The sequence below is a fragment of the Apodemus sylvaticus genome, chromosome 14, assembly GCF_947179515.1.
Source record: "Apodemus sylvaticus chromosome 14, mApoSyl1.1, whole genome shotgun sequence".
NCBI lineage: Eukaryota > Metazoa > Chordata > Mammalia > Rodentia > Muridae > Apodemus > Apodemus sylvaticus.
This window is the reverse complement of record NC_067485.1, coordinates 60,476,365-60,543,998: the sequence shown is the minus strand read 5'-3', so window position 1 is coordinate 60,543,998 and position 67,634 is coordinate 60,476,365. Positions and strand designations below refer to the sequence as shown.

At 42.4% G+C, this 67,634-nt stretch overlaps 2 protein-coding genes across 5 annotated transcripts; one reads left to right on the top strand and one right to left on the bottom strand.

Annotated features, from left to right (window-relative positions):
• Positions 1 to 6,977: 6,977 nt before the first annotated feature.
• On the bottom strand, positions 6,978 to 32,981 carry Enkur (enkurin, TRPC channel interacting protein). The gene is made up of 5 exons (XM_052157242.1): positions 32,905 to 32,981; positions 23,971 to 24,116; positions 21,468 to 21,691; positions 15,273 to 15,419; positions 6,978 to 7,310 (listed from the first exon to the last, which is right to left on the bottom strand). The coding sequence occupies exons 1-5, from the start codon at positions 32,979 to 32,981 to the stop codon at positions 7,137 to 7,139; spliced, it is 768 nt and encodes a 255-aa protein (XP_052013202.1). The 3' UTR covers positions 6,978 to 7,136.
• A 590-nt stretch (positions 32,982 to 33,571) lies between these two features.
• Thnsl1 (threonine synthase like 1) lies at positions 33,572 to 42,155 on the top strand. 4 transcript variants are annotated; one of them, XR_007973289.1, is made up of 6 exons: positions 33,572 to 33,679; positions 36,105 to 36,159; positions 36,995 to 37,146; positions 38,498 to 40,801; positions 40,926 to 41,052; positions 41,632 to 42,153. XR_007973289.1 is itself a non-coding variant. In XM_052157245.1 (5 exons), exon 4 carries the CDS (start codon positions 38,545 to 38,547, stop codon positions 40,786 to 40,788), a length of 2,244 nt encoding a protein of 747 aa, XP_052013205.1. In that variant the 5' UTR covers positions 33,572 to 33,679; positions 36,105 to 36,159; positions 36,995 to 37,146; positions 38,498 to 38,544; the 3' UTR covers positions 40,789 to 40,801; positions 40,926 to 42,154. The 4 variants fall into 4 exon arrangements, 2 of the variants coding, with proteins under 2 accessions (XP_052013205.1, XP_052013206.1); XM_052157245.1 differs by having other exon boundaries at positions 40,926 to 42,154; XM_052157246.1 differs by lacking the exon at positions 33,572 to 33,679 and adding an exon at positions 33,692 to 34,508 and having other exon boundaries at positions 40,926 to 42,154.
• The last annotated feature ends 25,479 nt before the right edge of the window (positions 42,156 to 67,634 follow it).

Below are 67,634 nucleotides of genomic sequence, written 5' to 3'. Positions count from 1 at the left end.
CTACCAGCTCCCACCGAGATCATTGAATCTGCAGAATGCACACACACACACACACACACACACACACACACACACACACATACACACACACACACACACACACACACACACACACACACACACACACACACACAGAGTTTGTTCCTCTACAATTTGCCTTCTAGGCATGATTGCTGGGCATGACTATCTCCCTCCTGGAAAAGCACGCCCTTACAAATTTATTATCTCCGTCTCTTCACCGGCTCTAAACTTGTTGGCTAGTCCTACCTAACCCCCGCCAAATATCCTTGGCCACCTACCTGTAGCAGAGGCCACAGGCCTGAGCTCCTCTGGAGACCTCACATGGTTGCTGTGTTCTTCTTCCTTCAAAGCATGGCAGAAAGACCTTTTCTGCTTCCTTGCCTCTGCCTTTTTCTCCTAGGACCGGGAATTCCCACCTGTACCTTCTGCACAGCACCTGGCCCCCAGCTTTCTTTACTGACAAATCAAGAACCAATTGGAGAACATCAGAACTGCCCCTTTCACATATGAGCCTTGGGAGTCTATTCTTGTTTGTCACTCTACACAAGCATAGACTCTTCTTTCTTTTCTCGTTTTTATTTTCTTTCTTTTCTTTTTTCTGTTTGTTTGAGACAGGATTTCTCTGTATAACCCTGATTGTTGCAGAACTTCCTCTGTAGACCAGGCTGGTCTCTGTAGTGACAATTTTTGAGTTTTGGTTTCTTTAAAACACACAGAAATATTATGGGAATATATTTTTGTTTTAATCCCAGGTGTGGGATGTGGGGCTGCTTCAGATTTTCTACAGCAGTTGACTAATATTTGCCTCATGCCCTAGCAGGGCTCTGATTTTGCCAGCTACAGACAGTTTCTCCAGTGATGTGACATTTGGAATTCTGGAGACTTTCCAGAGGATATATAAATGTGAGGGCCCTAAGAGGCTGGAGTGGGTTGATGGTTGGTTTCTGTTGGTTACAGTTAGTTAAGTAGTCAAGCACAAGGAAGAAAGAAGAAGAAATTAGATATCCCGACAGTGAAGGCTAAACTTGTCCAGAGGGACTCAACACCCCTAATCAGTAGGAAATAGTCTAATGATAACATCACCCCTTTCCTCTCTTACCATTTTTCTCTCTCCTATCTAGGGTTTGGGGTTAAAGCGCGGAAGAAGGGTGGGAGAAAGAAGAACCTACAAAGTAGTCAAAGTTATAGCCCTCAAACTTAGAGATCTGTCTGCCTCTGCCTCCTGAGTGTTGCGGTTCAAGCATAGCATGCACCACCACCATCGGGCACAGTCTCATTTCTTATGCAGGACGAATCCTTCAGAATAAAAAATACGGATCTAAAGGCCTATTTACATATGTTGCTTTAAACAATTATATATATATGTATATATATATATACATATATACATACACACACACACACACACACACACACACTCACATATATATAAAACTGCTCTTTATACCAACACAGTGAAAAAACATTTCCTTTTGGGGTGGGTTGTTTTTGTTTTTGCTTTTTTTTTGTTTTTTTGAGACAGGATTTCTTTATGTAGCCTTGGCTGTCCTGGAACTCACTCTGTACACCAGGCTGGCCTCAAACTCAGAAATCCGCCTGCCTCTGCCTCCCAAGTGCTGGCATTAAAGGTGTGTCATGCCCGGCGTGAAAAAACATTTCTGTGCTGTGTCTACTCTATCGTTAGTTTCTTGTTCAATGGGTATTTAGTGTATGGACAAAAATATTTTAAAAAACTTACCTCCTTTGACCTTGTTCAACAATTAAATTTTAAGTTAGTTGTGTGTGTGTGTGTGTGTGTGCACATGCACATGTGTGTCTTTATGTGTATACATGCTATGGCACACCCATATAGATCAGAAGACAACTTTTGGGAGTTGGTTTTCTCCTTTCATTATGTGGGTCCCAGGTATGAATGAGAGCTGTCAGACTTTCATGGCAAGTATTTTTATCCACTGAGCCAATCTTGCTGACCCCACACCAACAATCATTAAAAATTATTTAATTATTATTTTATGTGTATGAGTTTTGCCTGCCCATATGTCTGAGTACCATGTGTATGTCTAGCGGCCAAGGTGGCCAGGAGAGGGCATCTGATTCCCTGAACTGCAGTTACAGATGGTTGTGAGCCACCATGTGGGTACTGGGAATTGAACTTGGGTCCTCTGGAAGAGTGCTCCATCCTAGGTGGAGGGGAATTATGGCTAGCACAGGAATTCCTGCTCGAAGGCTGGGAGAGGAACTTCATCTTAGTCAATGTCAAGTTCCTGCCAGGTGGCATAGCACCCCAATATGGCTCTCTACTCCTGTCTCTCCTCCATAGTGTCCTCCAACCTCTACTTCTCTCTCTTCTCAATGCAGAAAATGTTATTCCAGTCACCTGTTTCTCAGATCAGAATCTGATGGTTCCTCTTGAGACCTCTCTCTTCTTTCCCCTTTGAATTCATCACCAAGCTGCACTTTTAGCTCCTAAGTGTATCTCTAAGCTGTCGGTTAGTCTCTGTCTGTGCTGCTGAGATGTTGGTCTATGCCACTGTCTTCTCCACCTGGAGGTCCACAGAACTCACATAATCTTCCACAGTTGGCCTATGTAGGGCATGACTGAAAATAGATTGCATCAAGCACTCTGATCCTGTTTCTTTCCTCAGGTGCCCAACCAGCCACAGTGGATTTTGGCTTCTGTTATATTTTATCTTCTCTGCCCAGAATCTTTTCTCCTTGTAGCCTTTGTTTCCTCTCATTCCCCTATTTCTGCTAATTCTGTAGAAATTATTCTAACAGAAAATGTTGGATCCTACAAAATCTGATATAGGACTCCCTTAACTATTCTCCCCCGCAGCATCTTGTTTTCTATAAACTTTTAAGTATAAAAGTACTTGTCATATCATTGATTATTTATTTCTAGCACAGCTTTTATTTTTTATTTTTATTTATTTATTTATTTTTGTCTATATAGTCCCAGGAAATAGGATGGTTCCTGGTATGCGACTGTTACTGAACAACAATAAGATACTATGTTAGGGGTTGTGATGAATGAAATAATATTTTTAAACAATTTTACCCTATCTCAAGTAACCATTGGTCCTTCTCACACATCAGCTGGATTTGTTTAGGTGTGAGCTATTTCCTAAAGACTCATGTTCAGGTCACAATTCTGATTAAAATGAATTTCAGTTCACATGCAAGATGTGATCCTGAGACTAGTTCATGGAGTCCCCAGACTTGAGATCAGGTCTGGAATTGAGTCAGTTCACTAATATAAGCCATGGAGGTTCTTTTTTCTTTAAAATTACATTTGCTTTGAGTGGTGTGTGTGTGTGTGTGTGTGTGTGTGTGTGTGTGTCTGGGTGTGTCTTTGTGCCTGTGTGTCTGTGTGTGTCTGTCTGTGTGGTGTTACAGGACTCTATAACAGGTAGACACAAAGAAATGTAGGGAGAACCAGTTGGTCAGGTCTGTGTTGATAAGTTAATTTGCACTTCTGTTTGTCTTGAAACGTAAGGAGTAAGTACCATTATCTCAGAAGATCTGGCTTATCTGTGGTCCCCCCCCCCAGGCTCATAGATTTGATTGCTTGATCACCAGGGAGCACTGTCTGACAGGGATTAGATATGGCTTCCTCGGAGGAAGTGTGTCACCTGGGATGGGCTGTGGGATTTGAAAAGCTCAAGCCAAACCCAGTGTCTCTCTCTTCCTGCAGCCTGTTGATCCAGATCCAAATGGAGAACCCTCAGCTACTTCTCCACTCCGTGGCTGCCTGCATGCTGCCTTGATGGCAGTGGACTAAATTTCTGAAACTGTAAAACAGCCCCAATTAAATGCTTTTTTTTTTTTTTTAAATAAGAGTTACTGTGGTCATGGTGTCTCTTCACAGCAACAGAACACTGACTAAGACAGTCACTCCTCTCAGATCTCCAAGTATGGTCCCCTCTGCAGAAAATGACAGTTTCAGGGCTGGAGAGATGGCTCAGCAATCAAGAGCACTGACTGCTCTTCCGAAGGTCCTGAGTTCAAATCCCAGCAACCACATGGTGGCTCACAACCATCCGCAATGAGATCTGACTCCCTCTTCTGGATTGTCTGAAGACAGTTGCAATGTATTTAAATATAATAAATAAATCTTTTTTTAAAAAAAGAAAAGAAAATGACAGTTTCCTTCTCATTGTCTATATATGTTTATTAAATCTTTAGCGCCTATTAAGGCATTGATCCTCCTGTATTCTAAGTATCTGGATATTTGTCCGTTTTCCATGAAACCGGGGCCTTTTGCAGAGCAGGACACTGTGCCTTTTCATCTGCATTTTTTGAATTCTAAAGATAGTTACAAAATAGAAGATTCTCAAAGGGCCAATGAGATGGTTCCATTTAAAGGTGTGTGCAGCCAAGCCTGACGATCTGTGTTCAATCCCTAGGACCCACACGGTGGGAGGAGAGAACCAACTCTGATGTCTTCTGACCTCCATATGCACATTATGGTGCTCGTGTGTGTGTGTGTGTGTGTGTGTGTGTGTGTGTGTGTGTGTGTGTGTGAGTGTGTGTGTGTGTGTGTGTGTGTGTGTGTATGTGTGCATGCACACACATGGGTATGCAGGAATGATTGTGTGTGTACATACCCCCCTTTTCTTCCATAATTTCTCCATCCAAGGGTCTAGACTTCCCTCCCCAGCACCCTTCCCTATATAATCAAACCACCTTGGTTACATGACCCCCTTTGTCTACTCTCTTCTCTCCGGGCCTCTTCATCTGGCTTCTTCCCTTCCTCACAAGGCTCAGGGTCGTGTTTACTCTGGATTCTCCCAGTTGTCTCTGCCTCTAACTATGCTCTTCCTTTTATGTACAATAAATTTTCCCTTCCATGATACCTACGGAAGTCACGTCCTTTCCTTTTTAAAATTTTTCTTTTTATTTTTTTGTTCTGTGTGGACATTTTAACAGGTGTGTCCTCCCCAGTGGTCATGGTTTCTGGGTCTTAATTCACAATTAAGGGTGAGAATCTGACTACTCACTGGCCAGCCACCTCAGGCAGGTGTCTGCCCCTCCTCTGGTCTGTGACCGGAAGGCACATGGATGGGAATGATTGCATTTGGAGCCCTCCATAGTTGAGAGTTGACGCAGCAAGCCCTTCCTGAGCATGATGGGGGAAGACATGTTTGTCTGAAGGCAATACATGACAAGGTGACAAATTCATCTGAGACAGCATTCTGGGAAATGGGGAAATGTCTATAATTTAAAAATGGACAACTACAAAAGTTTAGCCAAACCCAAAGCAAACCCCTATCTGTTAAAAACCAGTTTTTATCTTTTCAACATTTAAGATTGCTTCAGTCATGACTATTAGTTAAGATCACCTCCACTCAGGACTCTGGAGAACAACATTTCTAAGGCTGAATCATCAGTTTTTTGTTTTTTGTTTTTTTATTTAGTGCTACTGATTTTGAAATACTTGAAAAGGAATCCATTAACAAAATACTGACCCAACCATCTTAACCTTAACCCTGGCAGGGAAGACCGGTGGCCAGAGAACTTCCTCCTTCATTCATACCATAGGGGTATGTATACATGAGAAACTTCTCATTAGATTAGGGTTGGTTTGTTAAAGAAGTTTGTAATTGGCAGCTCAGACAATGATGGGTAGAATAGCATTCAACATTCGTAGGCTGTCTGGTTCATGGTCCTTTGGTCTCTGGATAAGACATAACCTGCCCACTCCGTAAGTCTGAGATTCTGGATGTTATCTCCTTACAGCACTGCAGAGCTATAGGATGGAACCTGGGGTTCTATTATGGTTAGCTAGTTACTTCGTGGTCTATTGTTGCAGCTGTTACCCGGACACATGGAATTTTACCAGGTAGCGTCTTTTGTATTTGTCATGCACTGACCTTACTCTACACTTGCCCCTAATTAATAAAGAACTCATAAACAAACCTTACAATGAATTTTCAAAAATAGTGGCATATAAACATTCTCCTCTGAGTATCCAGGCTTTTTAATGATGCCTCACATTCTGGTATGTAGCATGTTTCAAAAGGACTGGTGTAACAAACCAGTGGAAACAACATAAGCTATATTTCTCTGGTAGTTTGCAGTACTAATGCCTAACCAAACTTTCCTAACTTAAAATTTCATGAAAAAGAAAAGCAATTTCTTTCTTAGGTATGTGTAGATTTGTTTCTTATTTTGAGTTAAAGGTACCGCTAGGTGCCTAAATCTATTTGATTAATAAGCTGTGTAATCTTACAAAAGGTAACTTTGGGATTCATAAAATTGATATATACACCGTACCTAGTTGGAAACAGATCCCAGCTTAGTGAATCGTGGAATAGATCAGAGGATCACAGTCAGGATATTGGGATTGTGTTTTTTGTCTCATTCTTGTTCATTTCTGCTTCCTTTGAGTGGTGTGTTGGAAGTCGTCCCTGCCTCCCTCACCCCTTCTTCCTCATCCCCAGTGATCTTTTGGGTCCTGCTACTAAGCTACATTCAGGCCTTCAAGGAAGTCTTTCTTGAATTCTCCCTGGAGCCTTTCACAAATGGTCTTAAAATTTCTTCCTTTAAATCAACATTTTTATCATGTATAGTATTGCGGATACTGAAAAGATCTTGAGTTACAAATAATTACAAATAACACGGACCCCTGAGAGCACATGCTTCAAATCTCTGGAGTTTGGAAGCAACATAAAGGAAATGCCTCAGTCAGGTGCCCCAGTCTCTGAAAGGCGTGGTTTTCTGCACCCTATTCTTACTGTCACCCAGGGAAGAAAAAAACAAAACAAAAAAACCCCTCAAAACAAAGCAACCCCCACCCCCGCAACCCTGAATTGCTGAATGTTTTTACTTTTCAAGGTCCAAAATTAATGTTCGTGTGAAACACATCCACAGTGATGGGATGATTGACAGGATGGAAGACAGACCCAGGGTGCGGCTTCTGACTTTAATGGTTTGTTTATAAGTAGAACTCTGACAATGGAGGAGAAATTTTTCTCTAGAACAAGCAAATAATTCAACTATTCTTTCAACACTGCCTACGTTTTCGGTGAAAGCTTTATTGTCTTCTGAGTCTTCTTTGGGAAGGCGGGCTGAGCCTGGGGTCCGTGCGGGGGTTTCTGGACTGCGCCAGCCGCTCACTTGTTAGCGATGTAGATGATCTTGTGCTTCTCGATGATGCTGATGTCGTGCTCCAGCTGCTTCATCTCCTTCTCCAGCTTCTGCTTGCGGATCTTCTTCGGTATGGAGTCGATGAAGACCGAGAGGGACTGGAACTCTTTGTGCACCTCTTCCCAGTTCTTCTTTAGGCCCTGCAAATGGTAAAGAGACCTTGACATAACGGGTGGACTGCAAAGGGAACCAGTAACAAAACTGCCTGTAACGAAGACTGAGAAGGTGCAGGCGGTTGTTGTCGGAACGTTGGGGATGATAACGTGTCCATCCTGGACTTGGCCACAGTAACAGAAAACACACACAGAGGCGGAGCCCTGCCCTCTGTCCTCTGCTCTGTCCCAGCTGGGAGCATTTGCTTGCTTCCAGCAGTGTGGCTGTAACTCGATTTTTAGTGTCTCATATGTAAGTGCAGAGTTATGAGCATTGTGGAGCCAACCTTATAGCAAATGCTTTGGTAAACATCAACGATCTGAAAATTGATAGTCCCAAGTAAATGTTGGTTTTAGAAATATTTTTCATACATTTATTAGAAAATTTTTCTCTTTCTAAAGCATACACACACACACACACACCCACCCCCACCCCCCACACACACTTGTGAATGCGCCTGGGCATGTGTGTGCACAAGTCCATGGAAGCTAGAAGACAATCTCACATGTCATCTTCAGGACCACCACCCCACCTCTTTGCAGGCCTGGAACTCAGGAACTTAGGTTAGTTGTCCAGCAGTCCCTCCCAATGCTGTCCCCTCCCTGACTGCCAGGATCTACCTGTTTCTTCCAAACTGCTGCTAAGATCACAGCACATATCACTATGCTTGGCATTCTTACACGGGTTCTGGGGATCAAGCTCAGCTCCCCATGGTAAATTCTTTATACAACAAACCCCACCCCACCTTCACCACCTCCCTGCTCAGAATTTTCTGTTTTATCCTTATTCTTCAACATGGAGGTCACATCGGAAGCCTGAATTTTGACTGGCATATTCATATTTTATTTGGTAAAATGCTATTGTAAAAAAATACTAAAATCTGATTTTACAATGACCTTTTTGTATATCTTTTCAATATATTACAAAGACTAAATCATCTTCCAAGGAGTCAACGGGTCCATGCTCCCTGTTAATGTATTCTAGACATGGTTGGAATGTCATTAAATGTAGAACACATGCTAATTTAATAACATAGTTAATGTTTTATGGTCTCTGAAATCAACAAATTCAAAATTAAGGATCTCTTAGGAGCTATAAATGCCATTTCCATCTTTGCCTGGTTACACTTCTCATTAGAGTGTACCGGGGGCTCCGCTGACAACATGGGCTTAAACTCCTAATTGGATTCATTCAGTGAAGTTTTGCTAAGCAGCGTTTTTCTTTCACGGTGAGATCAGAGATCATTTTATTTACACACTTGTCTGTGACTAACTCCACTCCTGGGCATGAGGGTGGGGACAAGAATATACAGCAGGAGCCTTCAGATCTGCCAGCCTGGTTGAATTGGTATACTCCAGGTTCAGTGCGAGACCCGTTCTCAAAAAATACGGTAGAGAGTGACAGAAGTCACCTCCACATTGACCCCCAACCCCCACTTATGAGTGCACGTGCATTCACATGAACGCACGCACGCACCCACGCACGCACGCACGCACGCACGCATGCACATGTGCACACTTCCAGACACAAAGAAAAAAAGTAAAGTGCATTTTAAGAGAAAAAGAGCGAGCTTTGGAAGCCAACAAAGAAGCGAAAGGATGCCGAGAGATGCCGCGTGTAAGGAGGACGCCAAGCTGGACCATGCGGGCGGAGAAGGAACAGATGCCATCTCTAAAAGCCGAGCCACACAGGCGACAGGCCGCCCCACCATCGGTACAAGCCCAGAGCAGCATTCCCAGGCTGCCCTTCCAGCTGTGGATTTCGGTGAGACAGTGAGAAACCCCACAGTGTCATTCTGGGTGACTCAGGGCAACTAACAGGCAACATCTTGAGCAAGATCCTATTAAAAACCAAGCTTCCTTGAAGCGTGAGAACAGGCCTAGGAGCTTCGGGTTGGCCTGCGACAGCGCTGGGGTGTGGGAAGTCTCTGGAGGGAGGAGTGAAGAACAGAGCTGGATGCTGACAAGCCTGGGCTGTAAACCACAGGAAGCTGGGCAGGGAAGTGCATGGGGAAGGATAATCTGACCCTGGGGGCCAGAAACAGATCTCATCACCAGAGAATAACCTTGTTGTCAGAAAGTTCTTAGTGATCAACCTCTGGACCACAGTTACTGACCTACACTGCCGCACAGCCCCAGAAACCTGATGTTCTTTCCAGGCATGGTCTGTAGACCTAAGAGCTGCTTCTAATAGGGCAGTTGGTACTCAAGAGTTCTTGCAAGTATGAAGATAGTTTCTCTTTGACCAGATCTCAGTGCTGTAGTTCCTTCTCAAATGCCCAAGACCTCTGGGAAAGATCTTCTCATTTCGGAGACATCTCCAGCTGGCAATTAGCCACCACCAGGGATGCAATACAGGATCATTTGAAGGATGAGACAATTGCCCAGCCTGCAGGCTGAAAAGCTACCTGTGGCAAACAGAGATTCCTAAGAAGAGTAAAGCCACCAACGTGAAGGCAGACCTGGTGAGCATCTGGTCTCTCAGGGTTGACTCCCAGTGGTGTAAAGCTGGGAAAGGATGGGGGTCTGCCAGCTCAGCTGACCCCGCCTCCACCTCTGAACATACATAAGTGTCCGTTTCCAATCTCCAAGGGCCTTGAATAGCCAAAGCAATCCTGATCGAAAGAGCAACACTGGAGGACTCTCAATGCCTACTTTCAGACAGAGCCACAGTAACAAAAACAGCATGGTACTGGCTTAAAAGCTGATATGTAGATTGATGGAATAGGATAGAAGACCCAGAAATAAACCCACAGAGATATAACCACCTAATTCTTGACAAAGGTGTCAAAAAACACACTGAGAAAATGGAATTTCTGAGTGTGGAATGAAACTACTCAGATCAGTACAAAATGGATAGAAGGGATCTTAGGGTAAGACCCAAAGCTTTGAAATGACTGGGTAAAAGATGTGTGGAAAATACCAATATCATCAGCATGGTCAACAGAACTGCAACAGCCCTGGAAATGAGTCCAAAGATTTGAGTCGGGATTAAATGAAAGTAAAGTGTTTCTCGGGGTCTACAGAGAGGGCTCAGATGTTAAGAGCACTGGCTGCTCTTCCAAAGGACCATGGCCTGTTTCCCATTTCCCATACAGCAGCTCATAACTATCTGCAACTCACTTGTAGGGTATCCAACACCCTCTGGCCGCCACAGGTACCAGGCATGTATGTGGAATGCACGCATACATGCAGGCAAAACACCGATACATGTAAGATAAAATCAAAATGTATGAAAGACTTCTTCAGAGAAAAGGAAATAATTGGCAAACTGAAGACAGCTTTCAAAATACTGAACAAAACGAGCACAAAGCATCCAACCGGGTCCATTGGCTAAGAAACAGAACAAATAGTTCTCCAAAGAAGAAATCCAGAAGCTGGCTATTAGATAGCTGAGAAAATGTTCGATATCCTCAGCCATCAATGAAATTCAAATTAAAACTGCTTGAGGTCCCCCACCTCACTCCTGGCAGAATGGCTGCCTTGAGAAACATGAATGACAGCAAATACTGGTGAGGATGTGGGGAAAGAAATCCTTATAAGCTGCTGGTAGGACTGTGAGCTGGTACAGACACTATAGAAATTGCTATAGGGGTTTCTTTTAAAGTAGAAATATCACGTGACCCAGCTATATCTATATCACTTCTGGTTTGGAACCAGCAGAACTCATACCCGTCATGCTCCAGAGATCCTTGCATTTCCATGCCTATTGCTGCACTACTCACAATAGCTAAGAAAGGGAACAAGCCCAAGCATCTATCAGCAGACCAATGGATAAGGAAGATGGCTGTGTGTGCACAGTGTAGATCTTGTTCTTAAAGAAACAAGATCGTGAGATTGGCAAGAATGGTCAGCATTCAAAAATAACTATATTAAGTGACACAAGGAGGCTTCTAAAAACAAAGATCACATTTCCCTGATAAAGAGAACATAGACATAAACGTATACATATGTGTATGTGGGTGTATGTTGCATGTGTGTTCATGTGTTAGTATATGTGTGTGTGTACATGTGTCTGTATCATAGAAGAAAGGAGGAGTCTTGGGGAGGGGACAGATCTTAAGCAAGGCAGTAAAAGGAGAGGATAATGGGCCGATGTGACAAGAGAGCAGAAGGGGGGCCCAGTTGTGCAGAAAGGCACCTGCCAGAGCGGGTCGGGGAGTGTGGAGAGGCCAGTGGGGGAGGGGACAAAGTAGAGCAGAGTAGAAAGCCACATAGCATGAAGCCCGCATCGCGATTCCTACCACTCTGCATGTCAACTCTAAACACTGGTGACAAACAGGAGGAAATAAAAAGGAGAAGAGAGCAGCGAGAGGCGGAGAGACATTCGAAGGCCACGAGGGTTGGATATGATCAAAGCACATTAAGTGCATTTGTGAGAACTGTTGCAATGATTTCCAGTAGTTTTTAAGTTTTTATCAGTGTTTTGCTAAGCAAAAAAAAAAAAAAAAAAAAAAGCATTGGAAGTTTCTTATTTTATATAATGATGACATCACAGTAAGCAAGCAGAAGCCTGTGGGGGAACAGAGAAGTTTCAGTGATTTACTTCCGTATTTGGATAAAGCAATGAGAAGACAGGATATGCTAAATAAGACACGCTGGCTGGAGAAGTGGGACAGGCGACTTGGCCTGCTTGTGAGTCGGACTGAAGCACAGCTTGGGGGTGCGGAAAGGTGGAAGCTGTAACCACTGAACTTTCACTCTCTCCAGAGGGCGTCGGGCCAGAGAGGCTGTTAATAGCACACGACCCGTGTCCTGAAGAGAAGTCCTCAAAGGGACCCTGCTTCCCCTGCTCCTTCATTATGAAACCTGAATGTGTCTCCACAGGGCGCCACAGGGGCGCCTACCGCAGCGAGAAAATGTATACATTTATACACTTTCAAATATCAAAGGGGTTTCAAGCGAGTTGGGGAATATTTTCATATTACTTGCGGTCCCAGAAACACATCTTTGCCCCTGTGGATTTCTTTTTGAAGGGTAGCTTCCTCTTATCGTCTAGAATGTACAACACTGTCTGGCTCAAAGTGGACAGCTAAGGATGGAAATGACATACTTCGGTATCATGCTGACTCGGCCCCTTGGCTGTTTCCCAGCCTTTTTTTGTTATTGGTTACTTTATCTTACAAAATGGTCTTTTATCCATTGGAGCAATAGAGATCTGTCCTTTTAATTTTTTTCATTTTTCTTTCTCCTGTTTCTGTACTCAAACAATGTTGTTTATGATGTAAAATTTCAAATAGCGAACTATGATCCATAAAAATTGCCTTCCATTTCCTGTTCTTCGGCCCTGGGCTCCCACACACTCTTTACCTTCCTGCCCTGCCTTGTGACAGACATAGCTAGAGTGGACTTCCTGCTTTTTGTCCTCTGTCCTCTGAGTTTAAAGGAGCTCTGGAGGGAGGGAAGAGTGATTGAGCCCCGAGCCCTTGCCATGCACTCTTGAACACACTTTCAGGTGTCCTGCAGTGTGAGGTCTTTCCAGCTCAGTAGGTACTGAGAATAGTGACGGACACTGACGGACACTAACGGACACTAACACACTTAGTTCCCGCTGCGCAGCAGTCCTTATGTCTATAGATGGTGCTGAGCTTCCCGGTCCCTGGTCTTGGAGGCCTCATGGACTTCATTTCTGTTTACTGCTCCTTCAAACCTCCCTTCAGAACCCCAGCTGAGTCTGTCTTCTGCTTCCCCTACTGGAGTCCAGACTCATACAACTTCCCTTTTACCCATCTTGCCTGTGGTGGGAAAAACACCAGCCTGGGGTTTGTTAGATGTGACTTTAGTCCTGACTCACCGACTTGATGATATGTGGCCAAAGGCAAGTGAACCAGTTCACTAGAGTAAGGGCTGTGTTTTTTTGTTTTAGACTCTTGACCATAAACACATAGATGTCCACAAATTAAAGAAGGGATAAATGCACAAATGAACTGCTTATTATATTTGTACTTAATCTCCTCATCTGTAAAATGAGGTGTTTGGAATCATTAGCTTGGATGGCCCCTTCCATGTGCAAAGGGACTGTTACTCTATAAAGAAGGAGCTCAGGGGATATGTACAACCACCGGACATAGAACTCTGCAGTTCTGAATTGAGCAGGAAGCAAGGCTGGCTGGTAGGGCCACAGTTAGCCTTATAACCAGGTAGCTATGCACTGGCTGGTTGAGTGAGGCAGTCCAAAAAGGATTTACCATGCTGCCAGTGAAGAATCCAAGGGAGGTCCTGGGGTGACTAGAAGAGGAAGGCAAAGAATGTTTTTCCACTATGGCCAAAAGGCACAGGAGGGAGGAGCCTTTGCACTCTGAGAAAGGCCTTCCTGTTCCTATTTTCTAGCCTCATGCAGTCTGTCCTTCAGGCATGATGAACTGGCCTTTGCAGAGGGGTGTGTTTCCTAAAGCCAAGTAATAACTGAAAAATAATGGGTTATGAGCCTTGCCCTACCCCAAATGATCTATAATTCCCCATTTCCTGCCTGCCATAACTACCCCCTTCCCCTATACATTTTCAACATTCCATCCAGAGAAGCCCCGGCTCCATAGTTCCCCCTAGTGTCTGGGTGCTTCTCATTCTGCAGTTCCACTTAAGAGCTATATCTTTTGGTGCTGACAACTACCTTGGATTTTTCTTAAGCTTGAGATACACACACCCACAAGCCCCCCCCCCCCCCACACACACACACACTCACACACTCATTCCTGTCTATCTGGTACATTATGCAGAGCATGCCTCAACAATCCAATTACAGCACTCTCTGTAGCAAAACTTGAATCTTATACCATTTGTGATATCTTCATAGCTCAGGCTAATATTGTGTAGAGAATGGACATTTAATAAATCTTTATTGGTGCTTATGATAACATCTATTAAATGTTAAGAATCATAATTGCATATGGCCCATTTTCAACAGTTAATAATAGAAAGTTTTGGGTTTTACTGTGTGTGTGTGTGTGTGTGTATGCATGAGAGTCTTTGTGTGCATGTGAGCTGCATTTATAATTAAGAGTATGGGGGTGCTATGATGACTGGGGGGGGGGTCAGAGGACAACCTCAGGTATTGGTCCTCGCCTACCTTGTTTGAGATTGGTTCTCCTATATATGCCAGACTAACTGGCTCATGAGCTTCCAGGGACTTTCCTGTCAATCAGTGCCTTCCATGTTGACATAGGGGCCCTAAGCACAAACATGTACTACCACATCCCATGTTTTATGGACCATGTTCATCAGACAAGCTCTTTACTACTGAGCTATTTCCCCAAACAAATGCTCTTGTTTTATGAAGTAATTGGATATTGTCTTTTAGAGAGCATTTGAAATAATGTAAAAAAAAATCATTGTGCCACTTCTTTTGAGGGTCAATGTGGTGGCAGAAGAGGACAAAGCAGGTGCTTGGTAACAGCTCTGTGCAAATGACAGGTCACACCCTGCTCCTCTCTTGATGCCTCACACTTCAGATAGACCTCTTCCATTAAACTACAACGACAATGTGTCATATGGCCCATTTATTCAAAATAGAGGAAACATGTGAAACCTAATACCCATTCATTTAATAATCCGGGTAGTTGAATTATTGGAGTGAAAAGAAACATAGCTTCGGGCCAGCTTCAATTATTCTAGAGCTCCATCTAGTGAAAAATAGCTCCTTTATGAGTACTTTCAAAAATAAATTTAGTGAACAGAAGTAACTATTTTCTCACTCTTTTAAAATACCAGTTTGTTACAGGAGAAAGTGGGCTTCCTTATGACCTAAACTCACCAAATTAGAAACAAAATAATTTATGAATCTCTGTATTATGGGTTGCTTTTTTTTTCTTCCTTTCTCTTTTCAAAGAGTAAGCTCTACTCAGCACTTTTGCTAGAGCCCAAAGCGACTGCTTTGAGGCTGGAAGCCCTGGCTTCAGCAGCGGGGCTGGTGGGGGATGGAGTGTTAGAGAGGCCTGAAGCCCAGAGGCTCACCTGCAGAACCGCCTCCCTTTCTTCGTCAGAGAGTCTCTTCATGGCTGCTTTCTTAAGGTTCTCCTGGATGTAATTGTCGTACTCTTCTTGTGCTCTCTTCACGTCTTCATTCCGCTTGCATATGTACTCCGGAGTGATGCCGTAATCCTGCGAGCATTTCCAGAGCAAAAGCCAGTCAGTTCCCTGCGAGCAGTCTACTGTGTGTGAACACAGCAACGGAGGACTGGAGAGCAAGCAAGTTTCTTGTCTTAAATATTGAAGGAAAAGGAATGACCCAACAAACAAAACTAGGCAAATGGCAAGATTCAGCGATTATACACTCGCATGCGCATGGATGCACATCACACACACACACACACACACACACACACACACACACACAGGCACATGAGCGTGCACACACACCACTTCCAAAAGTTAGAACTAGCTCATCCTGGTTTCTCAAAATAAGAGGCTGGACCAGAAAGTTGGCTCACTGAGTAAAAGGTACTTGCCACCAAGTCTAACAATCTGAATTCAATCTCCTGAACTCACATGATGGAAGCATGGAACTGACTTCTACAAGTTGTCCTCTGACCATCGTATATGTGTATACACTTGCACATGCACACACACATATAACACACACATGTGCGCGCACACACACAAAGAAGAGAGATCTTGTAGCATTGTGTTCTCTCTCTTCTATCACCAGTGTCTATTCTTAAGCTCTATACTTTTTTTTTAGACAGAGTAGCCCAGGCTGGCCTTGAACTCTCTATGTAGACCAGACTGACCACAAATTTATAGAGATCCACTTGCCTCAGATTCCTAAGTGCTGAGACTAACATCACCATACACAGAAACTTTCACTTTTAGGAGCTGGCTTTTCTGGGGCTGTGCAGAAGGCTCAGTGGTTAGGAACCCTTGCTGCCTTTGCAGAAGACCTGAGTTCAGTTCCTAGCACCCACTCAGGTAACTCAGAACCACCAGTATCTCCAGTTCCAAAGGACCTGATGTCCTCTTCTTGAAGGTACGTGCATTAACATACACATGGACACACATGCATATACGCAGCTAAAAAAATAAAAGAAAATCTTTAAGAAAAAGAGTTGGTTTTTCTTTCCTGTATAATTTAGCTTTTACTTGAAATCTCTTGAGTATCTCCGAGGTGTCCTCTCTCTTTCTCTCTCTCTCTCTCTCTCTCTCTCTCTCTCTCTCTCTCTCTCTCTCTCTCACACACACACACACACACACACACACACACATCTGGTTAAATAAAAAAGACCTCATAAACCATAAAAGAAAGCCCTTAGTGGGCACTAGGCCCAAGAACTTCAAGGGAGGCTTGGCTGTGGCCTCTAGGGTTGATTTGGAAGGGTGAGCTGCCTGTCTGGGCTCCTGAGATGCTCCCAGGAACTGACAGTGAGGCCATTGGCTGTACTTCTTTCAGATTAGTAAATGTAGTGTCACTGTCTAGAGGACCACACTTTCTCTGTGTTCAGCTTTCAAAACAGTATTTGGGAACACACTAAGAAGAACAGTGAGCAGAAAAGTAAGGTTTCTTTCCTCATAGGATTCTTAGTCCTGGGGAGAGAGATGTGTTCAGTCTACCTCTAAAGAGGATTGCATCAAGCGCCTGTATCTGAGGCTAGGAAGATGGCTCAGAAGTTAAAGAGCAGTGGCAGCCTCAGTGGAGGCCCTGGGTTCAGTTCCCAGCACTCACAGTGTGGTTTACAACCATCTGTACTCTGACCTTTCCTGGCCTTCACAGGCACTGTTCACACACTTGGTGAACAGAGATGCATGCAAGCAGAACACTCATTAAAATACTTAGGCAAAATACACATAAAAATACATAAACCTAAAAAATATTTAACTACATCTGTATTGAATATTTACAGACCCCTCCCTTGTTATTCTTCCCTAAGCAGCATGGTACCCCAGTGTTGTGCATAGTATCTGCCCTATATTGGTTATGTTAAGAAATCGAGAGATTAAATAAAGCCCATAGCAGGTTATGTATGTTGCACACATCCACTAAGCCACGAGCATTTGTGGATATTGGTGCCCACGAGGTGCCCCTGTAATACTGACGAAGAAAAGTACGCTATAGCATGCGCACACGCTCTGATGTAAACGAGGGCTAAGAAGGGTAAAGAAAGGGAAGCAACTGAAGATAAACAACCCAGGGAAGTCATCGCCCAGGAAGCAGCCGTGAGGGTCTGGTAGTCATGGAAACAGCTCACAATTATTCTCACAAAGTCATCCCCTGACTTCCGCATGTGAGCTGTGGCACATGCACACTGCTCTGCTCCATAATAAATAAATAAATAAATAAATAAATAAATAAATAAATAAATAAATAAAAGCTTTAGACTATGTTTTGCATGTTATGTTCAGGAAAGGGACCGGCGTAATACATTTTAGGAAAAAAAAAAAAAACAACTGGCAACTGAGCAAAAGCTTTCGTGATCTTGCGGGTTCCTACAAGCTGAGTGACTGCAGGCTGATGACTCTCGTCACTAGTTGTCCTATTATAACGTCTATCCATTCTGGCTCTTTCATTAGGTGCCAGACATTGTCGGGTACTTAGCACACGTAATGTCATTTAATGCTCACTAGACCCCTGCGGTCGATTCCACGGCATGTCACAGATCCTAAAGTTAGCAAGCAGCGAGTCAGAGTTTGAAATGCCAGCCTGACGTTCCTGCGACACGTCTCATATGCTCGTTCGCCTTTCAGTTTGTCTCCACAGTCTCAAGGCACAAATGACAAATAATTCATTTAGAACCGTGGGTGGAGGGCTCTATTCATTTCCCCCCTAAATTGTGTTCCCTTTATTATACTGGTTCTTGTTGTTGACTTGGCATAAGCTAGGGTCATCTGGGAGGAGAGATGCTCAACTGAGAAACCGGCTTCATCCAATTGGCTTCCAAAACAAGTCTATTTGGGCATTCTCTTGATTCATGGCTGATGTGGGAGGGCGCAGCTCGCTGTGGGTGGTGCCGTGCCTGTGCTGTCGGGTGACAGTAAGTGTGTGCTGCTTTTGTGGCTTGATAAACACACACAGGTAGTAGGTGGGTCCACAAACTTCATGTTTCTGTGATGGATACTTCAGCACTGTTTTTCTGTTCAAGAAGAAAGTACATTGACATGGGGAGCATAGACAGGGACCGCACAGAGTAGAGGCAGCATGTACAGCCCTTGCTGTCACAACAGAGGAAGAGCAGGTTGGAAGTGAATTGCGGGGACCAGTGATGGGACAAGAACCATGAAAGAAGTATCCTGAGAAGCCTTACTGATGTTCTCAGTATGAGGCCAACGACTGACCTGATAACAGCTGAGTTCATCCTGGAGGTGATCTTAGCCTGCTGGGCCAGAGAAAGTTCCCAGAGAATGGATGCTGAGCTCTGAATGCGGCCTGGAGCCTGATTTCATTTCTACACTCATGGGTGGTATGTAGTACATCACTGGACTACCTAGACTCAACCCTCACCTGCTGGAGTCCACCCTCCCCTCTCCTCCCCTCTCCTCCCCTCTCCTCCCCTCTCCTCCCCTCTCCTCCCCTCTCCTCCCCTCTCCTCCCCTCTCCTCCCCTCTCCTCCCCTCTCCTCCCCTCTCCCCTCCTCTCTCTCATGTTTTAACTTCTCTTTTCTTTCTGTTCTCCCTTTTCCTCTCTCCCTCTGCCCCTTCATTCCTTGAGCTCTCTCTTTCCTTCTTCATTCCTTCCTCCTATTCCTTTTCTCTATCTGGCCACAACTATTATTTGTTATTAATATTTAGGACTTTGCAGCTGATTCTAGTATGTGTTCATACAAATTTTTATGCTCAATAAAGTATATAAAATAGGGTAAGATTTGTGTATCTTTCTTTGTAAGCTTTTTTTTATTTAAAAAGCTTCTTTTTACTAATTATAAACTACTAATTTACTAATTTTACAAATTTACTTTTTTGTTGTTGTTTGTTTGTTTTCATTGTGTCCCATAAGTTTGGGTATGTTCTGTTTTTTTTATTCGATATATTCTTTATTTACATTTCAATTAATATCCTCTTTCCTGGATCCCCCCTCCCTGAAAGTCCCATAAGCCCTCTTCCCTCCCTCTGTTCCCCAATTACCTCTGTCCTGTTTTCCTGTCCTGATATTCCCCTACACTGCTGCATTGAGCCTTCCAGGACCAGGGGCCTCTCCTTCCTTCTTCTTGGGCATCATTTGATATGTGAATTGTTTCTTGGGTATTCCGTGCTTCTGTGCTAATATCTGCTTATCAGTGAGTGCATACCATGTGTGTTCTTTTGTGATTGGGTTACCTCACTCAGGATGACATTCTCCAGTTCTACCCACTTGCCTAAGAATTCCATGAATTCATTGTTTCTACCCATAGCTGGGTAGTATTCCATAGTGTAAATATACTACATTTTCTGTATCCATTCCTCTATTGAGGGATATCTGTTTTTTTCCAGCTTCTGGCTATTATAAATAGAGCTGCTATGAACATAGTGGAGCATGTGTCCTTATTACATGCTGGGAAATCCTCTGGGTATATGCCCAGGAGTGGTATAGTGGGGTCCTCGGCAGTATCATGCCCAGTTTTCTGAGGAACCGCCAGACTGATTTCCAGAGTGGTTGTACCAGCTTGCAACCCCACCAGCAACTGGATCCTCTTTTTCCACATCCTCACTAGCAACTGCTGTCTCCTGACTATTTGATCTTAGCCATTCTGATTGGTGTGAGGTGAAATCTCAGGGTTGTTTTGATTTGCATTTCCCTGAGGACTAAGGATGTTGAGCATTTCCTTAGGTGCTTCTAGGCCATTCAATGTTCCTCAAGTGAAAATTCTTTGTTTACCTCTGTACCCCATTTTTTAATAGGGTTATTTGGCTCTGTAGAGTCTACCTTCTTGAGTTCGTTGTATGTCTTGGATGTAAGCCCTCTGTCAGATGTAGGGTTGGTAAAGATTTTTTCCCAATTTGTTGGTTGCTGTTTTGTCTTTCTGACAGTGTCCTTTGCCTTACAGAAACTTTGTAATTTTATGAGGTCCCATTTGTCAATTCTTGGTCTTAGAGCATAAGCTATTGGTGTTCTGTTCAGGAAAATTTCCCCTGTGCCCATGTGTTCAAGGTTCTTCCCCAGTTTCTTTTCTATTAGTTTCAGTTGTCTGGTTTTATGTGGAGGTCCTTGATCCACTTGGACTTGAGCTTAGTACAAGGAGATAAGAATGGATCAATTTGCATTCTTCTGCATGCTGACCTCCAGTTGAACCAGCACCATTTGTTGAAAAGACTATCCTTTTTCCACTGGATTGTTGTAGCTCCTTTGTCAAAGATCAAGTGACCATAATTGTGTGGGTTCATTTCTGGGTCTTCAATTCTATTCCATTGATCTACCTGCCTGTCACTGTATCAATACCATGCAGTTTTTAACACTATTGTTCTGTAGTACTGCTTGAGGTCTGGGATACTGATTCCCCCAGAAGTTCTTTTACTGTTGAGGATAGTTTTAGCTATCCTGGGTCTTTTGTTATTCCAGATGAATTTGAGAATTGCTCTTTCTAACTCTATGAAGAACTGAGTTGGGATTTTGATGGGGATTGATTTGCTGAAGGACGCAGAGGCAGGAGGATCATGAGTTCAAGGCCAGCCTGGGCTACACAAATTTACTTTTAATACAATGTCTAGCAAATAAAATCCTGTCCCTCCTCAAGGAACACCTTTTCAGGTAGAAATCAATGACCCAAGCCATTAATCCCTTTATAGTGCTTTCCCCAAACTCAAATAAAATAACTAGGTTTTCACTAAAACAGCAACATGGGTTATATTGGAGAGATCGGTGGGATGGGTGTCTCTGAAGCTTTGTGTGATCAGCTCTCATCCCACCCCCATGTTGACACAGGTGAATGACTACATCTCAAGACGTCCTGAAAGCTCTGTTCCTCCAGATTCACAGTCGTGACCGCCTCTAGTGGCATTTTTACCATACTGATAGTTGATATCTTTTTAGAGACTGCTGTAGCTATTAAGTCCTTTAGTAACTAAAGTTGCGGAAAATGGCAATCAAACTTTAAATGCGAGCTGCACACAGACCACAGAGCGGCCGGAATGAGCAGACTTTGCAATCTGTCCAGGGAGCACACTGTCTATCTGTCTCATAGAGATGACTAGGACCTCTCTGTAGGAGTTTGGAATCTCATATCTTACTGACAAATAAAGGGCTACCTTTTTGTTGATGTACTTGGGGAATAGTCCTGAAGTTTCAAGATCATGCTTATCTCCAGTTCTTTTGTCAACATAAATCGGCTTGGGCTTTTTGGCCACGCCCATGATGACGTCAGCTGCATTTGTGTTTATGAAGTTTTTTCCACTCTGTATTCCCATGACTGGATGATCAGTCCTCAAGGGCACTGCAGGCTTCTTGGGAGAGCACCTATTAAACTTTTTTTCTGTTAAATATAACAGTTCATTGTTAATGATCAAAAGTAAATGTTATTGATCATCACTATTTGGGACATCCATATATGTATCACTAATATTGAGGTTTCATTACAACATATATAAATACTTAAGGTGAAAAAATTCTATATATCCTAAATTTATTGGTTTGTCTACATCAAATATGCACTGCTTTTCATTTGTCAATAGTACTTCTATAAAAGTACTTAAACAGGAAAAAAATATAATTAATCAAAATACAAAATTAAGCACAATGTAACTGATTTGATGTTGAACCTCAGCATAAAAAGTAAGAGAGTCCTAACAATAGATTGCTACTACAGCTTTGATGGCTATTATAAAGGCTGCAGCAACCCACATTCAGTTTTACTTTTAAGCTTAAAATAAGCTTATACAAAACCACACATATTTTCAGCACCCTTTCAGTATTAACCAGAATTATTTTTAAGAGAAAATTATAACAAAACCCTTGAATAAATTAATAAAACTTTATATTGGCAGCCCAATGATCTCTGGATATTTCACAGACACTATTATTATTACAATGAATAATTACTAAGTGCTCAATGCACAGTTTAACAAGTAACAGGTCACCAATACAACCAACATTCCCTATTCCTTCCTTCCTTCCTTCCTTCCTTCCTTCCTTCCTTCCTTCCTTCCTTCCTTCCTTCCTTCCTTCCTTCCTTCCTTCTTCCTTCCTTCTTTTCTTCCTTCCTCCCTTCCTCCCTCCCTCTCTTCTTCCCTCCCTCTCTTCTTCCCTCCCTCCCGTCCTCCCTTCCTTCCTCCTGTCCTCCCTTCCTTCCTCCAGTCCTCCCTTCCTTCCTTCCTCCCTCCCTTACTCCTTCCCTTCCTCTTTCCCTTCCTCCCTCCCTCCCTCCCGTCCTCCCTTCTGTCCTCCCTTCCTTCCTCCCTTCCTAGACTATCCCACCATTCTAAGGGAGCAACCATGAGGTTTCTTTTCTTCTATCTCTGTCCCACACACTCTCCATGAAAGCAGGTGGAATTATTTTGTCTAACAGTCTTTCCCATTCAACAATTCCAGCCAGCATTGCATTTTTATGTAGTCACATTAACATGGCTTGTCAATTCTAAAATGTAAAACAATTAAAGCTTATTTCTGAAAATTAGAACAACTGCTCGCCCGTCTTACTCCATAGTACCACAGTTGCTATGGTCTGAGCTTACTCACTTCTGCACTAGGCAACTCTGTTTGTGTAGTGATATTCTGGGCCGTTCACAAGAGAAGACTGCTTAAACATGGTTTGATCAATGGAAAGTCTTTATTAGCTGGCTGCGTGTTCCAGATCCCCGTGTAGCCCCAAACCTTTCTTAGGGTGAGCTTTTAATCATAAAAATCACGTGCTATGTTGACATACTTCAGCTAACAAGGACAGTTAGCCAGAAGCAGAACTACAGAACCCAAAAAGCATGGTGAGGACATTTAGAGACTTTCCCAGAACTGTGGTCTCTGATGAATCAGGCCTTTGTTTTAGTTTTGGGAGGCCGTACTGTCTACATGCTGAGTTGTACGGCCTGAACAGAACTTTTATCATGGAGCCAGTTATACTAAGGTCTGGGGACTGGTTACAAATGAGATTATAGTGTTTCTATTTACACGGAAAAGACCCATAATTATTATTAAAATCTATGGGTTGTATTACCCTCTTCTTGGGGCTGACTCCTGTCCCTCCAGAATTCACATATTAAATCTACAGATATAGTACCTTAGAATGTGAACGTTATTTGAGAGTAAGATCTCTTAAGGTTATTTAGATAAATAGAAGTTACTAGAATGGTTGTTAATTCAAGTTAGATATTGGTCCAATTGGTAATAGACACCGTAGTTTTTAATTTCTTAGAAAGAGAGTCAGGAGACAAAATGAGGGGCAACTTTGCCCATCAATCAAACACTATACCTGGGGTGCTAACCCTTTTTGCAAATGCTTAGTATTAAAGATACAAGTCAGGCACAGATACTGAAGCATGTAGTGTTGGAGGTGGGGCCTCTTAGGATAGGGCAAGAAGGAACTCAAGATGCTTGTCCACCAAGCATCTATGGCTTGTATGGAACCAAGTTGACACCAGCTACTAAGTTTTTCTATTTCTATTTCTACTTCTACTTTCCCTACATCTCCCAAACCCCACTCAGTATTAGGTAAAGTGGCTGTTGCCTGTGTATATTTAATACTCATTGATGGTACTATCATAGTAGCTAAATTACCTGCCAACAATCCTAATATTTAAAACGGAAAGTGATTTAACCTACTAGGTGGTAGTGGTTTTTCCTTGGAATGTTTCTTCAGAAAATCCTTTGGGGAAGGTACCTCTACTTTTGCAGGCCCCATGGTTTTCATAGCAGTTTTGATTTTCTTCATATCATCTTTTATACTTGCTCTAAACAGTGACGTATACCTGAAATCAAAAATGAAAAATTGTAGCATTTCTATTTCTACTGCAAAATACTTAAAGATTGAAAACAGCCACAAAATTCTGTCTGTATTGATAATGGAGAGCAGGCATAAAGATTAACGATCTGACACGGCATCCACTGCACTTAAACACGCTGGGCTAAAAGAGGGACCAGGGCAAAGGTATTCATTTGTCTCTGTATCATCCTCTGGCCGTCTTCTCCCTCACTGCTGATCTTAGTGAGGTGTGTGTCTCCCACACTCAGGTCCCAGCCAGTTAGTCTTACTGACAGTTTAATCATCTTCTTAATGAACCCACACTTCCTTTTCTCCAATGGTGACTTCTTGCTTTAGTTCAACATTTTTCTCACTGTTCTTTAGTATTCATCCCCTTTCTTAAGGTGTGATTTGCTTTTTTAAAAAAAAGTTTTTGAGGTATAATTTTAACCAAATATATTTGGTTTTAAACTTTTGGGAACTTCTCAGTGTTTAGAATTATAGATTTTCCTCAAAGCACTACCTTGGCTGCCACCCAAATATTATGAAAGAAGATCTTTCCCAGGCTTGGGGCACACGCTCTTAATCCCAGCATTTGTGAGACAGAGGCAGGCAGATCTGTGAGTTCGAGGCCAGTCTGCTCTACAAAGTGAGTGGACAGCTATAAAGAGCAACACTGCTTCCCAGGGGTGTGGTGGGGAAGTTAGGATATCTTTCATTTTCTTTTGTTTGTTTTTTTGTTTTGTTTTTGTTTTGTTTTGTTTTTTCAAGACAGGGTTATCTTTCATTTTCATATGACCTTAAAATACAGTTTATATTGCCTTCATTTAGAAGTTTGCTTATGTTTGCTCAGTTTTTATAGATTCAGAGTTCCCAATTATTTTTAACTGATTTCTAATTTATTTCCACTGTAGTGGGAGAATACACTTGTATGACTTCAATCTTTAAAATAAACACTGACACCTCTGTGCATACTAGAGAAGTTGGAGCCTGAACAGAGTACAGCTAGACTCTTTTTTAAATTATTTATTTATTTACTATTTATCTATTTAATGTATGTGAGTACACTGTTGCTGTCTTCAGACACACTAGCAGAGTGTATTGGATCCCATTACAGATGGTTGTGAGCCACCATGTGATTGCTGGGAATTGAACTCAGGACCTCTGGAAGAGAAGTCAGTGCTCCTAACTGCTGAGCCATCTCTCCAGCCTCTCCCCCCTTTTCAAAAGATTTATTTATTTATTTAATGTGTATGAGTACACTGTAGCTGTACTGATGGTTGTGAGCCATGGCTGCTCGGAATTTTGAATTCAGGACCTCTGCTCGCTCTGGTCAGCCCACTTGCTATTTATTACTATATGTGAGTACACTGTAGCTGTCTTCAGACAGACACACCAGAAGAGGGGGGAGTCAGATCTCTTTACGGATGGTTGTGAGCTACCATGTGGTTGCTGAGATTTGAACTCAGGACCTTCAGAAGAGCAGTCAGTGCTCTTAACCACTGAGCCATCTCTCTAGCCCCCTCGACTTTTGATGGAAGAATAGTTCTTCCTGTCTTAGGGAAAGGTCATTCTCTTTTATCTAGCACATAGCTTTAGGAGGGACACATGGAGTGGTAAGGAAGAGGATAGTGTGCTAGTCAGATCACTGAATCAACCTGTTTTGTAGTTGATATCATTATTTTTAGATGGATTTTATCAGAGACAGCATAGAAATTTTAGCAAAGTACTAATCACTTTTATCTTGTATGTTTCTGACACTTAACTTTAATGTGGTTTTTGGGCTATATTTGTGGGTTAAAAAGATGACTCAGCAGGTTGAGTTTGTCAGGAAGCCTAGGGACCTGTTTTTGATCCCTGGGACCACAGAGACAAAGACAGAGAGAATGACTTGTGAGAATTAAAGAAAGGTATGCATCACCACTCCTCATTTATGTCCTTAGCTTGTCAATGCTGTGTTCTCTTTTCTGGTCTTTGTTTTCCATGTTTCATTTTGTGTTGTTGCTATTGTGTCTTCAGATTCCTGCTTGTTACTGTGTCTTCAGATTCCTGCTTGTTACTGTGTTTTCAGATTCCTGCTTGTTACTGTTTCTTCAGATTCCTGTTGGTTATTGTGTCTTCAGATTCCCCATTTTCCTCATGAGAGGCTTCCCTATTGCTGACCCCACCCAGTGTGCTGTTTTCATTTCAGACATGGTCATCTTTGGATCTAGAAGATAGAGCCTTGTATCTTTTCCCCCTTTCATTTCTTTCCATATCTTAGTCTTCCATCTTTCTGCCTCTTTGAATGTGATATTTAAAATGGCTGTTTTAAATGCCATTGACTAACATTTTCTCATGTGTGCCATTCCTAGCTATTGAGATTGGCCACCTTTCTTTAGGGTGTAACGTATTTCCTGGTTCTTTACATATCTGTTCATTTTTATTGTTTTGTTTTGATTTTGAGACAGGGTTTCTCTGCTTAGCTCTGTCTGTCCTGGAACTCACTTTGTAGACCAGGCTGACCTCCAACTCACAACTCTGCCCTGCTTCTGCTTCTCAAGTATGGAGGATTAGAGGCATGCACTACCATACCTGACTTTTGCCTGTACATTTTTAATTGGATACCAAGTATTGTGAATTTTATGGCGTTAAATCTTTTTTACTTTTAAAAAATTGTTTTAACATTTCTTTAGTTTGATTCTAGAATGCAGTTATTATAATCCAAAATACTGGTCATTTTAAGGTTAGATGTGAAGTCTTCAGCTTTTGAGCTTTGTCTTCTATTCTGCCCTGCTTTTGAGGTAATGTGTTCTGTGTCTGAGGAGACTGCACCCCTCTGGAACTTTACAGCCCTCTTCTTTCTTAAGTCATTTTGTGGTATTACATTTCATCACACAAATGCACTGTCAGTCAAGGAGCTCCAGGAGATCTCAGGGAGCTTTCTGCCCCTCTCTGGACACTTCTTTCCTCTCTGGTGCACCGTTCTGTGAATGATAGCTGCTTTGTCTTTCCAGCTCCTAACTCTCTTCTTAATTCTTGGATAATCAAGGGCTTTGTTTCCTTTCTCTGGACTTTGGCCAGGATGTTGTCCCTAGAGTGTCTGTTAGGGCAACTGTCCTCACTCCTTTCCCCTTGCTCAGGAAGGACTGACTGCTCTGTGCTGTCTCCTGTCCGGTGTTTGAAAAACCTTTGTTCCATGTGTTTTTTCCTGGTGTCCTGACTGTTTCTGATGAAAGAATAAATCCCATCCTTGCTTGGAAGCATACGTTTGTTCAGCTATCTTTTTTTTTATATATAAAGTATTTAAAAGGGCTGGAGAGATGACTGCAGTTAAGAGCACTGACTGCTCTTCCAGAGGTCCTGAGTTCAATCCCCAGCAATCACATGGTGGCTAACAACCATCTGTAATGGGATCCCATACACTCTGCTAGTGTGTGTGAAGACAGTTGCAGTGTACTCACATAAATTAAAAATAAATAAAATCTAAAAAAAATATCAGAGATCTCCATAAAGAAAGTATTTAAAAATAGATTTCTTCTTGTAGAACACTCAATAGCTTTAGAAAATCCTCAGAACCTGATGCTGATGTTATTAAAATTCTATGTATAATATCCACTCAAATATAGATATATCAAAGTGTTTGTACTAATATTGTTGGAAGGAAAATGCATCAAAATATAATTATCTTAGGGACATGGAATTTGGGATAATCTGTTTTCTTCCTGATCTGTTCCTAATTTGGGTTTTTAATTTTTGACAATCTCATACTTGTATAAATTCACTCCGCTCACACCCCCATTCTCCACCCAGTCATCCTGCCTCTCGCAGCTTGTATTTTCTGCTTAAGCAGATACACAGACGTGTATGTAAAAAATAAACTGTTTCTATGCCTTAGGGCCTTCTCTCAACAACGAACTCAGGAGCTGGGAACATTATGGAAATGAATGAGTCAGAGACAACTTTCGGAAGTGATCTTCAAGTCAAGCCAGTGCCTTAAAGCTTCTGCAGAAGTTGGCAGAGAAGGTGTGGCGTCCTTTGATGTGAAATAGGATGTGTTTATAGCTTCCTTCTTTTTAGTTTGGAAAATTGCGATTCAATACTTTTTGTGTGTGTATGAATTGAAAACATGCTCATTGGCTAGACAAAACTTTGATATTTTAGTCGATATGTAACAATTTTTGTTCCAAATTAGTTACAAATGAATAATGAACTCAGTCCTCTTCCGTTCATTTTTCCAATCAGTTTTCCTGTATAAACTCAGTATGTGTTTGTCTGTATGAGCTGCCACTCTAATTGGTGGGGTCTTCTTTCTTTTTTATTCTTTTCATTCTCTTAGCGTATGCTTAACTTAGCTTATATACATAATTAATTCTTTCTTTCATTTTTGGGGTTTTATAGTTACATCATTTCACCCTTTTCTACTTCTTAACCATCCCATACACCCCTCTTGCCCTTTTGCAAATTCATGGCCTCTTTTATATTACTTGTTACATAGATATGTGTACATGTATATGTGCAGATTTCTTAAGTATAATAGAATGTGATGTTTTTTCATGTCAGTGTACAGAAAGCTTATTCTTTTAAATAGCTACATTCCATTGCATTTTTGAAATTGTGCAGCTTCGTCATAAAATTGAGTTGCTGGGAATTGAATTCAGGACATTCAACAAAAGAGAAGCCAGGGCTCTTAACTGCTGAGGCAACTCTCCAGCCCTATGGCATGTAATTTTATCAAATAACTGGATCTGTTTTCTAATTATTTTAAATTGGGATAGTGATAACTTATTTTGGAACTAAAATTGTCATCTTCAATTAACATACTATAACTATTTTATTGCCAATGAGCACAGCATTATAATCCATTTCATAACGTATTAAGAGGACACATATTGCTTAAATGTGCTGATAATTTGAAATGACTTCAGAATTTCCTTGTAATGAGAGATCTAAGAAGTCACAGTGTGTGTGTTTGTGTGTGTGTGTGTGTGTGTGTGTACTCATTAATCTGATCAATTTTAGATTAATATTGCCTCTGGAGCTTGAACTGTCTTAGAAAGTCCTCCAAATTATGTCTTGAGAATTTTACATTTAATTAAATATGCATAAGTTAAAGTCCGCACTCACAGACACTGAAAAGATTTTTTTCAATTCATCCTATTGACTATATAGAGTAATTAAGTTTTCAAAATTAGATGAAATTCCATTCCCAGAGTAGTTAGTTGTCACCGTTATGCTCTGTACTTAATTTATAGCTAGTAATGCAGGTATATGTCATTGAGTGTAATTATGGTCTTAAGCTATTGAGAAAAATACGGTAAATTTCGATGCTGTCAATATAATCATCTAGATTTCTGCTTGGTGGATATTGGGGCTAGTGCCACACATTGGGGCTAGTGAAAAAAATGATGGTAGTGTAGATACATCAGGCTAAAAAACACACGCCATGAAGGTTACTTTTGCTTTTCTCTTTTTTCTTTTTAAAAATGACTATCAGAATTTTTTTTTACTGTATTTCATTTTTAATGCACAATGTTGGCCTAGATACCAGAAAAATATGTCCAATTAAATTGGAGAGCAACACTCCCATTCAAACTGCTTTCATGAAGCTATGCTAGCAATGGAGCAATATTAGGGCAACAAAAGATGGCGTGTGCCGTGTGAGACTGCTCCCGGCCTCGGTTCTCATCACACACTGTGTGCTCTCTCCAAGCACCGTGGGAAGGTATTCAAGGCTCCCTATAGAGAGCATCACACTTCTGCTCTGCTACGACTGAACTTCTGCCCGTGGCTCTGCAGCTCAGACATTTCTTCCCTTGTGCATCGCTGACTGCCTTCTAGTAGCTGTAAGTCAAATCTGAGTGCAGCGGAGTCAAGACTTCTGAGCACACAGTCATGGTCTATGTCATTTGTAAGGGCGTCTCACTTTTCTGTCACTATCTTTTCTATGATTCTCATCACAACATATCTTATTGCATGAGAAGAAAACAGTTCATGGATACTAAATAGTATGGGATACATAATAAATTATCTGGAACCAAAGGTGAATGAATGCTCTACTGAAGCCAAGGCACACTACCACTTTCTTCCTGTTATTTGGGCAGTTTGCAAGCTGATGCTACGTTGGACTTTGTAGTCAGACTGCTGTCAGTCTCAGCTCTTGTCCTTCCCTCAACTAAAACAGTGCTAATTATCTGATAAGAGTTCCTATGGGAATGGATAAGGATGGTGAAAAAGACAGTACAGTACCCTGAATGCCAGCCCTACTAATAAGTTGGACATGACTCTGTGGAATATCAGTCGCCACTGTATCTGTTAACATGTATATTGGGTTAACGTTTAAACTAAATCAATTGAACACTTTTTCCAGAGTCCTGGGTAAACATAAAAATGCAGTCTTGTGCCCTAAATGTTTGAATTCTGGTGAATCTACCAGACTGGCCTAAGTTCCTAACATCTTAAAATGACTTCTCTTATCACAGTATCTTATACAGGGTTGTTTGCATAGAACGGGAAACCTTGTTCTGTAATGGAATAATGTACCGAACAGGTTGACTTATGTACAGATTTCCTTGGCAGCTAATGTTAACTGACAGTGTTGGCACATTTCCTCTCCCCAGGGGTTTGTATGCAGAATGCCAGCGAGGCGTGCCAGCACTTCTGATCGTACGTTATCTACGGAAGTGTGGGTAAGAGGCAGTGACGTGGATGAAGCATGTCGGCTGCAATTTCTCTTGCTGTCAAAACTCTGCTTGAATATTATGTCCTTCTCTTCATTTACATGGCAGAAAGTGAAAACTGATATTTTACATATCTCTTCCACTCCTTTATTTGAAACTTCCATTAGCGTTTTAAATAATATATTTCTTTGCAGTCAATCAACATTTTAATGTTTCTATGTCTGTTGGATGAGAAGACTGTGTACTGTGAGGTGTGGTCCATCATGGTTCGGATCAGTTAGTGATCACTCTCTGCCGACGATTCTGGGGGTGCGCAACCTCCCCAGGTACTCAGATTATAATTCAATGGTGCAAGGGGGACTTGTACATTTAAATATTTTCTTGTTATTAGGCATCTTAGTGAGAAGACTGAGAGAAGGAAGCTTGTAGTAGTGTGGGGAAGAAACACATTCTTCATGTTTTATCATGCTTTAAACCAACAACAAATCAGTAGCTTGCATGTGAGGCATCTTGTCAAAATCTTAACAGGGTCATTTAGGACACCCCATTTATTCCTTCTTATCCTGGGTCCTTTTTGTAATTATTTCTTAGGAACAAACCAAGGAAATTATGCTGTCACTCTAGCATGTGCAAGAATACTGGGGCATGGTTAGACACAGAACAGGGGCTAAATGAATCCCCTTTAAAGCAAACTAACTAACTAACTAACTAACTAACTAACTAACAAACTTCCCAGGTTCATTAAAGCTCTTTACCACTTAACAAAATGCTGAACTAATAGAATACCTTAACATCCAAACTCAGATTTCCATAGAAGGCAGTTTCTTTCAGTGTTACAGAGAGGAGGAAGTTTATCTTCGACAGTATATAGGAATTTTGGACCAGAAGTTGATTCAGACACAAGTAACTTGCATTGCAAACTCTACACCCCTGTGGCCGCATTTGCACTCCTCCCCAGTGCCCAGCTGAGAAGCAATGGAAGTACAGCATCATGATTGCTCTGATATAAGCTATATATTCACTTAGGGTTAAAACGGAAGGAGCTACACTTTGCTGTCACCACTCCAAGTCATAAAAAAATGGCCATTGCATTTGGAGGGAACCTCAGGATGTCTTCTTCACTTATTTTCAAATCAGAAAACAAGTGCAAATTGATTGCACACCTCCACAATAATAATCGGTAAATCTTGATTTTTTTTTTTTTTTTTTAGTTCAGAGGATTTTTTTTTTCTTGACTATTTGGTTTTAGAGACAGGGTCTGTCTTTGTAGCCCATGCTAGCCTTGAACTCAGATTCTCCCCCCAGCATCCTGGGTATTGCAGTAGGCATGTGCACCTGAGTGCTCGTTCTTTTAAAGTGGCATTTTCATATGTCAGAAGACAAAGGTAAATAGCAGAAATCACCAACTCCTAGGAGGTCTGGAACTTTCCTCTTCTCTCAGATTTCAATAGAGTTTACAAAATAGCTATATGGCTGAATATCTGGGAGATTTATTTTATAGTTTCCTTTTTCAGAGTTGGAGATTTTCAGAGGTCTAACAAACACATAAAAATTTCCTTCCATTATATATTTTAGAATCTCTGTCCATCCAACCCTATCCCCTCCATTAAACTACAAGATCTAAAAACATCCCAGACACACTCTCTAGCCCATCATCTTTGTCTAGCCAATTGAAATGCTGAGTCCTAGAAATAAATGAGAATTCAACTTAGACACAAATTACGGGAGGCAAAAGAGTGCAGAAGTCAAATACAACTTTGAGTTCCTAAATTAAACATCAGATTCCCTAAAACGGACTGATAAAACAGATTCTCTTTTCAACGACATGGAATTTCACACGATACACATCACATATAATTAATAATCAATATTATTAATATTTATTAATATTAATACAGAATTAATAATTGCATATTAGTGGGGGACTATGATCATAAAATGGACGTCGGACAACACTAGCTCACCTTTTTTCCCCTGTGAAATATGAAACGCTATTTAGATTTGTCCACCTGTTCCTAAGAAGTTGCCACCTAAGATTAAATTTAAAAGTCCTATGATATGAAGCCCGGTAAGTCCTTAAAAGAAGTCAGCAATCTTCCTCTGGGCTGAAGTCATCGCTTTTGCTTACCCACATACCTAGGATTCTGGGGCGGCTCCTTCAAGTCACTGGGTATGAGGTTATAAATACTCTCGGAAGTGCAGGATGGGTCCATGGCCACCAAGGAATTCCTTAGCAAGTAGCTTTTGGCTCAGTTTCCCACTGTCTCTATTCCTCTCTCCGCCTTTTTCCTTTTCTTACTTTCTTATGAAGGAACTAAAATCTCTCTTTCGTGTAATTTCCCTTTGACCCTTTTGTAGTAGTCCCTTTTCAGGAAGAAAATAATTCTGCTCCTTTTGGGACTGCTTAGCGTTGTTGACCGCGTGGTTGCTAAGGAAACAGTTGCTAGGAGACGGGTCCAGGGCAAACTGGCTTTTTCTGCTTCCCTTTTTATAACCTCTTCTCCTGTCTGAGAAAAATGTAAGGATAAAGACGTTCCTGCGTCTTTGGAAAAGATGACAAGAAAATAGTGCCTCCCCCCGCACCCAACCATTTTGCTTTTTTCCTTGGTACATCTGGAAAGAAAAATTCTACAATAGGGAGCACGGCAGACGCGCAGGCGTCACACAATAGTCTCCAACAAGCAGGACGCGCCCCTGCAGGGGTGGAGCTACCGACGGGGAAGGGGAGGAGCCGCGGGGTAATGGGCGGGGCGTCTGGGTTACGTAGCTGACCTAGTGGCGCGGGGCGCAGTCGGCGCAGGCGCAGAAGCAGCAGCTCTGGGGCGGGTTTGCCGGCTGAGGCTACAAGGCGGTGCCGAAGTCGCTTCTCTTTCCCCTTTCTCTCCCTACTCTTCTCTGGGTGGTTTTCTTGGTGAGTTAATGGAGGAGGAAGGGAAGTCCAGCGAGGGTTGTTGCCCTAACATCCCTCTTTCCGCCGCGCCCCATCAGGCCCCGCTTCCCCATCCACCTGTCGCACCGAATCCCGTGGCGCGCCCTGTGCTCTGCTGACCCCACGGCGCGTGCGCGTGCGCTAGCCTGTGCCTGGATTACCAGTCTTTGGAAGTGGGCCTCGTATTTTGCCCAGGTTTCAGCCCTTGACCTCTTTTTGACATTTTTTTTTCCCTCTCCGAGTAGTGCTTTTATTTCGCTTTGAGCTGTTTGATCTTCCGTTCATGTGTATGCACTTGTGACTGCATGGTCCACTTGGCAGCTGCCCAGCCAGGCAAGTCGAGTGCATCAGTTCTGCAATTCTCACTGCCTGGTGGATGGGTTAAATGGCCTGGTGGCTTAGTGAACTTTTCAGTTCTCACTTGGAAGGCTTCGCTCAATGAAAATCGTGATTGGAAGCTTTTGCTAAATTCGATAATAATAAGCAATTTAGTTTCCTGTTTTTCGGTTTGATAGGATTTATTTTTTTCTGGGCAGCCCATAGTTAATATGAATAATCTTTTTTGGGGGGTGGGGTGACTCCTTATTTCACAGCAGATTGGCTTTCTTTAAAAACTCCATATAGATTTATGGGTGGATAGGGAGCACCCATTTTTGCTTTTGAAAAAAAAAGCGATCTCTCTGCTTCTTTTTATTTAACATGTAAAGAGAAAACCTTTTTTTGTTGGATATGTGTTCCTGTGTATGTTAACCTTTGAATTGTGAATTCATAGAATGCAACAGTATTAACCAACTTGATGGCATCAGCCAAGGTATATATACCTCCCTGTCCTCGGGATAGAACACAAGGATTAAGGTATTCGAGGCCAGTGGTCAGAACCAGATTGACACCCCAAGGCATGTTCTAATTAGAAACAATTTATATGTGAAAAGGGATAAAGGAATGCAGCTTTCAATGAAGGGAAACAACATAAAGTTAACCGATACTATTCATGGATTCTATCTGTCAATGTTTCATTTGTTTAAGTTTATTCATAATTCCTCAAAACTTGGCCACACATTATTAGTCATTTATGGAAGTAGGCATAGCAGTGAGAATTTTGAAGTGTGGTATGTGCATGTTCCCAGCTGAAGTGAGACGAGCTGTGTTTCGTCTTGTTTGAGGTTGAAACTGAAGTAAAGTACATCCTTTTGATATTCTGCAAAACATGCCACATCTTTTGCATTCTTTAGTAAAAGGCGAAAGATTTATACGATCTGAAGAGAAACCAGAATATCATGTTTTGCATTCTTATAGTTTCAATAGCCACTTAAAGTGATTCCTATACCGAGTACTCTGGTGCTCTGTAGTAGGTCAAAGTATGAAGAGACTGGTGTGTTTGTATTACAGAGAAAGCAGGTATGTTAAGATGAGCTTCATTCAAGTATAAGTTAAGAGTGCTGCTGGCTTCCTTCATATTAATTAATGAGCAATTTATATGTGTGTGTGTATATATATGTTAATATATTCACTTATTGGCAAAAGCATTGTGACTAAAGGCTCATTGGGAACCCAACCCAGTTCATAGTGGCCATGCTCACTAGTTCAGGGGTGGTGGGAGTGTTATAGACCCTAACCACATGAATGAGAAGCAACCGTAGTGAAGACTTAGATTACAGGTAAATGGTCAGCAGTGGAGAATTAGCCCATCTTCTTCTGTCTTTTAATTAGCTCAACTAAGACTTGGGCAGAGAGTCTCCAAAGTTATTTTTATGGCTGAATATTACAAAGCAAAAGTTAGTATGTAGTTTAAAACAGAATTAGAAAGGATACTCTTTTATTTGCCACTTGTCATAGCACTTGCCTGCCTTTTGCTAGTCTAATGAGACCATTTACTGTGAAATGATATGTGTGTAGAACTTATAAGTTGAACTCCACAATAGTCCTGTTTTTACTTTGCTCTGCCAATGTTGTTTAGAAAGAGGAAATGAGGTAGCATTTAAGATGAGAATGTGGGATGTTAAGCCAAAGGAAGACTGGCGAAAGTAAGGAAAGTTAATATGTGTAGTGTTTGCTTTTCTACTGTCTGATCTTTATGGAATGGATATTTAGCAACCCATGTAAAAAGTTGACTCAAACATGAAACATTCATTGTCTATGAAGACAATAGGAATAAACCAGTTACTCAGGTAATACACCACATATTGTGTGTGTGTGTTTGTGTGTGTGTGCGCGCGCGCACAGCGTGCGCGTGCGTACATCATGTTGTTTCATGCATGTGTGTACCTAAGAGTGTTCCTGTGCAGATGCATAAACAAGATTAATTATATAGTTTTGAGGTGTCCTTAAAAGTAGGTAGTGCTAACACACACTACCAAAGTACAGTTTTGAAAATTGCTGAGTGATTTAAGTTAAACTTTTTCTCTAGGCTTTGCATTGCTTCAGAGAGTGTATCAGACTGCATGGCAAAATTGTAATTTGGGGTAAGTATCACAGTTTTCTCTAAAAGTTATACATGATATGCTTGGTCTTGTCCCTGGATAATTTGATTCTGTCTATAGATTCTTTGATATTTATCATTGACTGGGAATTATTAGCATTAATATTTCTGTGACACATTCCAGAAAATACACTTTGAATTTGTCAGAGACCCATTTCAGTAGCTAAGACCTGTGTGTGGGTAGCAGGGACTTACAGGGTTTTCAGAGTGATTTAGATGAACAGGAAAATCTGAAAGAACAGTTTAGGTACTCATTTCATAGCTTTTAGTTTACCGATCTGCCCTCAGCATTAAACCTACAGTTAAATAATTAAAGTCAAATGTCATAGTGAAGGATATGGCAATTGCTTCTATTTGGTTATGTTGTCATTTTTATTTAAACTATTTTATCTGTATGAGTGTTTTGCTCACATGTATATATGCACATCATGTGCCTGTCTGGTTCCCATAGAGGTTAGAAGAGGTGTCTTGAAACTAGAGTTTATAAATGGTCCTGAGCCACTGTGTGGGCACTAAATCAAATCCTGGTCCTCTGTAAGAGCTAGTGCTCTTAACTTCTGAGCCATCTCTCCGGTCCTGGTTATGTTGTCTTTTATTGCTTGATGATAAAAATAGCTTCAGTACTGTTACTAAAATGCACTTATATGATAAATTTTGCAAGATAAAAGCCCAGTATTTGAATATTCAATAATAGATTTGGGGAATATGAAAATTTGCCCTTATCATTTACAAATTTCAAGTGCCATTTTGAAATATTTATGCATGAAATCTTAGGATACCGTATGAAGTTATGATTAACTTATTCTTTTTCATTGTAGACCCTACTTTTTGCAAAGATTGACCTTGCCTTGGACTTAACACACTCTTCATTTGTGGTTCCTGTTGTATTGTGTTTCCACTTCAGTGAGTTACGCATAGCACAAAGCGAAATAAAGAAATGAAGTTTTCCTCTTGACTGGTCGATTTACTTGTAAGTAAAATTCAGAGTTAGGTTTTAAAAAATACTCTAAAGATTTTAATGTAGAATAGAGTTTAGGTAGTATCAAAAGCAGTAAACTATTGGAAAATGTTTATGATTAAACATACCACTTAATTTTTGCTATAGTTTAGTTGCATACTAGTTCTATCAGAGAGCATGTAAAAAGCCACACTCTGTTCTTATAAAGCTATATCCTTCAATGTAAGAAATGTTACAAGTTATTAAATTGAATTTTATTGTAACACAATACTTTATACCTGGCATGTTTTGTTTTAAGAATGAGCACATTTCCAAAGACAGGAGTTGGATCAATATTGGAAATTGTAGATCTTGAGATGCCAAAAAAGTTTCCTTTCACCATTGAGTACCTTTATGTGTTTCTTGGCTATTTCTCTGAATTCTAGAATTTAAGTTCAACCACTAATGATGCTGTAGGAACATAAACAAGTGAGGACTTTTCTGATTAATCTTTATTAATTTTTGCATGTTATCCATTCTACTATGGCCTTTTAAAGGCATCCAATATGAAAATATGCAAACATTGTCCTCAGCAGTGTATAGGTTAGAGGCACAGAGGGAAGGAGAGGGCACACTTCGACTCAGTGTAAAAAATAGTATCTGATGAGCAAGTGTGATCATTTACTCTAGCTTTTTGTTGTGGATTTTATGAGAAATTAATAAATAATGATAGTTAACATGGTCATAAAGATAAATTTAATATTAAGACTGTAGTTCAGCTTTCATGAATTACAAATAAGATTTGTATAAATCCACATACTTTGTGTTATAATCCAAGAAATCATGAACCACTATTTTCTACAGTATATTTTTTTTACAAGGAAAAGGGATATTAATAGAACTTACTGTGTCTTTTAAAAGACTTTCTGATAAGGTATTTTCTAAATAGTATTTTTGCTGTTAATATTTATACTTTGTAATACTCAGTCATATATCTTATTTTGAATTTCATTTTATTGGTGTCATGAAATTTGAAAAGATATTAACCAATGCTGTTTTTTCTCAAAGAACTAAATAGACATGGCAGTAGAAGAGGGATGGGAGAGGAGGGTGAGGGAGGGTGTGGGGAAAGAATAATCAGAACATAATAAAAGCAGGGTGGAAATGGCATGGCAAGGCTTATTGATTGTGTAATTAATATGTCATGGTTATAATACTTTAATAAGAATAGTGTACAGTCTTTATTATAAAACTTTTTAAGTGTCCCATCAATTTGAAGTAATTTGAACATCTGTGCACTGAGTGCATGTATATATTCAGTTCTACCAGGATGCTAGCAGTTTGTTGAAGAAGTAACCACATGCCTTTTTTATGTCTTAAAAAGGACTAAAGCCAACCCCTAGGTTGGCCCGGTCAGAGAAGTGAAGAGAAATGCTGAACTTTACCAGATGTCACCATCTGAAACAGATAACACAGAAGTGTTTTTCTAGCGCGCCGGCTAAAGTACAGAGCCACACACAGCTCCTGCTCCCACGAGCCTTTGCACGTGCAGACGTGGGGAAGTCATGGCACTCTACCCACTCTCTTGTTGGAGACAAAAATATTGTCCTGATGGGGCCTCCTGGTTCTGGGAAAACAACAGTTGGCAGAATATTAGGTGACAAATTAGGCTGCTGTGTCATCGATGTGGATGGTGATGTCCTGGAGAAAACCTGGAATATGAGTGCATCTGAAAAATTGCAGGATGTTGGTAATGAGCAATTTTTAGAAGAGGAAGGAAAAGCCATGTTAAACTTGAATGCATCTGGAAGTGTGATTTCTCTCAGTGGGTCCAATCCCATGCATGATGCTAGCATGTGGCATCTGAAGAAAAATGGAATTGTTGTATACCTGGATGTGCCTCTAACAGATATAATTAGTCGTCTGAAATCAGTGAGAATTGATAGGATTGTTGGCCAGAACACTGGAGCATCTCTGAGAGACTTACTGAAGCACGGAAGACTATACTATAAGAAATGGTACGATGCCCGAGTCTTCTGTGAGAGTGGGGCTTCAGCTGAGGAGGTTGCAGACAAAGTCCTTGATGTGGTTAGACGATACCAAGATGTGGATTCAGAAACATTCATTTCAACAAGGCATGTTTGTCTTAAAGACCACGACAAGAAGTTTCCACCAAAATACTTCAGTGAAGCTGTGATTGAGGGATTGGCTTCTGATGGTGGCCTCTTTGTCCCTGAGAAGGAGTTTCCAAAACTAAGCCGCGGGGAGTGGGAGAGCCTGATAGGAGCCACCTACATAGAACGAGCCCAGGTACTTTTGGAAAGGTGCATTCACCCTGCGGACATACCTGCTGCCAAACTAGGAGAAATGATTGAAACTGCGTATGGGGAAAACTTTGCCTGCTCCAAAGTTGCCCCTGTCAGGCACCTTTCTGGCAATCAGTTCATCTTGGAGTTGTTCTATGGCCCAACGGGGTCCTTTAAAGATTTGTCTTTACAGCTTATGCCTCATGTTTTTGCCTACTGTATCCCACCAGGTTGCAACTATGTGATACTTGTAGCGACTTCAGGAGATACTGGGAGTGCAGTCTTAAATGGGTTTAGCCATCTTCATAAAAGTGATAAGGAAAGAATAGCTGTGGTCACATTTTTCCCAGAGAATGGAGTTAGTGATTTCCAGAAAGCAGAGATAGTTGGCAGTCAGAGAGATAATGGATGGGCAATAGGTGTCAAGTCGGATTTTGATTTTTGCCAGACAGCTATTAGAAAAATATTTAATGATTCTGATTTTACTGGCTTTCTGACTGTGGAATATGGGACAATCTTAAGCTCAGCAAATTCTATAAATTGGGCTCGACTACTTCCGCAGGTTGTGTATCACGCCTCCGCATACCTTGAGCTTGTCAGCCAAGGGTTTATTTCTTTTGGAAGCCCAGTAGATGTCTGTATTCCCACAGGAAACTTTGGGAACATATTAGCGGCAGTGTATGCCAAGATGATGGGAATTCCCATTCGAAAATTTATCTGTGCCTCTAATCAGAACCACGTTTTGACTGATTTCATAAAAACTGGACATTATGATCTAAGGAATAGGAAATTAGCACAAACGTTTTCACCCTCAATAGATATTCTCAAATCTTCAAACCTGGAGCGACATTTATACTTGATGGCTAACAAAGATGGACAGTTAATGACTAATTTATATAATCAGCTGGAGAGTCAGCTTCACTTCCAGATTGAGAAGATGCTAGTTGAGAAGCTGCAGAAGGATTTTGTTGCTGACTGGTGTTCTGAGGGAGAATGCCTAGAGGCCATCAACACTACCTACCATGCATCAGGCTATATTTTGGATCCACATACTGCTGTTGCAAAAGTGGTTGCAGACAAGATGCAAGACAAAAGCTGCCCAGTGGTCATCGCATCTACAGCTCACTACTCCAAGTTTGCCCCTGCTATCATGCAGGCACTGAGGATTGAGGAACTCAACCAGGCGTCATCAAGCCAGCTCTACTTACTGAGCTCATACAATGCTCTACCACCTCCTCATGAGGCTCTATTAGAGAGAATGAAGCAGAGGGAGAAGATGGACTACCAAGTTTGTGTAGCTGACGTGGATGTCCTGAAGGGTCATGTGGAAGAACTCATCCAAAATTGGTTCATAAGGAAGTCTGTGTAGGGGGTTTTTCTTGGTAAGGAGCAATAATAAACCTTGAAAGTCAGTTTGGACCTCACTAGTGTTTTGTTTTGTGTAAATGTTTATGTGTGCATCTGATCTTTGGAGCTGACTCTTACACCTGCTGTGTACCTCCCCAGGTCCTCCAGAAGAGGCAGAGGCCAGCACAGTACCTGGAACCCTGTGCCGCCGTGCTTTATTCTCTGCTCATGTTGGGCGTGGCAGTTTCTCCTTCACCCTGTACTTCTGAGTGGAACAAAATATCTGGTATTTAGAGTGGCATTTAAAAATATTTAAGCACAGTTAGGTGCTACATCTCTAGCCATTTAGTGTTTATTGGACAATTTGCTGCTTGAGATAGTTAGCTAACATAGAGGAAGTAGCAAGCTCACTAAGATTAGAGTCATCATTTTTTAAGCCCTTTCAAATTCTGTTTTGGACAATAGTGGCTGACACGTACCCTACACTATCCAGTTAGAGGTTTGCTGGACCATTCACTGCTCTTTGAATGTCTGTAGTTAGCACTGGAGAAGTTTGAAATCAGACTGATGTAGGATGCAGGAGTTGACAGACCTGTGGAGGAGTGGACAGGGAAACAAAGTCACCTACTTCAAGAGGAAGGCGATCCAAGATTAGTAATGTTTAAGTTGCTTTAATAAATGTTCAGTTATAGACAGCAGCTCTTCTGTATTTATAGTCTGGTCCTATTTGTCTCACTTTAAAAAAACATTTTGGGGTAACTAAATCCACACAAATTGCTAAAAATGCTTCATTTCCATTGTAGTGTAGTGACAGTAATCCTAACTGATTTGTGTATTTCCTGAGTATTTACTTTCTGGATTGAAGGGCATGACTGACTGAAGAAGTGCAGTGGGCCGCTCCCCACCACAAGATGGCATTCCTCACAGCATTTGCTACTGCTTCTGGTTACCTTTCAAAGAAATGTTCAAAATTGAAACGATGAAAAGAAAATGAGTAGTTTTAATGGGCAAGAAGCAATTTGTTGTACAAGTTTTAAATTAAACCAATTACATGTTAACATCAGCTCTCTGGCTTCGATTCTAAAATGTAGTTCTAGAGCCTGTAATGGAGGCAGGGACTGTCCTTGTAAGGTGCACAAAACCCTGGATTCCATCCTTAGCTCCTAGGAAGATAGAGGTAGTAGGTAAAGGTCATGTTTAGCCACACAGTTTGAGGCCACCCTGGGATACATGAGATCCTGTTTAAAACAAACAAACAAACAACAAACAAACAAACAAAAGACACTTGAAACACTTTTTGTTAATAGAAACTCAAAGCTCTGTATTTATGCACACATTCTATCATTTCAGAATATTTGTTTCAGTAGATATACTTAGAAAATTATAAAATAAAAAAATTATCCTAATGTTATTCTGTGTATGTATGATAATCTACTTTAAAACTAAGGGGATAATGTTGAGCCATAATTTTTGGACTCAGCAATTAATAGAAGAGCACATGAAGTCCAGGTGATATACAACACAAAATAATTCCTGCAAAATAGTGTGGGGATACATAAAAAGTCAACCACGCAGCCCGGTAGGGTAGAGTTTAACAGAAGAAGGAATATGGTGTGGTATCACCCACCTAAGCTCTCACCACCAGGGAAGCTGAGGCAGGAGGAGTGTGAGCTTGAGACCAGTCTGTTTTCCATAGGGACTGTCTCTAAATGAATAAGTGAGCTAACAAAAGGGAAATACTTCTATAAAGTAATCAGGGATCCATAGTGGGTGTAGGTCCTGAGGGACCGCTCTGTAAGTCGAGCAGTAGAGAGAGAGGACACTGTCTTCCTGATTCACTGTTGTTAAATGATTATTCTCTCAGTATCTAGATGGTTACCTCATGTCTGTGGCCTTTGAGTCCCCATCACCCTCAGCTCCTCTCTTTTTGTTTGGTTCTTTTGAACCAGGGTTTCTCTGTGTAGCCCTGGCTGCCCTGGAACTCACTCTGTAGACCAGGCCGGCTACAGACTCACAGACATCCACCTGCCTCTGCCTCCCAAGTGCGGGGACTAAAGGTGTGCATGGCCGTACCCAGCTTTAGCTCACTCTGGTAGAGGGTAGAGATGCTCACTCTCCTCCAGTGTGACTTAGGTAGTCCTCCTTTCAAGGGCCAGCGTCCCTGTGAGCCTTGTGTCCAATTTCCTTCAACTCTGTTAACATGCATCATTCTGATAGCTTGCTTCCCTCCTCCCCTGTTGCTTCGATGTTTCCAAGGGAGCCTGACTTCCTGGGGCATTTAGATGCCCTTTGCATAGTTTAGCATTTATAGCAAGGCCTGCACCTCTACCTTCTGCATTCCTCCATGCGCTAACCAAGACATAGTGCTGCAAAGGCTGTGCGAATGATTCCACCTTCGCATCTCCACTGTACAGTGAGTGTGGATGGGAAGTAGATACTGAGGTGCATGAGTCTCTGGAGTAAGATCAGAGCACCACAGGCATTTTCACCTCCGGGACCTTAAGAGGTACATTTACTTCGCTCCCAAGAAGTAGCTATAGTCCATGTCTAAAGTCAGTTCCTTTTTTCTTTAATACTGTTTTGTTTTGTTTAGTTTACTATCTAAGTTCCATGAGAGGAGGGTGAGCATCTCTACCCTTTACAAGAATGAGCTGAAGCTGGGCAGTGGTGGCGCACACCTTTAATCCCAGCACTTGGGAGGCAGAGGCAGGTGGATTTCAGAGTTCGAGGCCAGCATGATCTACAGAGTGAGTTCCAGGACAGACAGGGTTACACAGAGAAGCCCTGTCTCGAAAACAAACAAACAAACAACAACAACAAAAAAGAATGAGTTGAAACTGGGTGTGGTGGTGCATGTCATTAGTACCAGCACTTGGGAGGCAGAGGCAGATGGATGACTGGGTTTGTAGCCAGTCTGTTCTACAGAGTGAGTTCCAGGGCAGTCAGGGCTATACAGAGAAACCCTGTTTCAAAAGAAATAAAAAAGAGCTGAGGGTGATGGAGACCCAGAGGTCACGTGAAGACACGAGGTCACTATTTAGATGCTGAGAGAACAAACAAGTGATGCGGGCAAGATAAAATCTTCTCTCTACTGCTTGACTTCCAAAAGGTTGACTTGGTTTTAGTTGTTAGCTGTCTTTACTTTGTGAATCTGGGGGGCTGGAAGGAATTTGACATAGGATGTGGTATGTAGTGTTCAGTTTGTTTGAAACAAAGGGTATCTGGAGATGAAGCTAGGAAGTCAAGTAAGATCTACAGGTCTAAACATTTCTGAGCAGTATGTGATATGACTGAATGAGTTTAAGTTGTGGTGCATGTCATTAGTACCAGCACTTCGGAGGTACTCTTTTAAAAGATTATTTTAGGAATATGAGTGTTTTGTTTGTATCCTTGCATGTCAGAAGAGAGCATAAGATTCCTTAGAGCTAGAGTTACGGATAGTTGTGAGCCACCATGTGTATGCTAGGAATCAAACTTGGGGGCCTCTGCAAGAACAAGTGTTCTTAGCCACCAAGCCATCTCCCGATTCCTCCAATACACACACACACACACTTAGAGAGATCATGTTGGCAACTGGGTGGAGGTAGAGGAATTAAAACTTACAGGTCCAGAGCCATTAGAAGGCTAGTGCCTGGGCCAAAGCACACATCCTTTCTTCTCTGCCTTTCTCCTCTCTACATGTTATTCTGTACTCCCAGACCTCTTCACCTGGCTTCTTTACAGAGGGAATCACTTTTCTGTAGTTGCCACATTCCAAAAGCAGAAGTAGTACTATAAGGCTATACAACTATAACATATCCCTGGGAGACAGAGATGTTCCAGAACATCACTTTCACTGCACTGCATGCTTAAAGCAGGGAGCAAGCCCAGTTAGATTCAAGTTGTACAGAAATAAGTTGCAGTTCCTTATGACTGGAGTAGCAAAGTCACACAGTAAAAGAATTTGTACTTGGAGTCACCCGTTGGGGCCATATTATATACTCTACTAGTCATAATAAATGGTCATTTCAAGAGGCAGTCACACCAGGAAGATAGTTTCTTGTTCGTGATTTGAGAATTCTATCACTAATAATATATAGACAATGATGAATCCTGTACCTCACGGTGTTTGATCACCTGGCTTTTCTTTTTTTAAACAAAATTCTGTCTCTTCTTGGTGAAGAAGACACCTTGGTGAGACACCTGGGCTTATGTTGAGAATATACATGAGTTCATGCCATTCAATAACCTCTCTTTCAAGCTTCACCAGATGGGCTCTGTTGGCAAAGCCTTTGCTGTGCAAGATGAGGACCAGAGTTTATTTCCAGAACTTGTGTTTACAATGCCAGATATGGTGGTGCATGCTTATAATCCTAGTGCAGAGACAGATGAACCCTGGGGGAAGAGGGGCTTGCTGGACTGGCAGCCTAGTCTACTGAGTGAGCTTCCAATCAGTAGCAGACCCTACCAAATAAACCAAGGTAGACTGCACCTAAGGAAAAAAACCTGAGGCTGATCTGCCCTTCACACTTGCATAACTACCTCCACACATAAGCACACATACACACAGACACATGAACAAGATTGTAAAAATCTGTCAATAATTATGAGCATGGTTTTAAATAGCTCAGAGATATATCAGTATTTAATCCCTTCTCTACTGTTTAAATCTACTTATATAATTTTGATCATTTATTAATGGCAAATTTGTTGAAATGGGATCCTTAGAGTGTGTACATTTAAAATATGCATGCCATCTTTCAGAAAGGACATTGAGATAGTCTTCTGCTTCCCAAGGCTTTGATGAGGAATAGTGTTCATCTAGGCCTCTGTTTCCTTGTGTGGAACATGGCTTTTTCCTATCTGATGTTTTTTTTCTATCTCTATTGCTTCCTTTGAACACTTACATTGTGATCAAATGTACATGGGTGCGGAGCTGTCTGATGGAATGGGAGCAACCTATAACAGGTCACACTCCAGAAGAAAAAGGGTTCTTCCCCCAGGAGGGGTCTTCACAGCCTTAGCCCGTCCATGCGGGAATGTTGGCTGGCTCCGTCTTTTGCGGATAGTCACGGCGGCACAAGCTCTTCAGTGCAGCAGTCTGTCGTATTCAGAAGACACTATTTTGTAGCAGTCCTCCCCATGGGTAGAATCTTCCAAGTCCTCTGACTCTTACAGTCTTTCTGCTTCCTCCTCCTTGGACGTTGTCTGAGCTTTTGGGGGCAGGGTATGACACAAATGCCCCATTTATGGCTGGTCAATCTACAGTCACTTATTCTCTTGCTTTGACAAATTGTTAATCTCTGCAATTGCCTGCCATCCACTGCAAGAAAGCTGCTCTGATGAGACGAGAGAGCAGTACCAATCTACATGTATAAGAATAGATATTTATAAGCAGTTGGATACTATGTCCATCCGTTAAAATAACAGTGTTTTCTCCTGGGGTCTATGACCTCCCCAGTCATAGGATCTACTGTCTTATCCCATATGCTCACTTCCCCCACCCCACCAATGGCCCTTTTCTAGTTTCCCAGCTTTAAGCTTATTTTAGTTAAACACACAAACCCAAAGATGCAAAACTAGGATGCACATATGAATAAGAATGGGTACCATTTGCCTTTCTAGGCTAGGTTATTCCTCTCAGCTCCATCCATTTACTGGAATTATTTATTTTTCTTGTACTCTAGGATTTTTCAAAATTACTGAAATATAGTAAAAAAAAAATCTTGAGACAGGGTCTTATTATGTCACCTTAGCTACCCTTGAAGTTTGAAGTGTGGACCAGGCTGGCCTCAAACTCACTGAGACCCCCCTGTCTCTCACTCCTGCTTACAGGCATCAAAACATGCGCCACCATTCCTGGCTCTGTAGTCAGTTATGAAAACACCATTATCTATGAATATTTTATGTCACTGTGCAACTTGTTCTGTCCTGGCATCTTTTTTTTTTTTTATTTTTTTTTTTTTGTCTTTTTTTTTTTATTTGATATAATTTATTTACATTTCAAATGATTTCCCCTTTTCTAGCCCCCCACCATTCCCCGAAAGTCCCGTAAGCCCCCTTCTCTTCCCCTGTCCTCCCTCCCACCCCTTCCCAGTTCCCCGTTCTGGTTTTGCCAAATACTGTTTCACTGAGTCTTTCCAGAACCAGGGACCACTCCTGCTTTCTTCTTGTATCTCATTTGATGTGAGGATTATGTTTTGGGTATTCCAGTTTTCTAGGTTAATAACCACTTATTAGTGAGTGCATACCATGATTCACCTTTTGAGTCTGGGTTACCTCACTTAGTATGATGTTCTCTAGCTCCATCCATTTGCCTAAGAATTTCATGAATTCATTGTTTCTAATGGCTGAATAGTACTCCATTGTGTAGATATACCACATTTTTTGTATCCACTCTTCTGTTGAGGGATACCTGGGTTCTTTCCAGCATCTGGCAATTATAAATAGGGCTGCTATGAACATAGTAGAGCATGTATCCTTATTACATGGTGGGGAATCCTCTGGGTATATGCCCAGGAGTGGTATAGCAGGATCTTCTGGAAGTGAGGTGCCCAGTTTTCGGAGGAACCGCCAGACTGCTTTCCAGAGTGGTTGTACCAATTTGCAGCCCCACCAGCAGTGGAGGAGTGTTCCTCTTTCTCCGCACCCTCTCCAACACCTGCTGTCTCCTGAATTTTTAATCTTAGCCATTCTGACTGGTGTAAGATGAAATCTTAGGGTTGTTTTGATTTGCATTTCCCTAATGACTAATGAAGTGGAGCATTTTTTAAGATGCTTCTCAGCCATCCGAAGTTCTTCAGGTGAGAATTCTTTGTTTAACTCTGTACCCCATTTTTTAATAGGGTTGTTCGGTTTTCTGGAGTCTAACTTCTTGAGTTCTTTATATATATTGGATATTAGCCCTCTATCTGATGTAGGATTGGTGAAGATCTTTTCCCAATTTGTTGGTTGCCGATCTGTCCTCTTGATGGTGTCCTTTGCCTTACAGAAACTCTGTAACCTTATGAGGTCCCATTTGTCAATTCTTGCTCTTAGAGCATACGCTATTGGTGTTCTGTTCAGAAACTTTCTCCCTGTACCGATGTCCTCAAGGGTCTTCCCCAGTTTCTTTTCTATTAGCTTCAGAGTGTCTGGCTTTATGTGGAGGTCCTTGATCCATTTGGATTTGAGCTTAGTACAAGGAGACAAGGATGGATCAATTCGCATTCTTCTGCATGCTGACCTCCAGTTGAACCAGCACCATTTGTTGAAAAGGCTATCTTTTTTCCATTGGATGTTTTCAGCCTCTTTGTCGAGGATCAAGTGGCCATAGGTGTGTGGGTTCATTTCTGGATCTTCAATCCTGTTCCATTGATCCTCCTGCCTGTCACTGTACCAATACCATGCAGTTTTTAACACTATTGCTCTGTAGTATTGCTTGAGGTCAGGGATACTGATTCCCCCAGATTTTCTTTTGTTGCTGAGAATAGTTTTAGCTATCCTGGGTTTTTTGTTGTTCCAGATGAATTTGATAATTGCTCTTTCTAACTCTGTGAAGAATTGAGTTGGGATTTTGATGGGTATTGCATTGAATCTGTATAGTGCTTTAGGCAAAATGGCCATTTTAACTATATTGATTCTACCGATCCATGAGCATGGGAGGTTTTCCCATTTTTTGAGGTCTTCTTCCATTTCCTTCTTCAGAGTCTTGAAGTTCTTGCCATACAGATCTTTCGCATGTTTGGTAAGAGTCACCCCAAGATACTTTATACTGTTTGTGGCTATTGTGAAGGGGGTCATTTCCCTAATTTCTTTCTCAGCCTGCTTATCCTTTGAGTATAGGAAGGCCACTGATTTGCTTGAGTTGATTTTGTAACCTGCCACTTTGCTGAAGTTGTTTATCAGCTGTAGGAGCTCTCTAGTGGAGTTCTTTGGGTCACTTAGGTAGACGATCATGTCGTCTGCAAATAATGATAGTTTGACTTCCTCCTTTCCAATTTGTATCCCTTTGACCTCCTTATGTTGTCGAATTGCCCGAGCTAGTACCTCAAGTACAATATTGAAAAGATAAGGAGAAAGGGGGCAGCCTTGTCTGGTCCCTGATTTCAGTGGGATTGCTTCAAGTTTCTCTCCGTTTAGTTTGATGCTGGCTACCGGTTTGCTGTATATTGCTTTTACTATGTTTAGGTATGGGCCTTGAATTCCTGTTCTCTCCAAGACTTTAAGCATGAAAGGATGCTGAATTTTGTCAAATGCTTTTTCAGCATCCAATGAAATGATCATGTGGTTTTGTTCTTTGAGTTTGTTTATGTAGTGGATTGTATTGATGGATTTCCGTATATTGAACCAACCCTGCATTCCCGGGATAAAGCCTACTTGATCATGGTGGATGATCGTTTTGATGTGTTCTTGGATTCGGTTGGCAAGAATTTTGTTGAGTATTTTTGCATCGATGTTCATAAGGGAAATTGGTCTGAAGTTCTCTTTCTTTGTTGGATCTTTGTGTGGCTTTGGTATCAGCGTAATTGTGGCTTCATAGAAGGAATTGGGTAGTGTTCCTTCTGTTTCTATTTTGTGGAATAGTTTGAAGAGTATTGGTGTTAACTCTTCTTTGAAGGTCTGGTAGAATTCTGCACTGAAGCCATCTGGTCCTGTGCTTTTTTTGGTTGGAAGACTGGGGTAGGATTTCTGTTCTTTGCTACTTTCTTGGAAGTAAAGGGGGAAGTTTATATTGACATATTTTTTAAAATATATTTTAAAGATGGTGAGGTGTGCTTGCTGCCAAGACTATTGATCCAAGTTTGATTGCTAGGACTCACTTGGTGCAAGTGTGAGAACTAACTCCTGCAAGCTGTCCTGTGAGCTCCACATGTGTACGTGACGTGCACGTAAGTGGGAGAGCTCATACAGAAATGCTCAAATGAATAAATAAATGTAATAAAAATTGTTTTAAATATTTAGTGCTTGAAAATGATACAAATAATTTTGAAGAAAAAAGTAATTGTTTAAGGTACCAGACCAGTTCGAATAGTTTGTAAAATATAGTACTTTACCACAAAAGTACAGGTATATTGACAGATAGTTTTGCCTAAACACCCTAAGGATTCCACTAAAAAGTTGCTGTACCTAAAATTTAATTCTTGTATGTTACTTCCCATCTTTAGAAGTCTAAGATATTAATAGTAGCTGTTGTATTTGGGTGAAAAAAATTGACAATTTGCCAATGCAAGCTAATCTGAGTTTTAAGCCAAGACAGTAGACTCTTAATGAGTTTTTCAACAAATTAAAACAAGGTGAGTTTTTGTTTTTGTTGTTGTAGTAGTTGTTGTTGTTATTGGTTTTTGTTTTTTTTCAAAAACCTCAAAGTAGTTGCTTCTGGAACTGTTGGCAGTTTAAGTACCATCTATACAAATCCTTATACCTTAGGAAATATGAATCCCAGTTATCCCTTTCACAAATTTAACCGGATGTGAACACAGACTTTGAAGGTTTATTCACAGATGCCAATTACTTTTGTTTCCAGTTATTTATTTTTTTTTAGGACAAGGGTATTGTTGTATGTCGGCAGCTGGATTAGGTCCCAGGTGACGACTAGGAGATGCTGGTCTCTTATTCTCTCTGGTTACTCATATTCGATTATTCAGAGGAATCATGCATGGAGAAAGCATGCATAATTCAATTGTCAAACTCTTGTACTTTATTTTGACTGAAGACTTCTCCTTGTCAGACTTTTGTGCTGTGGTAACAAGCAGGGTGGTTGGCATCACAGCTTTTCAGCCTTGTTCTTCCCTCTGTCATTTCAAAGAAGTATTGGCAATCAATGAGACATCTCCCCACCACACCCCCATTCCTCTGCCATAAGAAAAGGCACCAGCAAGGAGAAGAAAGCTAATACCTTTTATAGTACTTTTTGGTTATAAAAGGGAAGAAAGATCTTGAACTTCTGATTTCATTTTAAGTTTTTCCTTTTCTTAAACACAATCTTTAGCAATCTTTAAAAAAGTTTTTTGGGGGGATTTATGTATATTAGTGTTTTGCTCATAGATATGTCCGTGTACCACATGCATGCCTGTGGAAATCAGAAGGTGCCACTGGATCCCTGGAACTGAAGTTGTATGCCACCATGTAGGTGCTAGGAATTGACCTTGAGTCCTCTGCAAGAGCAATAAATGCTCTGAACTCTGAGCCATCTCTCCAGCCCCAGTTTCCATCAATCTTAAAGAGTACTTTTCTTTTCTTGCATGGTAGGTTTTGTTGTTGTTGTTGTTGTTGTTGTTGTTGTGGGTTGGGTTAATTTGGGTGCCTGAAAAGAAGCAATGAAAGCAGATATTTAAGATGGTCTTGCAGCTTCCATCGCCAGCATATACAGCACAAAGGAGAGCAGTCACAGTGGGACTGGTTAGGCCTTACTGAATTGCTTCATATCCCACAGCATACTTTCCTGGCCACAGCAGTTGCTATAGCTTCTGCCTTTTATCTCTGGATTGGCTTACATATATCTGAAGCATTCTTAAAGGTCAAGGCCTTGCACCCCCTGCATCCCAACTGCACACCACAACAAAAATTGTATAATACTGTTGGCACAAATGGTATCTCCACAGTTCCCCTGCAAATCTTCTGTGGGAACAATTAGGGAAGTCCCACAGCTACATCTGGCTCTCCCATGAAACCACAGGTCACAGAGGTGGCAGTAAAGTCAAGCAACATTAGCAAGAAAAGGGGGGAAAGAGTTGAGAGAAGACGCCGAGAACTTTTAATTGGAAAGCAGAAGAGCACAGAGGTAAAAAATGGCTGAGGTTTTAGAGGCAGCGGAGAAGAGCTGCTGGAGACCTTCTCTATCCTGCCTGCAGATGCCACCTCATATCAAGGCCCCCACATTTACTAATGTGAATTTACTAATGTGAAATGACAGGCACAAGGCCAGTGGGCCTAGGTCCATGTGAGGAAGAACAAGCCCAGAAATGGAGAAGCTCAAACCCTAGCCAGAGTTGACACCGAGCCGACATGGCTGATGAGAAGCAGAACCCTGCACAGGCCATGGCCCAAACCAACCAGAGAGGATTTAATCTGTGAGCCAAGGTCTCACAGAGCTGTTCTCAGCCCTTAGGACACTTCAAGAGGGGTTGATGAGGCAGAACTTTTCATGGGGGACACAATGGGCTCTTCCCCATCCATTCTTAGATGTTTGTTTGTAGTGGTAAAGGAATTTTTATATGGCTTGCTCCAATGACTTTTTCTTGTGGTTTTGTTTTTTGAGATAGGGTCTTACTATGTAGCTCTGGCTGTCTTGGAACTCACTGTGCAGGCCCAACTGGTCTTGAACTCACAGATCCATCTGCCTCTGCCTCCTGAGTGCTGGGATTAAAGGTGTGCTCCACACTCTGCTCAACACCCCCATGAGTTGAGAAAAGATAAAACTACATTTCTTTCCATTTTAGTTTTTACTTGTTTATGTCTATGCATATCTTCATGTGTGTATGCACATATTCATTTGAGGGCCCAAGGGGGGCCAGAAGAGGGTTCCTAATAGCTAGAGCTGTAGGTAGTTGTGAGCTACCCAATGTAGGTAGTGGTAATCAAACTGTTTCTCTGCAAAACTTCATTTTTGTTTTTAGTTTTTTATTAGATATATTCTTTACATTTCAAATGTTGTCTCCTTTCCTGGTCCCTACCCCAGAAAATTCCCTAACCCATCCCCTCTCCCCCTGCTCACCATTCCACCCACTCCTTCTTCCCTGTCCTGGCATTCCCCTATACTGGGGCATCTAGCCTTCTCAGGACCAAGGGCCTCTCCTTCCTTTGATGTCCAAGAAGGCCATCCTCTTCTGCATATGCATCTGGAGCCATGGGTCCCTCCATGTATACTATTTGGTTGGTGATTTAATCCTTGGGGGCTCTGGAGATACTGGGTGGTTCAAATTGTTGTTCCTCCTATGGTGCTGCAAACTCCTTCAGCTCCTTGGGTCCTTTCTCTAGCTCCTCCATTGGGGATCCTGTGCTCAGTTCAGTGGTTGGCTGAGAGTGGCCTCTGTATTTGTCCGGCACTGGCAGATCCTTCCAGGTGACAGCTATATCAGGCTCCTGTCAGCAAGCACTTGTTGGCATCCATAATAGTGTCTTGGTTTTGTAACTATATATGGGATGGATCCCTAGGTGGGGCAGTCTCTGGATGGTCTTTCCCACAGTCTCTGCTCCACACTTTGTCTCTGTATTTCCTCCTGTGGGAATATTGTTCCCCCTTCTAAGAAGGACCAGAGTATCCATACTTTGTTCTTCCTTCGTCTTGAGCTTCATTTGGTCTGTGAATTGTATATTGGATATTCTGAGCTTCTGGGCTAATATCCACTTATCAGTGAGTGCATACCATGTATGTTCTTTTGTGATTGGGTTACCTCACTCAAGATGATATTTTCTGGTTCCATCTATTTGCTTAAGAATTTCACAAATTCATTGCTTTTAATAGCTGAGTAGTATTCCATAGTGTAAATGTACCACATTTTCTGTATCCATTCCTCTGTTGAGGGACATCTGGGTTCTTTTCAGCTTCTGACTATTATAAATAAGTTAAATCTTCATTTTTAACTTGACTAGATTTAGAATTCCTCAAGAGATTGGTGAGTCAAAGCTCTGGATGTGTGTGGAGGCCTGAGTGAGAGAAGACAACTCACCTGAAGTATAGTAGGTGTCATCCCATGGACAGGGATCAGAAGAGATGAAAAGAGAAAAGCAGAGAGCCAGCATCCCATTCTCTCTGCTTCCTGAAGTACTGTGCTGCACACTTTTCCAGTGTAGACTGAAACCTCTGAAACTGTGAGCCAAAATAAGTAAATCCTCATTCAACTTTGTTTTCCTCAGGAATTTGGTCACAGCCATGAGAAAAGTAATGAATACACTAACAGGGTAAATTATGAAATGTTTTTATGTCTTAACTATAAAATGAGGATAATAAAAGCAAGAGGTTTTTGGGAAGATTATTGTAAATCAATAGAAAATATTCCATGCACTAGAGTTGAACTGTTTGTTCTCTGGGGGATTCTTCCAGGTAGCTATCAGTCACCAGCAAGGATCTCAGAATTGTTAGGTGCTGGGGAAAACTTGAGAAACAAGTACACATAGTTTTAGGAGATGACAATAGAACTTGTTTTGGAAATCTGGATAAGAACCCATAGGTCAAACCCAAATGATAAGAATGAATGGGAAAGATAAAAAAGCAAGTGAAATAAGATACCAGAGGAAAACAATTCTATCAGCTAAGGTGTGGAAACAGAGAGTGAGAAGTATCTTGGAGAGACCAGCAAGGAGAACCTTGTCATCAGAACAATCATGTGATGGCAATGACAGGAGCTAGCAGAGACAGCCTGTGCAGAAGAGACAGTGAAACCCACAATCAGATACCAGCAGTTGTGGAGACTGTCTCAAGATGACATAGTGGTGCCAAAAGTAACAAAGGGGACTCTGTAAAACCCAACCCATGACATCTGGATATAGTGATACTGTGTGATTACAGAGCTGCCCCAGTAGTAAGGGTTTCCTGGGCCAAAGTCCAAGAGGAGCCCTGAAGAGACATACTCAGTGAATCATGGTTGTCCTTCAAGGTGCTCTGATCTTGGAAGCCAAGCTGAGAGGCCAAGTAGAGATGTGTCTTGTTCACAGAATGCTGGAAAAAAATGAAAGGAAACAGAGCTATGAGGTGGAGTTTCAGGGCTCTCAGGGACAGAGTGTCTGCAAAACAGGCTGCCTTCATTCAGTTGGAGCCTCAGAGTAGCTTGAACTAGCCACAACTCTTAGTACTTTCACAGAAGTTTCAAAGTCAGTTTTAGATACTTTATTTAGGAAGCTAGTTGTGTGTGTGTGTGTGTGTGTGTGTGTGTGTAAGTAATAGGAAAGGGTTTATTTGGCTTATACCTTCACAGTATAGTTCATCATCAAAGTAAGGACAGGGGCTTAAGCGGGGCAGGGACCTGGAAGCAGCAGCTGATGCAGAGGCCATGGTGGAGTGCTGCTTCCTGTCTTGTTCCTCATGGCTTTGCTCCAGCCTGCTTTTTTATAGAACTGTGCACTGTAGAACCCAGGACCACCCGCTCAGGAGTAGCACCACTCACAATGTGCTTGGCTTTCTGCCATCAATTACTACTCAGTTTGTGTCAACGTGATTAAAGCTAGTTACATTTTTTTTTATTCTGTGAAAAGAATAATTTGAGGAAAGTTGACCTCTTTGTAATAATTGCCTTTCCCAATAACACAGGAGATAGTCCATTTATTCAGATAATCCCAGAAAGCAGTTTTACAATGTTATGATTTCTCTGCCGACATTGTGTCTGCAGGTTTTCTGTTACTTTTACAGAACATCTGAGGTAATCAACTTCAACAAGAAGAAGGGTCTAATTTGGCTCCTAGTTTTGGAGTGTCCAGACTATGATCTAATCCCATCTCTCATATTATACCATGGTGAGAGGGTTTACCTCCTGGCCAAAAACAAAGCAGTAGGACCAGTTCTGCAGCCCCCTCTGAGAGTAAGGAAGGCCCCAAGGACCTGAAACTGACTGTTCGCCCCATCAAAAAATACTGTTACTGTCCAGCAGCATTGAGGGCTCAGGATGAAGCCTTTGGTGTTGGGGGTTGGTGGGTGGGGTGGTGAGTGGGTACGGGGTGGGTAAGTTGGGAGTAGAGGGTAGAGGGGAGGAGAGTTGGGGTGAGCTGGGAGGAGGGGGAGGGTGCACTGAGGAAGAAGCCTTTCACACACAGGCCATACAGAGATCTTGATGTTATATGTCAGGCTAATCTCTAGGTATTTCACTGTTCACATGCTGTTGTCAGTGGTTGCTTGGATATAAGTTGTTATGTGATTGTAAGTGACATAGACAAAAGCATAGTTTCATAATTTGATATCTAGCACTGTTGTTAATCTTTAGGTTATTTTTTCTAGATTGATAGTTATATGAGCTCCAAACTGTAGTTTTGTATCATTCTTTTTGTTCCTCCAAATGTCAGCTAGAACCTCTAGGACTATGTGAGACGCTGATAGGCATCCTTGTTGGTGATTGGAATTGGATCCCTGAGAACCAGTAGGACACATACACACACAGTAAAGACATTTTAAAAATTTACGAAATTAAAGCTCTAGATGATGAATAGTGAAGACCTTTCCTTCTTGATGTTCCTTCTGACCTCCCACTCTCCTGGGTCCTGTGAGAGACCAGCTGATATAACCAGATTGTACAGAGGATAAGTTACCAGGATCCATTTTTTGAATTTCAAAGTGTGCCTATGTATAATCAATATCAACTAACTAGATATTCTTGTATCTATACACCAGAGAACTTAAAATTAGGGTTAAAAAAAATGAGAATGCTGGGTCTACAGCTCAGGCCCTGAGTTCAGTCTCTAGCACTACATAAACTGTATGTGGTGGCACACACCTGTGATCTCAACACCCAAGAGGCAGAGACAGGAAGATCAGGAGCCACAGAGTTCAGTGCTAACCTGGGATACTTGAGACTCTGCCTTATTAAAAATAAAACCAAATCACATGAGGTTAAAAAATTTTAAATTTGTAAGAAAAAATATTTTGTGCTTGTGTTTCTATTGGGGTGTATCATGGGCCACCCTAAACATGTGCATCCATTCAAGTCCTCTAGAGATGCATTCTGGGACTTTTTCTTTGTGCTGGTCTTTTGCAGCTAGCCCCACGTTCAGGCTCCTCCTTGGAAGAAAATGTCCTTTTCTTCTTAGCGATGCTGGAACTTGCTGCCTCCACTGGTTCAGTGGCCATTTCCCCTTTAGTTAAGATTTTTCTTTCTCTTAGGAAGACTTGTAGAAATAGTTGTGATGGTTTGTATATGCTTGGCTCAGGGAGTGGTACTATTAGGAGGTGTCACCTTGTTGGAGTCGGTGTGTCGCTGTGGGTGTGGGCTTTTACACCCTAGTCCTAGCTGCCTGGAAGCCAGTATTCCTCTAGCAGCCTTCAGATGAAGATGTAGAACTCTCAGCTCTGCCGGCACCATCTACACTCTGCCACATGGCCTGCCTACATGCTGCCATGGTCTCACCTTGATGACAATGGACTGAATATCATCCTGAGCACATGTAACCAGCCACGTGGCAGAATGGAGATGAGAATTAAATACATGGGTTAATTTAGTTAGAGCTCAGAGGCCCTGGCTGCCACTCAGATAAGCAAGCACACGGAGGACAGATGGAAGAGAAAGAAACGGAACAGTGTGTGCACTATGAAGAGAGACAAACTGGAGACTCCAGGGTGGGGAGCAACAGCCTGATGTGAGTCGCCTGCACTGCCACTGAGGCCATGGTGATGCTGCCACCACCCAGGGCCATGTCTGGGTCTGTGGCCCTGCAGCAGTGGGTTTGTGTGGATGTCAGTGACCAAAGTCACCACAGGTTCAGAGAGGTTCAGTCCATTATCATCTAGGTGGGAATATGGCAGCATCCAGGCAGGCACGGTGTAGAAGGAGCTAAGAGTTCTTTCTACATCTTCATCTGAAGGCTACTAGCAGAATACTGGCTTCCAGGCAGCTAGGATGACGGTCTTAAAGGCCACACTCACAGTGACACACCAACTCCAACAAGGCCACACCTAATCGTGCCCCTTCCTAGGCAGAGCATATACAAACCATCACAGTTGGCTAGCCAGCAAGTCCCAGTGGTTCTCCTGTCTCCACTTCCCCTGTAGGACTGGAGTTAAGGGCCTCTGTCCAGCTTTTTACATGGGTCCAGGGGATTTGAATTTCGGACTTAAGCATGAATAGCAAGTGTTCTTATCCACTGAACCAGCTCTCCAGCCCAAGCTATGCTTCTGATTGCAAATGTAAGGCACACTCCTTACATTTGAGGCTGAGGATAAACAGCGGCTTTAGACTGAATGATGCTCTGCCATTTGCAAGGGTCTGCCCTTGCTTCACTATGAGGTAGGTGATTCTTTGTCTTTACTTTCCATGTTCAAAACAGAGGTTCTGAGAGAGCTTGAGATGTTTTGATTATGAAGCCAAGGACCCAAACTTATATCTGTATCTTTCCATTTCAAATTCACTGGGTTTTTTATTAATACATTTTATCATAGTTCTTTGATATTCTGATTCTTCAAATCCCCAGAGTGAGTGATAGCAATCACAATATATTCTTTTTCTTTTCTTCTTGTGACTTTTCTATTTGAATAGGAATGTTCATGGATGTTTTAAATACATTTTTCATGTGTACCAATGTAACAGAAATAAGTCACAATTTACCTCAGATGCCAATCTCTGAAAAACATGGTCCTCATTTGGATCCCCGTTTCCATAACCTATCTCCTTTCCACGGGATGCATGCACCCACGGGCTAGCTCCCTTTAGAGTCGCCTTTCTAAGTGTGTTTATATTGCTCCCATGTGGTACAGCATAACCCTTCTGCATAGGCGTAACAGTTCACACTAAATTCAGGGAGCAATCTGCAAAACTAGCAAATGGGGGCAACTACAAAACAAAAAAGCCTGTAGGAAGTGGGGCTGTTGGGGGTCACAGGAGACTCTAGTAACCCTGATGATCAGAAGACAGCCTCACTTCTTTTTGAAAAGCCAATAAAAAGACACCAGGCTACTTCTTTCATGCCTCATGGACTCTGATGCTCTCAGGTCACTTTCGTTTATCAGGCTATTCCTGTAGCGCCACCAGCTGTCTACCTTCCCTTAGAGTAACCTAAGCTGAGCCCTGAAGCAAGCTCCTAGGCAGGTGCTCCTTCTTGTAGACACAAAGGCTGCCAGGAGGCTGTGCACATCCCTGACCTTCATCCCCTGTCATCACTGACGTGTATTTCTGACACCATCTTTAGTCTCATTCAAGATATAGATGTTGTTCTCTCGTCACAGGAGGAATCTAAGGCTCTGCAGGCAAATCAGCTGGCCTAAGTTGGGGAAGGAGTCAGAATTTGAATCCCAGTATTCTGGGAATCAAAGCCTGTGCTCTGTAGAGAGGCAGCACCAGCCTTCCACTCCAGGGGTTCCCAGGTCACGGGGAGGAGGAAGGACACACAGGGACAGTTCCTCTGCAGACCCAACTATATAGATAGTTCCTCTGCATCTGCAGACTCAGCTGTACAGTCTAAAATCAGAAACTGGCGACAGAACTCGGGCTGGGACAAAGGTGAATTTGTATATGGGGACTAACTAGGGACTTCAGAAGGGCTCTTTGAAAGATGGGCATCATCAGGTTCAGAAGGAGAATACAAGGTGTGTAATAATGCAAGTGTGGCTCCTATCACAGTGCTGCAAACAGGTGAGAAGATAAGGGGATTGTTCCAGGGGCACGGCTTAGAGGAAGAAATGTGTGGAAGGCCAGAAATTACTTTGTGGAAGGACTGGAATGCTGGGAATTCTAATAAAATCAAGAGTTAAAGGCTGTCCAGCTTACTGCCATGTTAATTGCATGGAGTTTGGGGCACTGATCTTACCTGAAGGCATTAAGTTACCAGCACAGGAGTATTTATTTATTCCATGCACTAATGGTATGGCATGAATCCCTACAGGATTAATCCCTACTCTCACCTCCAGGATGTACTCTCAGTGAGCCACCACCTGAAGCTGTGGCAGTTGCCACAAAAGGTCCAGCTATGGTAGGAATCCAGGAGGAATCAAGGTACTGCTCAGCTAAAGATAGGCAGCCACAGCTGGGCAGGGCTGGTGTAACTTGCTCCAGAGCAAATTCACTATCAAGGGCTCGTTTCCAAAGTTAGAAAAGCATACTTTACTTGGAAATAAGTTCCACCCAACAGCACAAAAACTATAATTAATTGTATTTGACTGAAGCAAAAACAAACAGACAAACAAACAAACAACCTGAAAATAGAGGAGTGCCAAGATTATAGCCCAGTTGGTAGAGTATTTGACTAGCACCTACAAAGCCCTGGGTTCCATCCCCAGTACCCTGTAACGTTAGGCATGGTAGGGATGCTTCTAATTCTAGCATTTGGGAAGTAGAACAGGGGGACCAGAAATTCAAGGTCATCTTCAGCTACGTATCGAGTTCTGGTCCAAGCAAAGCTACAAGAGACCTTCTCTCAAAAATAAGATACATTTACAAAGGTGAAAAAAAGGGGGTTATAACCAAAGTGACATGGATGATACGGAGTGTACGTCCAGAACATAGTCATTCTGAGAAATGAACAGTCTGTGTATCACGTATGTCCCACATATACATGAAAGTCAGAGAGGAGAGGGGTGGAGTGGGGTGAGGAGACTGAGAGGAAAGGAGAGAGAGAAGCTGGGCTCTGTCAGGAGATATGGCAAATAATTAGATTTGGGATGTTTGTGTGTACTTGCATACACATACACACATACACACACAGAGACAGAGATAGACAGAGACATGGAGAGGGAGAGAAAGAGAAAGAGAAGGAGAGACAGACAGAGCTTTTATTGTTTATAATGAGCTCTGGGAAGATTAAGAGTACCAGGTTTGCTTAGGGACTCAATATGGAAGCACAGTAAAGTGGGTAAACACAGTGTTTCTGGACTCCTCGACTTTGGAAGAGTCAGCTTAAGATGCTCCAGCTAAACGCGCTAATCCAAATGATCACTCTCAGGTTCTTCCCTGTGTGAGCCAGCAACACGACATTAAGCACTAACAGCCACACACACACAGAAGAGGCAAGACCTTGGGAGACGTGGAAACAGCTAGACTTCCATGTCCTTTCCTCCCTTCCTCTTGATACAAAATACCACCTGAACATCTCCATGGCCCCACCTGTGGAATCCTTCAGGATGTACACTCAAGATTTAGGCCACTTGAAATCTTAAGTGCAAGCCTTACATATGTGTGCTAGCATGCTACATACATATATTTCACACATATATGAAGCTGTGGGTGTAGCTCAGTGGTAAAGTGCTTACCTAGCACTGGTTTTTAACTTGTGGCCCCTCAAAATAAGTGCACACACATATCTTGCTAGAGCAGTGCCTGTCTCCTTCCCTCTCTGAAGTCAGTTCAGAGGTCTCTCTTCCGCTGTCTGCCTCAGCAATGTCAGGTCCCAAAAATGGAGACTAGGGGTGGGGAAAAAGGAGGCTTTTCTTGTGACCACCCTGGGCTGAAGCAAGTTGTACCCAGGAACACCAGTTTACCTATTTCCTTTTTGGTTCAAGAAAGTTTTCTGGCTCTTACTGCTTTTCCAGCCTGTCTATATCACGTAATTTAAAATAGGACACCTTTCACCAAAGCCCAGTTGAATTCTCATGCAGAAGGCAGCCAGTAGGAAAGACAGCCATGGCTGACGGAGTGATGGAGACCCAGTGTAACATCTGAAACCCATACAAAGCAACTGCTCTGAGAAACTGGCTACTCCCCTCTCCACAAGCCCATGCTTCAGAGTTCAGTTTTCCTCTGCATAAGTTAGTTTTCTGTTTAGGAGGACAGCTGATTGATGTTACTTTTGTTCCTGATTTTTTAAAGTATAATTTTGTACTAGTCATGGGAGACCTGTATATATAGCACAAAGAAAATTCTTGTAGTAGAAATAGCTAAAGTTCTGGCGGCACCTTTCGACCCTTCCATGAGTCTCTCTCTCTCTCTCTCTCTCTCTCTCTCTCTCTCTCTCTCTCTCTCTCTCTGTCTCTGTCTCTCTCTGTCTTTGTCTCTGTCTGTCTGTCTCTGTCTCTGTCTCTGTCTCTCTCTCTCACACACATACACAGACACAGACACACACACACACACACACACACACACACACACACACACACACACTTTGTTATTGTATCTGCAGTGCCTAGACCTGGCAAGGTAATTGCTAAGAAACACATGTTGCATGACGCTGTATTTTACTGGGAATGGGAGGTGTATACTAGCTCCTGTTAACCTAAGGAAAGGCTGAAAAAAAAATCCCAGGTGAATTGGACCTGTTACACCATTTTGCCCAAGGCAGCTTTCTGTGAATTCGGTAAGGGAGGGAATGATAAAACCCTTCTTATCGATACCTGGTATTCCCAGGCAAGTGGGTGTAATATAGGCAACTCTTTGATCTGCCCTGGCTCCTCTACCTGTGGAGGTGGGGCTCCTGAGAAGCCTTTTGAGAAGACCTGCCTGTACAAGGAAGCCAAGGTAGCAGGATACTGTGAGGTTTAATACAACTTGATACCAGAAAGAACTCAAGGCTGACTCAGAGTCTAAAAATGTGTTGTGCAAACAGACTGGGTGCCAGGCTCCTGGGTAATTTGGCTGGGCCGGAACAGGCTCCTGGATAAGGAAAGCAAGTCTCCTCTCTCATAATACAGGCTCCAACAAAGAACCAAAGAGCACCTCAACTCCTCTGCTTTCTCAACCAGAGCATAGGAAGCAGACACTTCTCATTTCAACAAGGAAAGTCCGGAGAGAAAACCTAATTCCTGGAAACCTCATACCCCGAACTGGAAACAGACCGTACCTGCTTCCTCGGTCTCCAGGACAAAAGTACATTCACTACATCAATGCAGAGAGATTTTTCCAGAACGAACTTTCCCAGTGTCTGTCACCTTACATCATAAAACTTCAGACATGGTTGGGTCAGAACTGGTAGATAGCTCGCTCTGGGCACAGGACAGGTAGAGTCCATCACAGCCATGTACCCAGAAAGATAAGACCAACCTCTCCTATTTCTTTAGATGAGCTGTATCCTTCCTGTTTCCTCTCTCTCTCTCTCTCTCTCTCTCTCTCTCTCTCTCTCTCTCTCTCTCTCTCCCTCCCTTCCCTCCCTCCTTCCCTCCCTCCCTCTCTTCCTGCCTCTCTCTCCCCTTCCTTCCTCCTTCCCTCTCTCCCTCCCCCTCCCTCCCTTCCTTCCTTCTTCCCTCCCTCCCTTCCTTCCTCCCTCCCTCCCCTCCCTTCCTCTCTCCCTTCTTCTCTCCTTCCCCCTCCGCCTTCCTCTCTCCCTCCCCTCCCTCCCTCTCCCTTTGTCCCTCCCTCCCTCCTCACTATGAAGCACAGGCTAGCTTTGAACTCAAATCCCTCCTGCCCCAGCCTCCTGAGTGCTGGGATTATAAGTTCTATCTACTGCCTCCATGAATCTTTAGATGAAGTAAGACCTCTAAGTCCCTGCTGAGCTAGCTGTCCAGATGTTAAAACTCTGGACAGGACAGTTTCAGTGCCCATGGCAATGGTCTCATAAGATTCCCAGGTGCCAGAGACATGTGGCAAGGTGTTAGTCTCTGAGATGTGCTGTAGATACAAGGCAGGATCCAAGACACATCTGGGTGAGAGAACAGGAACTTATCACAGGCTTGGCACTTAGAGCAGCTTCAAGATCACTCAAGACAGCTCAACCCATGCTTCAATCCTGACACTCTCCCACCTTACACAGACACACCCACAGTCAGTCAGTCAGTCAGTCAGTCAGTCAGTCAGTCAGACAGACAGACAGGCAGACAGGCAGACATACACACACACACACACACACACACACACACAGAGTAAAATCAGTAATACTTGTTGTGATCATAAAAAGAAAAAGAGGTGTTAGAATATGGTATAAGGCGGTGTGGGGAAAGGGGATGCCTCAGTGGGCCCATGTCAAGCCATCCTTTCCCCTGTGGGACCAGACACATGCTGGTATAGTATATAGTATAGAATGGAGTTTATTCAGGGCATGGAATGGGAGTTAAGGGGGTAGTAGAGGCAGAGAAAGGCAGAGAGAGGGAGAGAGTAGAGAAGCAGAGGCCGTTTATAATCAGAATCCTAACCAGCTGCTTCTCCTTTCTAGCCCGCACATTTCTCTTTTCTGTCTGATGATGTATCAACAGAATCCTCACAACCTAACCTCTGTCCTCAGCCAAAGTGGGACTGTTGAAATGCACACAGTCACTGGATTACATGTTCTCTCTGCTCACTGCTAGGTTTTCAGCATTTAGAACAAATAGTTCCTGGTGCACAGTGGATACATCAACATATTTGCTGGGATGACAGCTGCAAAAAAGTGGATTTGCCAAGAACCCTAGCAGCTGGCCATCTCTCTGAGGGAAAGCAACAATAGCCACTATAAGCAAGGAGGAAGACGCCTGCAGTGCCACAACATCCCTCCTGGTTATAACTGCAGCTTACAAGTCCTGTTCTTGTACAGCTAAGAACAGGATTCTGGCATTTCCATCAGCTTGGAGATGTGCTTCCTGTATATAGAGACCTCCTTGGTGCCCACAAAGGACACCACTCTGACAGCCACTGTCCCTGCTAACAAATAACTATGATCTAGCCCACAGAATCAGTTTTCCTTAATCTTGCTTTCCCCGACATTTGCACTAATGTTCTCTTAATGAAAGACAGAAAAGGTAAATGCATTTGCTTTGAAAAGTTGTATACATACTTGCACATGTGTGTGTGTTCGCACATATGTCAAGGGAGGAAAGATGGAGGCAGAAGATGACAGAGGATTCAGGAAGAATAGAGGTCCCGGACAGCCACTCCCCATCTGGGAAGTCTCTACTTCACCTCTAGCATTTCCCTTTTGCTTTTTCTTCTGCGGCCCTCCAGAGTGACTATCTGCCTCCCTCAGGCCTGGCCATGCCCTCAGCCAATTGCCCATCTGGAGCTCGCTTTCTGGCAGCCGGTGACACTGCAAGTCTGGCCTTATCCATTAATAATCGCCGAAATTGTGTGAGGAGAGCCGTGTTTAGACAGCACACACCTCGCTAAGCCAGGCTTGGGGCTAGACAGAGAGTATACGCGATGACTCATTTGTGGGGAGAGAGCCCAGTCAACTAGACTGCCTGGAAGTGACAGGGAAGCAGCTGAGAGCGGAAGCTCCGCCCCCTCCTGTCCATCCCCAGCCACTCTTTCCACATCATCCATCCTGTCTGTCCTTCAGTTCCTGGTGCGCAGTTCACTCTTCGCCACAGCATCGTGGGTTCTAGGTACATGTGATGACCTCCCTCTCTCCTGACGTCATTTGCTTTTCCCTCCGGGTTTTTACATGTTGTTTCCTATGTTTATCATGCGTCCCCTCTGTTCTATGTCCATGCGTCTAAGTCCAAGTAAGCTTTTCCTCCTCTGTGAAACGTTCCCTTTGTTCCTTTCCTACAGGGAAGTCCTTCATATCACTGAACTCAAACGGTAGATTTTACACCACGGTGGCTCTCGAGGGTCCCCAGTAGATTTGGAACGCTTGAAGGTGGGAAGGGTAGTTTGTGCATCAGTGCATCTCCTTTGCCCACTGAGGGACTGATATGTATGTGACACAGGATAGGAGAAGAAGCAGACATGGTGCCCTGGGCAGCTCCTGGTCGGCAGAAGCAGCTCATTCTGGAGGCGAGGCTGTGATGCGTTGTCCAATTTCTAGTCCTTCAGAATCTGAAAGGATCCTTGCCCAGCATGTTCTGTAGGAGTGGCCCCTTTGCTGGCCTCCACGCACTGAGGTTATTGTTTGGAGGGGCCCAGGGGTCGGGAGTGTGACTGGTCCCATGTTCAAAGCACTTGGGCGTGTCAGCTGGAATTTCCCAGGTCTTTGGATAAAAAGTTGTTGGTCTTAGAAATAGTTTGATGGAAAAACAAAATACAAACCACCCCCCCCCCCCGCCCCAAACCCTCACCACAAAACCAGTCTAGTACTTGTTTGCAGCTAACCTATTTCAGCTCCAGTATTGGATCTTGGGAGAGCCAAAGGTCAGGATGGCAAGCCTGGTTTGGGCAGGTGGGGAGGGTGAAATGTAGGAGGAGGCTGCTTAGTAGATTTTTGTCCTTCACACAAGAGGTGGGAAGGGATGGGGTGGGAGGGGGTAGCCGGCGAGACTACTATTTGAGAGGAATTGAAATGGTGCTCACACAGCTCATCCCCACCATCTCTCAGGCATTTACAACTAGTGGAGGAAGAGAGAAGGCTAGACCCAGCTGAGCGTGGAGCTGGGAGAAGGAGTGCGCTCCCCACCAACGCCCCGCTCAGAGCAGTTTTTCTCTCACAGAGATCTATCACGATATTTGAAAGCACACCAGTGCTTGAATTGCTTGGATTCTCCCCAGCAAAATATAGTTTCTTTAATAAGTTTAATTGATGCACTCATTGCTTATGTTTTGTGTAGTTGAGAGTGCTATCAAGTCATGCAATGAAACTCGGAGCCCCTACATCTCAGAATGAATCTGATCTTCGGTTATCCTACCAGCCCTACATCTAAAACCCACTAAATAAATAAAAATAATAAAAAGTAGAAAAACATATCAGTTGTATGTTCAAATAAGAATTTCTGATGAAAAGATTGATGGTATTTCATCTATTCTATTAATATATGCTTATTGAATAAAATATGGGTGGTGAGTGCTAAAAAAGTTATACAACAATTTTTTTTATCCTGGTTCCCTTTTGTCTGGGGCTGAAGCCACATGAGCAAGATGAGGGGGGTGTTCACAGGAAAATTGAACTTTTATTCTAGATATCAGCTGCCCTAGATGTGGGTCTATATCTTAGTCACGGAAGGGATTTTGTTGCTAGGCCTTACCATTATCCCAACAGTAGTATTAAAGGTGGTATCTTGCGTGTTTCCTGATGACTCAGCTTGTGCCACTGTTGGTGTGAGGAGACCTTTAATCTGTCTGTCTGTCTGTGTATATGTGATATTTTAGGGAAGGGGACTCATGACCTCCCTCAGATTACATGCAAAAATCACATGTGTGGGGTGGGGAGACAGCTTAGTAAATAAAGAGCCTGCTGTGCAAACACAAGGATCTGAGAACTTGCATAAAAAGCCAGGCACGATGGGGCAGGGTAAATGCATGTAACCTCAGCCCTGGGTGCAGTGGAGACAAGTTGACACTGAAGCAAAATTTAACCAGGCAGTCTAGTAAAATTGATGAACTTCCAGTTTTTTTAAAAAAAAAAGGTAGAAAATGATTGAATAAAGAAACCTAATATCTTCCTCTGGCCTTTACGTATGTGCATGTTTAACTATACATACACATGTGAACATGCCTACACTGCACCCAACCTACAGCCTCCCACATCACATATGTGTACACAGGTGCTTTCTTTGTTATTTGTTGTTTGTTTTTGAGAATTTAAGGCAAAGCTCTTAATTCAGAGTGGGGTCCTCTAAGTGTTCCAACTGGTGGTACCTTGACCTCCCCGAAGAACTGTGTCGAGCTGAGGGTGTCTTGTAACAGACAGGCAGAGTCTTACTGAAAAGGAGGCAAATGTGCCTCTTTGTCCTCAGTTCATCCAGGGTGCCAGAGCATTCTCTTTTTCCCAGAAGTCTCTGTTCCTAAGCTCAGTTGGTGCTCAATGTTCCCTGTGCAGCCACATAGAGACATGGAGCTAGGCCTTTCTGCTGTTGCTTTTCTTCCCCAGGACTGTCATCCTGCATCTCTACTTCTCCAAGTCAGCCTCTGTCCAGTTGTGGAAAGGCTTGAGGGCGGGAAGATGGTGGATTTGGAGAGCAGAGTGTGTCTTTCTGGTTTGCAGACAAAGGGACATAGAGCTCACGCATGACTAAAACTTCCCGGTCAGGAAGAGGAAATGACAGGACTCATCACTCCAAGATGGCTTCTCTTCCCTGCAGTGAGTGTTTAGAAACATTGACAAAGGGACATTTTCCCCTTTGGTTCGGGGTAATGAGCAGTGACTTCATCTCTGTGCTGATTTACCAGAGATATCTCATTGTATAATTGCCACCCTGAGAGCGAGGAGGCATTTGAAATGTCCTAATCAAGCATCCACATTCCGAGAGTGGTTAGGTAGCATTTGAAAAGCCCTAATTAGGGATCAACCCTTTGGAGAGTGTTGCTTAGTGCCTCAAATATTATTGCTAAAATGTACACCACAAAGGGTGTATTCATCTGCATAAGACAAAACAGAGGTGAGACTTTCTGCCTGGGAATGGGTGGCATTCAGGGGATGCAGTTAGCTGGAAAGATCTGTTTCCCTGCCACCTTTTCCTGGCCGAGGCTTAAAGATTGAGATAACAGATGGCTCCAAGGATGG

Coding starts and splice junctions, on each gene's coding strand:
- Enkur (XM_052157242.1), bottom strand. CDS start 32,981: ATGGACCCATCCTGCACTTCCGAGAGTATTTATAACCTCATACCCAGT. Junction 15,420..21,467: donor CCAAGTACATCAACAAAAAG/GTAGCCCTTTAT, acceptor AAATGCTCGCAG/GATTACGGCATCACTCCGGA. Junction 7,311..15,272: donor AAAGGGAGGCGGTTCTGCAG/GTGAGCCTCTGG, acceptor TACCATTTGCAG/GGCCTAAAGAAGAACTGGGA.
- Thnsl1 (XM_052157245.1), top strand. CDS start 38,545: ATGCTGAACTTTACCAGATGTCACCATCTGAAACAGATAACACAGAAG.